Source organism: Sprattus sprattus (genome assembly GCF_963457725.1).
Source record: "Sprattus sprattus genome assembly, chromosome: 3".
In the NCBI taxonomy this organism is placed as follows: Eukaryota; Metazoa; Chordata; class Actinopteri; order Clupeiformes; family Clupeidae; genus Sprattus; species Sprattus sprattus.
The window spans coordinates 4,005,623-4,074,699 of record NC_137922.1 but is presented as its reverse complement, the minus strand read 5'-3'; the positions used below and the strand labels follow the sequence as shown (position 1 = coordinate 4,074,699).

Below are 69,077 nucleotides of genomic sequence, written 5' to 3'. Positions count from 1 at the left end.
TCTATTTAGAGTGCCTTGGGAAACGGAGATATTTCAGTGGCTCGCCCGGACTCAAGTAAACACGTACCATTAATGAATTTAGTACCTGTCTAAATTATTCCCAAACGCAACCTTCACTTGACCAGTGCCGATGCCAAGAGAGGCAAAAAGTTAAGAGAGAGCCATAAACAGGGCCAGTGCTTTGCTACAGCCAGACACCACCCGACTCCTCTGCAGCACCTGAAACTCCTGAAAATGGAAATGAGCCCTAGTGACTATGTTTATGGCAGAGATAGTGACACACACACACCCTGAATTCTATCTCTGCATTTTACCCCTCGAGGGTAGTGATACACAGAGTGAAGCACAATAACCCAGAGCAGTGAGCTGCCATTGACGGCGCCCGGGGAGCAGTGATCAGGGTTAGGTTCCCTTGCTCAAGGGCACCTCAGCCATGGATGTGAGCATGGGAGAGCAGTGCTCTACCACTTCCCCCACCCACATTTTTCCTACTGGTCGTGGATCAAACGGGCCACCCTCCGGTTACCAGCCCAAAACCCTAACCAGTAGGCCACGGCGGCCCCTGTGAAAATCAGCCCCAACCAGGGCCCTCCAGGTTAGATCATTGGAAGTTTAGCTGATGATTTACAAGAAAGTTTAGATTTATTTGAAGGACAATTATCAACTGTTTATGTCCCCATAAAATGACGTATTGATAACTAATTTGTAAAATCATACTAAAAATCCTAACAAATATTTTGTGTTTCAGGCAACGGCGTCAAGGGGAAAGCATTCAAAGGAGTTTGAAGAGAAAGCTGAAAAAACAGATAGAAATATTGGAGGCACAGCTCGCAAAAGAGAAAACCAAAACTGAGAAATATAAGAAGAGGCTCCAAAGGAACGAAGACAGAAAGAAAGAAAGTACGTCCAAATCACCACGTGCAAAAGTCAATTCTTTGTTGGGACATCAAAAAGTGAATTCACCCATCAAAAGAGCTCTTCTTTTCCATACATCCCTGATTGAGGACATAAGAAGTAGATATGAAAATGCAAAAACAAACAGAGAGAAGCAGTTGATAGCAAAAGTGCTCAGTGGAAACATTCGGAAGAAGTACAAGCTCAAAAAGCATGCCCAGACTGCTTTTGGCTCTCTTAGAAGTATTCTGGGGATTTTACCTACCAGGGGAGGAGGTGCGTCAGTCAAAATGAGATTAGGAAGAACGTCACATCGTTTTTTCTTCGAGATGATGTAAGTCGAATGACAACTGGCCGCAAACAAACAGTCACACGGCTGAAGAAAAAGATGCAGAAGAGGTTGCTTAAAACTTGCATAGGAGGTTTCTCTCTGAGCTCATTGGCCATGTGTCATACACCTCCTTTTGCCGTCTCAGACCCTTTTGGTTGGTAACCCCCTCTTCCACTGACCGTGACACGTCTCTGCAAAAAGCATGAGACCTTGCAATTCATGGCCAATGCCTTGCAGAGCCAAGGGTTGCTGTCCTCAAGAAACATTGCGGAAATGTCTGAAGCAACCATGTGCGACCATAAATCCAAGGTCTGTTCTTATGGTGAGAACAGTGAATGCCTCCTAACTTGCCACTCAATGCTAAAAACTCCTGGGGAAGAGACTATTTGATTGGCTCAGTGGACGACAGAGAAGATCACTAAGGAGGAGAAGGTGTCAATAATAACAGTTTAAAAAGGAGATGACAACAACAGAGCATGACCTTCATAAAGACTTCCAGGAGAGGCTTCTCCATTTTAGGCACCATGTCTTTAACATCCAATGGCAGTTCAATGCCTACGGGGAGCTCAAGAGGGGCCTGAAAAAGAACGAGGCTCTCTTGCATATTGATTTCAGCGAGAACTATACATGCAGCCCACTGCTCCGGGTTAGTGTTACTTCACTTCACTGTGTGTGTGTGTGTGTGTGTGGGTGTCACTTCCCTGGATGGGTTAAATGCAGAGGTGATTTCAACGAGAATTATACATGCAAGTACAGTGATGAAATTCAATCTGTGCATTTTGGAGGCTCACACCAGCAGGCCAGTCTACACACTGGAGTGCTCTTCACCACTGGGGAACAAGCGCCACACACCTTCTGTTCCATTTCACCCTCCAGAAGACATGATCCTGTGGCCATCTGAGCCCATCGTGATCCAGTGCTGAGGGTAGTGAGAGAACGACGGGCCTGCAACGCAGTACCGACAGAAGGGGAATTTCTTTCATCTCACAACAGAACCCTTGAAATACGGCTTCCAAAAAACATCATGGAATTTCTTTGAGGCAAGTCATGGGAAGGGGGCACCAGACGGTGTGGGTGGGGCCCTCAAGAGGTCAGCCGATAGGATTGTGGCCCATGGAGGAGTGACCCCTGATGCCCAGAGCTTATAAAACAAGCCGAAAAGCCTGGACACATCAGTGGAGCTGTTCTTCATCGAAGAGAACGACATTGAAACAAAGACTGAGGTAAAAGCTATAGGTCCCTGTCCCCCCTCTCCCATCCAGATTACAGACTAGCTTTGTCAAATCTGATCCTTTCATGTGTTGTGGTTAAGTAAAGTGTATTAATGTTTGATTTGCATTACATGTCTCACGTCTCATTACATGTCTCTGTAAAAGGGAGGAAGGTGTTTTGGACTGCCCCTGCTTCAACCTTCAAGAGGTCACTCTAGTGGATGTTCCATCTGAGTCCCCCAGCATGTGTAAAGACCTATAGGAGACCAGAAATGCTTGAAGTCAAGCACATCGGAGAGTGGTGCGTCGTGAATTACGACAACGAAACCTATCCAGGTGTCATCAGGGATGCAGAAGGGCACAGCGTAAAAGTAAAGTGCATGCACCGCAATGGAATCAACAAGTTCCGTTGGCCAAGTCTCCCGGAGGACGTCTGTTGGTACCATGACTGGCAGATACTTTGCCTTATTCTTGAACCACAGTCTCTGAACAAGCGCTCTGTACACGTTGAAGAGTCTGCTTGGAAGTTTGTGGAACAGCAACTGCAGAATTGATCCAAGGGATCTCTCTGCAACATACTGTTAATGTTTCAATGTTCAACTGTTCACTGCTAAATATTGCTTTTCTTATTGTTCTACGGTTGATTGTTTGACTACAGGTAAATGTAAAATGTACAGTTAAATGTTTCTTTGTTCAACTGGAAAATATTTTTTTACATAATTTATTGCATTAATGAGGCCATTTCATAACGTGTCCACCCTGTCATGTCATGTCATGTGTCCACCCTGTCATGTCATTGTCCACCCTGTCATTTCCATGTTTTATTGGAATAAATACATTATTTTCACAAGTTAGCAAAGCCTTTTGTGTGATTCCTTTATAAACAAATGATGGTCAAATAGTATTGTTTGAAAGTTTGACCAGATATCTTTGTTGCTAGATTTTATTTTAAAAAGAAAGTGCGACTCTCGCAGATTTCATAGAGAAGCAAATTTTTCAATAATAATAATTATCCAAATACTTGACCATTAACTTAAATAAACTGTTGAGAAAGGGACTAAATATATTTCTGAAAATGTACATTTTATAATCACTATTTAATTACAATATATTAACTCTACTTTGAATTTGTCCATGACAGGGTACATGTACATTGTCTGCTTGCAGTTCATTTATAAAAAGTGTTGGAGCTTGACCAACATGCATTTTTAACAGCATAACATCTACTTAAAAAAATGAATATGAAGTTCAATGGAAAAACTCAACTTTTTATTTTGGAAATGGGTAAGTCTCAAACTCAAAGGCACCCTATAGTGATATTGACCCATGTCCTACCACAAGCTGTGAGCTGAAGCACCGAACCTTCCGCCAGTTGAAATTAAAGAAGACTAAAGAAAATTTAAGAAAACTCATGGCCACATCTAAGCAAGCAGTTTGCCTTCCAACGTAAAAGAGGCAACTGCCACATAATGCTGTGTAAGCTGTACCTGCCCCGCAAGGCAGAACTTTCTGAAAATCTGTGCAAGCATTTGTTGGTAAGTACAGTATTTTTTCTTTTCCATTAGTAGTTCAGTCAGCGTTTTTGTTGTTTAGTTAGCTTTACTCCATTACCGTAAAGGCCCCTGCTTGCTTCTGCGTTGGTGTTACGTTGTTGCCCAAAATGTACTCATAGCAATTCATGCTCCCTGAATGGCTGCGGGTGTTGCCAAGCAATTCACACCCAGAACAATAGGCTTACGTAAAAAATGGCGCTAGTCTAGAAAAAGGGGCCGACGCACGCAAGACGTAAGAAGTCGCGCAAGGGTCGCGCAAGGGTCGCGCAAGGGCCTTGCGTTTCATGGAACTAGTAGCCTAAAAGCGGCTGCATGCTACAGCGTTGGGGGTTAACGGTTGCGCAAAATTTACTCGGTGCAGTTCATGCTCCCAAAGGTTGCGCGTGTTGTCATGAGCCTGCCATTTGCCTGGCAGATAGAAAGCTGTTTCCCTAACAGACAAGTCTGAAGCTTGAAGTTCTTTTCAAACCTTTGCTTGGGTAGCACTGTTAAACTGAGCAGACATGCAGACTACATTTGAGTAATCTCATCTCGTAACATTCGTTTTCTAAAAACAATCACATAGTATTGCATGTTTTACTGTGATAGAAAATACGTTAGCTTAATGCTAACGTATATGGAAAATCCTATAGACACCGCGCTAGGTATTAGCATCAAGTAATTCACGTTAATGTTTTTGTATGAGCCTGACATTTGCTCTGCAGATAGATAACAGGTTCCCTAACAGAAAGTCTGAAGCTTGAAGTTATTTTCAAACCTTTACTTGGGAAGCACTGTAAAACTGAGTAGACATGCAGAATATTTTAGTAACCTCATCTCGTATCATTCGTTGATAGAATGCAGGCTGCGAGGCTCGCGTAAGGGCTGATGTAGAGAATTGGTAATACTTTGTACTAGATCTGAGTTCGATAATCAAAAGAGCCAAGAGCCATCAAGATTGAGGAGAATTGGAGCTGGTTTAATAACATACACACGCCGAAGACGTGGAGACAGGACTCCGGAATCCAAGATCTAACTAGCCACAGAATACACACTGTTCTTATACCCATCAGAAATCCCAGAATAGTATGTAATTTTACCTCCACATATGACTTGTCTCTAACACTACCCAAATAGGGAAACAACCCCTTTTAGCCAGAGTCTGAATGTCTGCTTAGGTCCAGCTGCCATTCTGCTGGGCCTAACTAGTTTTTGGTACTGTAAGCAAAACCCCACCTGTCTAAAGACAGTATACCCTGAAATAGGGAAGCCCTGCCTTCCAGTTAAGGTAAACTGAAAGCGCACATGAGTGTTATACTATTCATAAGTGACTAGGCTATTTCAGTTTAACACAAAACGCTAATTCAGGACTACATATTCGCCCCTTTGTGAATTAATTCACACCTTATCCTAACACATGTTACAACCTAAACATTTATTACTATACTATACAGCAAACAAGCACAGTTTTACTTATACAGTAAAGCCTACAACTAACCTTATGCTAAACATCACATTACCCCAAACATCCAATACAGCTATGTCACCAACTTCCAGTAGTTTACATCACAGAGCAATAATGCCTCCCTAGGGTACGCCTAGGAGAGTTTTACACACACACAGACCATGGAACATTCCCATATGGCCTGTCATATGAAAAATAAAAAATACACAAGTATGGAAATATAGCTTCGTCTAAAAAGCTACAAGCACATTTGTCTATTTTACTAAGGCACTCTCTGTTTATCTAAACTATTACACACACAATTTTACTATAGACGTTAACTTCACTATGGATACTCAATTTCTTTTTACCCATTACACTTTACCATTACGCTTACATTCATCTCTAGGAAGTATAGTTCCTTGAGAGGCCTTTCTGTATGTGATGGAAAATCCTCTACCAAATAATAATACGCCCCTTTGTTCACATCATATGTTATTACATTTTCCCTGAGTTATTACATTATACTCATAAGTAAATCAACTACTGCATTATACTTTTAATACATAACACATGACTGCTGGTGTTGTGATTCTTCAACTTCCTTTGAGTCTGCCGTAGAATCAGAGGTTGCGATAGTGGTAAACCACTTATCGCTCTGCCTGGCGAGGGCAGACTAGCACTTGATTTTGGCCTGCTACTTTGTTTGTTTCTTTTTTTCCAGGGCTAATATGGTCTAGTCACCTAGTTCCCATATGCCACCGTTGGAGTCAGGACTGCCTCCCTGACCCATAATGTCTTAGTTGCTCATAACCTGTAACATTTCAAGCGCTTCATCGTTACCATAAGACATTGTTAACCCCACTCGGCTTTCACTTTTATCAACCAACACTGTCATCTGGGTAAATTGAGAAGCTATTGCTCTGACTGCAAGTGACCTGCAACAAGGAACAACACAACATACAATTAGACTGACCACCAATACGATTAGTGCAATGATACCAAGTACTGAAGCAAACCAGGTCCCCCCTCTGTGTTGTTGTCCACATTAATAACTTTTATTTGTTGCATTATGGCTACTCTAGCACATTTCCCTGTCCAATCATGAGGTAGAGTGTTTCTTAATCCATATTCTTTTCCACAAGCCCACCATATATCAGCTAATGGAGCATCCTGTGGAGAATGGGGGAAATGATATGCATACATAAATGTTCTTTGACCGTCTAGGAATCTATCCATTTTAGTACAGTTAGTCATGCCTGGTTTACATCTGATAGGAACAAGTCCTCGTAGCTCCCATGCTTGCCTGTATAACATAGGTTTCTTATTTGAAGTGTTAAAAGGACCACTGGTAACCAGTGTCCAAGTTCTATTACAATTTCCTTCAAAAATACCCACATGCTCTTTATTAGTCATGTCAAAACGTTCGTAATTGAAATAATCTTCTACAGTGTACTCATGGATTTCCGCTAAATCAGTTTCTGGCCAATTGTGTACATCTAATTTACAATGGTCTCATAATGTGTATGCAACACCCTTTTCAACATGAAATGTCCTATTCCTATGTGAATGACTTCCCATGTATATCATCCAACAGTTCTTTCCTGCACTGACAAGAAACATTCATTCACTGCAGCATTTCCATGACCTTCACAGCCTCTCGTCCAGGTCGAGCTGCTGCAACAGAATGCTTCCCATTCTAACCCTGATACAATAAATTGTAGTAGTCCCATCACCTTGTGGTCCTGAAATTGTACAAAAAGTTAGTACAATATTAGACACTAGAACCTTGATATCACCATAGGCTGGAAGCTCTTTTTGTTTAAAAGCTTCACCTATACCCAGTCTCCTGACTGGATCAGTCCATATGCGTCCACCTGTGTGTATATAATCTCCAAAAATTAGAAATGACAGGTACACATAATTTCCACATGCCCTCTAGACATGCTCTAAAAGTGTAATATGATCGATGATTTGCAGTACTTGTATTCCATGCTTCCCATACATTCTTATTGTTATACCAAAAGCATTGCTGTAATGCTAAAATCAAAATAATATCACATATTTAAGAAGTAGACTTACCCTCTCTTAATTTTGGTCCTGTCCTTAGACATTCCTCAATCGATCATATAAATCACTCCATATCTCCAATACCTTTTCATATCTATGTGTCTATCTTTTAGTGTAAAGTATTATGCAAAAGTTTTATCCGCACTCCTTTTCTCTGATTAGAGATGCTACAAACATAGCATTATACAAATTGCAATCCCAAACCTCCCATAATTAGGGTGACCATAACCCCAAATTCAATATTGTTCTCATATACCCCCCTTTACGCACTTAAGCTCAAAGTGCGTACAAAACAACAGGGCTAATAACATGTATGAAGTTACCATGTGGCCATCATAGTACATTCATATTTTATCATGCCCGCAGTTAATCCCCTTTTTTATCCAATGGTCTTATTCCATCAAGCTTCATCACATATTTCTCAGTATATTCTCTAGTACTAAGTTTACTGCAAAGTAATTATTGAATCCTATGTGGCAAACAACCAAAGCCCACACGGCTTATCAAATACATAATGGCTAACCCCCCTTAGTAACATAATAGGCTAATAACCAAACGGCTTACATTGATGTTCACAATCTGCATACTACATCAACCCTACTCAATACCAAGATATATCACTAGTAAACTAATACTTCACAGGCATGGCATTCCTACCTCATGCCCCTCACCCACTGAAAGTACAATTACCCGTGGCATACCTTCCCTTGATGCCATTTCTGTTCCTCAACAAAAACCCCTTAGTGTAGATATTACAGCCAAGCCTGTAAGAGACACTTAAAACCACATATATTCAAATATACCTTCATGTGTTAACATAAAACTAACACAATTCCCCTCTCACATCTTCACTGTTTGGAAGATTCTCATTTTTCCTCACGGGCTCACAGACACGCCCCTTCCTGTCACTCAGAAGAACAGCAACTTCAATACTGCTACATGTCTTATCCAGTGTGCGATAGCTGAACAAAAACCACACATACCTATCTTCATCACACAAACACACAAGCATACCCACAAAACTTTGAATTACACACATCCATACAATCCCACTTATATTACCGAAACTCCCCATATACACCCTAAACTGTGATTCCTTATTGGAATATGTGTTCTCACCCGACACCCCCTTAATCTCAAGCCAACCATTCCAAAACTCCTTCAAACCTCCTTGTCTTTTACATAAGACATATACCTCCATACCCCTAATGGCCTAGTTCTAAGTTTCACTGACGCCTGCACTTTGTATAAATAAGAATACTGATAAGAGAAACTTTCAATACTCTACTCCTCTTTTCTCCATGTCTCTATTTTCTCCGTATTTCTCCTGTTTACCATGTCTAATTTTCAAATTCTAAATGCATATCTAGTTAATCTATTTTAAGTGTTTGTGTTGAGCATCATCTCATCTTTTAAACCCCTTTTTAACCCTATCTTTATATGACATATAATGGCTATACTCACTATCAATAAGGATCATTTACTCTAAACCTGTGTTTTGTAGGTGTAACAAAAGTCTGAAGGACCATCATGTTACCTGCAGTGAAGTTCTCTATCAGCTTGGTTTGATTACATTTGCGGCGTAAGAAGTGCTTGGAGAACCATTGTGAGGCATGGTGTCTGATTAGTCAAAGAAAGTCCATCCAGGGCACACTCAATTTAAATTCTCCTACGGCAAAACACATATTTCTCTAATAAATTAATATGAGTATGATTTTAAGTTAATATGGGCATCCTTACTTCCTTCCCACTCATTTTAATTGATACTGGAATTGTAGAATTCACTAGGCCTTTTATTAATACTACACACCCCAGTACAGGGAAACTAGACCCCCTGGTTTCACCAATTCATGGCTGAGCATACCCTCGTCCCACCATATAGCGCATATACTTGAGAGAAGTCCTTGCTGTGTGGGTGGTCATGTCGGAGGCCTATTCACCTGCCACCTCCCTTCACCCCCTTCTCCCTCTGAAGGCTGCTGCCACTGTCAAGATGGCTGTGTCCAGTTGGATTGTTCATTGGCTGGGCGTGATGTGCCATGAAACTCTTTGGGAGGGGATTGCTGTGAGACGCCAAGCAGACATGAGTTGAAGTCTCAGGCCAGATGCAAGGGCCTGAGCTATCTTTGTCCTTCTCACATAGTCCAGTTAGTTTTGCATTCAGATCTTAGGCATAGATCCAAGCAAGATGTTTTCTTTCCATCTCTCTTTCCAGACGAGTTGTATTGGAGCACTTTCTTGCACACATGGGTAGTAGAGGTCAGCCCAGCCACAACCTGATGTCCCCACAGTCAATAGGTTATATGTGTTGGCCTTTCTTTATTCTTTTCTATCTACACTCCCCTCAGAATGTATTTCTACTCAGCTCTGTTATAAAGCATTTTCCTGCTATTTCTGATTCTTAATTACAGCCTTCTCTGTTTTCTCTATTCTTGAATTATCTCAACACTTTCCCTAATGGACTATGTGCTGTCTCTTTTACTCCTGTTTAAACCTTAATGGGAGCACTAGTGTTAACAAATCTGGCTGTGGAACTTTTCCTTTTCCACCTCCCTACTAAAGTTATCCAAAAGTTATATTTACAGATCCCCATCAATTACTGTTTACTTTAAGTTATAATGCTTTTTATCTTGTTCCCTTTTCTGGACTGTCTCCAACACTCAGACATCCCCACACCCCAGCCTGCATTCTCCACAAACTTCTCAATTGCCTTATCATTATATCAAATAACTTTTGTCCTAATCCTATTTTCCTGGACTTAAAGCATTAAAATCAATGTCTCTTCTTTCACAATTTTCTTTATCAAGTGCTCCATGTCTGCCTTTGAGCAATCCTGTTTTATTGTTTCCGTCACAAATCCATTAATAAGAACAATTATTTCATCTATCTTACCCCAAAACTTCTCATAGTATTTGTTAATGACGCCATATTCTTATATGTAACCCTCTCTCTCCAGTTAGTCAACGGCCCACTGAAACTCTACGTTGTTTTCTAGTAATCTATGTTAACGGGTGGTTGGGCGTCGTTCAAAGTATTTAACACAGGAGATGAAAAGGAGGTTTCGCAATGGTGGCAAGATTTATTGTATTCCACACAGCATCTATCTCCTTCATCTAACACACACACTCACCGATTCATTCAACGCATCTCTGACATCAGAGCTCCTCAAACTGTACGGGTCACCCCGAGGTACAAACACCCCAGCGCGAACAAAATATAAACACGCCTGCCAGCCTACCTAGAGGCGTAGCACATAAACTACCTTACAGATACACCCAGATTCTGTCCATTTTCCAAATTTATCTCTAATCTTATCTGGTGGTGCGCTGATCTTTTGTCTCAATTTTGTCAAATCTTCCTTTGTAGTATCTATAATCTTCCCCCGCTATTATTGTGTCATCAGCCAGAGACCAAAATGCAGCGCTAATGCCTAGTTTCTCACTTGCTTCCAACACATACAATTTGCTTATTTCTTCCCACGCCATCCTTTGAATTCAAATTTTACCACAGCTCTATGTATTATAATTATTCCTCTCTCTCTTTTCTGACTACAACCGTATACTTTAAACTATATTACTGTACTTTGAAAAATAATTCTTTGCTTAAAGCTTACTCAAGGATTTTTCCTCTTCCTCTGTGTGACAAGGAGCAGTACGGGAGGGGCTAACCCCTCCTTTCTCTGCTTCTCCTACGCGCTGTCCCTCTGTCTCTCTCCCTTGATGACAGAAAATAACTCGTATGGCAGGATGATATGGCCCTTACTTTTTTCCCCCTACTCACAATTCTGTCAAATAACATTAATTACAATGTCTTTTCCACATATAATTTTCTCAACAAACAATTTAGTAATCTCGCTGCCCCACATTTAAATTTCTTACGATCACCTAATATTTTTGCCAATTTAAAAATACTCACAATAACCTATAATGTAGCCTACTGCTTATCATCATACAAGTCTTCCAATTTAAACCCTAAATTCAATTTCTTAATGTATTCGTTTTAGCTTATGTTTCTTCCAAAAACTTAAAAACACCTCTAAAACTTATATTTTAAACTTTATAACAACAACAATCTCAAATTCTCTAGAATTCACTATACTCACAATGCAGTCTCTTATCTGCTTTCTCCACCAGTCACGCAATTACCTTTAAAGGAATATTCAATGACAATCTCATTTCAATGACAATTTCTCATTTATGATTCATTGACAATTCATAACTGAACAACTGCGTGTGGTGTTTATATGTCTGTTGCCTAAGGAAATGTGTCAATACTATCTCCCAGCACCTTTGTGTTTTGTACCTTATGTGTTAAATGTATTTACCTTATTTTCAGTTTAAATGCTTAATACTTCAACTTACAATATTTCACCGAATCGTCATTCTTTGAAACTACACATAACATAAATACCACACTCTTTACCGAAGAGAGCATTACTCATAGCGCTACACTTTATATAATCTGCATATATTTCCACTGGCTGTACATTCACTTTCCCAGGCCCACACACAGTCATACGTTTGCAAGGAGTTCCTCTCCTAATTTGCACACTTTCTCACTCGCAGAGAAGTCCTGTTACCTTCACTCTGCACACCCAAGCCTTATCAATGTTGAGATCCTCTCAATAATCACACGGCCTGAAATCATCTCATCCGTAATTAAAAAATGCAAGATCCTCTTGTAGTCACACGGCATGAAATCATCTCATCCGTAATTAATAAATGCAAGATCCTCTTGCGGTGACACGGCATGAAATCATCTCATCCGTAATTAAAAAACAAATGCAAGATCCTCTTGCCTCCACCCGGAATGAAATCTTTCATCCGTAACCTTTACAAAAAATGTGATGGCCGCTCACCGCAATTTTCTCATCCGTAACCTTCACTAGACGCGATACATTCCTCCAAATCCGTACATATCTTAATATACGGAGAGTTCCATATATCTATACATTACACACGGTTAGTCCTCTAAATCTATTCATTAGGCTATACCTAAAAACAGAGAGTTCCATTCATTCCGTAAACACCGAAAACATAGACGCTGATACAAACAAAAAACATATATTCTTTTATCTTTATGTTTTATTCCAATGACTTAAACAACACATAGGCCTAACATTTAACACTTTCACAATTTAACATACTTTTTCAACGCAGAGATCTCACAATCAACTTTCTTTAACTATCACCTTTCTTTGTACATTAAACACCTTTCTTTAATTATCACGTTAATCAACAGAGATCCTCTCCTATCCGTTTTTAGATGCGTCCGGCATCGTTATAAGAGGGTATGTCCGTCCGCCTGTCGGTCGGTCGGTCTGTCTGAAACGCATTCTTTCAATTGTAATTCCCTCCTGTGTCCACAAGGTTGAGTTGAGTTGACGCATCTTGTTGTCCGCTCGGACTCGTTACTATAGGCTACCATCCACTCGTAACTCAGGCCCACAACCATTCTCACAATGTAAGGAGCTCATCTTCAACCTGCAATTATTCTTTCTCGCAGAGAGCTCTTCTCCAATCTGCACATACCGAACCTTTATTCTAAAGAAATATACCAACGTTTTTCCTACCGTATATGCCTGTAGCGTTTGTACACCTACTGCGCATGCGTAACTCTAAGCATGCTGGGAAGTGGAGTTCTAAACACTATCAGCGCATAACATCATACCATTTAACCGAAAGCACGGCGAACTCCTCTCACTCGTAAACTTTCACTTTAGACACGATATACACAATACGTACACACCAAGACATTGGTATACAAACATACACTTCAACAAACTTCACCAAGACATTAGTATACAAACATACACGTTCTACAAACATAAGACATATTATTACCAGGTATTCCAATGTTCCTCAACCTTAAGACTCTTTAATTTAGAATTCTTTAACTGAGGACTACGTCAGGATAGCCGTAATCGCTTCTGACTTCACTCAGCTGCATATATTTTAGCAAAAGTATGCCATCCTTACCTAATTAAATGCGCGCTTGCAGCTGAACGAGAGCCAGGCGGCGAAAACCACATCTCCTGACGCTTTCTTTGTCCTTATTCAGTACCTTTCGCGGTCGACAACTATGATGTAGAGAATTGGTAATACTTTGTACTAGATCTGAGTTCGATAATCAAAAGAGCCAAGAGCCATCAAGATTGAGGAGAATTGGAGCTGGTTTAATAACATACACACGCCGAAGACGTGGAGACAGGACTCCGGAATCCAAGATCTAACTAGCCACAGAATACACACTGTTCTTATACCTATCAGAAATCCCAGAATAGTATGTAATTTTACCTCCACATATGACTTGTCTCTAACACTACCCAAATAGGGAAACAACCCCTTTTAGCCAGAGTCTGAATGTCTGCTTAGGTCCAGCTGCCATTCTGCTGGGCCTAACTAGTTTTTGGTACTGTAAGCAAAACCCCACCTGTCTAAAGACAGTATACCCTGAAATAGGGAAGCCCTGCCTTCCAGTTAAGGTAAACTGAAAGCGCACATGAGTGTTATACTATTCATAAGTGACTAGGCTATTTCAGTTTAACACAAAACGCTAATTCAGGACTACAGGGCTTACGTAAAAAATGACGCAAGTCTAGAAAAAGGGGCCGACGCACGCAAGACGTAAGAAGTCGCGCAAGGGTCGCGCAAGGGGCTTGCGCGGCCTCTTGCGCTTGCGCTTACGCTTACGTAAGGAAGCATGAATCAGCCTTAAAGGCGGCTGCTTGCTACAGCGTTGGGGGTTAACGGTTGCGCAAAATTTACTCGGTGCAGTTCATGCTCCCAAAGGTTGCGCGTGTTGTCATGAGCCTGCCATTTGCCTGGCAGATAGAAAGCTGTGTCCCTAACAGAAAGTCTGAAGCTTGAAGTTCTTTTCAAACCTTTGCTTGGGTAGCACTGTTAAACTGAGCAGACATGCAGACTACATTTGAGTAATCTCATCACGTAACATTCGTTTTCTAAAAACAATCACATAGTATTGCATGTTTAACTGTGGTAGAAAATACGTTAGCTTAATGCTAACGTATATGGAAAATCCTATAGACACCGCGCTAGGTATTAGCATCAAGTAATTCACGTTAATGTTTTTGTATGAGCCTGACATTTGCTCTGCAGATAGATAACAGGTTCCCTAACAGAAAGTCTGAAGCTTGAAGTTCTTTTCAAACCTTTACTTGGGAAGCACTGTAAAACTGAGTAGACATGCAGAATATTTTAGTAACCTCATCTCGTATCATTCGTTGATAGAATGCAGGCTGCGAGGCTCGCGTAAGGGCTTACGTAAAAAATGACGCAAGTCTAGAAAAAGGGGCCGACGCACGCAAGACGTAAGAAGTCGCGCAAGGGTCGCGCAAGGGGCTTGCGCGGCCTCTTGCGCTTGCGCTTACGCTTACGTAAGGAAGCATGAATCAGCCTTAAGTTTGGCTAGCACTTGCAACTGCCCTGACGTCAACGATAGTTAGGCTAGCTATCCAATAGACTAATAATTCCATTCCTGTCTTCAATTCGTTTTAGGTCATAGCATTATTTTGTTCAGTCTCTTATATTGTGTTTGCAGATCAGTCATCAGCAATGAAATACACCACAAAAACTGATATTGGGCTAATCATTTAGCTGCCTCCCATGCCCTTAAACAGGAATGATGTGAATGTGGACACCTTCTTGTCAGACAGTTGGACAAGTCAATGCCAATGTGTATGTCGTTATCTGGAATTTATCACGATGTTTAGTCAGATATTGATAACGATAAGTGGTGGCTTTGCAACGTGCGCGTCTTTCAGGGTTAGCAAGAACTACGGATTATGAATTGTGATGCATGTAGAAATATAAAATAATGCTAAAATTCTGTACTTTAGGTCTGTCATCTAGAGTAGCTATTTATAGCTATTTCTGTGTTATGATGCACTCTTGATGGCAGCTCAATACTTAATTGTCATAAATGGTCTAGTCTATGCCAGAGAAGAGAGATTTGAGAGAGACCTGTTCATATAAATCACACACAGGCGTATTCTTAGTCATATGTATTTCTTTAATATTTGCCATTGTGTGTGTGTGTTTGTGTGTGTGTGTAAGAGAGAGAGTGAGAGGCAGAGATTTTTCAGATACATCACAGACATTTTGACTTAATTGTTAGTCATATGTATTTCTTTCTGTGTCATTAGCTGTGTGGTAATTTGGTAGAATCCTGCGTGTCAAGCTCTCTGCTGACTTGCTGCTCATTGGGCACATCTGAGTGTATCCTGGGGGTTTACCCTCAACATCTGACATGGCCGGCTGCCGGCTGTGGAGCTGATGCATGATCATGGCTGCCAGGATAATCGTGGTGAACTGAAAAGGATTTCCAAAATAAGTTATATCCGTGAAACAAAATAGCAAATTGTTCATGTTAATTGTTGTAGTCTTGATACTGATGTACTGTTGAAGCAGGTAGCTTCACCTCCCACCATGCTCTCTTTAAGAATCTTTAATAGTTTGAATGTGGTGCTGTGACAATAATAAAGTTTTTCTTACCCATAAGGCAGCAAGGCTAAAGCTGACAGCCAATCCAGCATTGAGACTCCAAGCATAATGTGGCAACAACTGGCTAAACTGTCATTCAAAGATAATAAAACAAAAATAATAATTTAAACATAAAAATGCATATGGTTTAAAGATGAATCTGGTCAAATGAAATGGAACAAGTTAGGAAGCTAAATATCTCAGATGAATATTCTTTTCATATTGCACTATTTGTTTGCTTTTAAAATGCTACATAGTGCAGAATTAGAAAGTGAACATAGAAAGTGTATTATTTGTATAATTTGGTCTGTAAAAACACTGCAGGCTTAAGGCCAAATGTGGTGTAAGGATCGTTTGTTATTTCTAATTTCAAACATAAATATTATCTCTGTACTTTCGTCATTCCAATAATTTGTATATTTGTACCATAGCATATTTTTGTGTACCATTAAACGTTTTGACATGATAAGTCATGTTCACATATCAGTTCTTGGGCAATATTTACATCATAGTAAATAATAGTACAGTAGGTCCATTTAATGTGCTTCAGTATGCATGAGAGTAGGCTATTGAATACATTTTGAGTAGCAAAACACACTTACCAGTATTTTTGCTTTGGCAAACTGTGCCCCCAGCATTAGCACTATTGTCAGACCAATCACGTTTGCTGTAATGAACTAAAAAGGGATATCAAGGATTGACCTACAGATTTTGCATAATTATTTCACATCTTCAATGGAGAATACAAATTTGTAGCTGAAAATCCATTTGTTGGGATGATGATGTTGCTAAATCATTATGCAAATGTAAATGTATTATCCTTACCGAGATCAGGGGCCACTTCTTCTCTTTTCTGGCACCATGGATACCAAGGCTAGCCACCACCAAGACACCTGAACCCAGTAGCCAGATTGGTGCTTCTATCATTCCACGCCCCACATCTTGTCCCTAAAAAGTGTTGAAGGATTACTCTGTGTTATTCAGCACCTCAAACGTCTGGATATAATGAATATGCATAGAGTAAGTGTGGTTCAGACATTTTTGAAAAACTGAGAAAGAATATGCTACAATGTGTATATTTACCTTGCCACGAAACTGATTTGTTATGTTAGTGCCCAGAATAATAGCTAGTGTAAAAATCACACCAGCTAAAATCTAAAGGAAACAAGAGAAGTTATAGGCAAGATGTTGGATGGCAATGCATCGGTAAAACAATGCCATTTTTCAGTGTATACATTTAATTTGAAGGGCATGCAAGCAGTTCAGACAACAATGAAACTTACTATGTGTATGATGTTTATTCCGATGAAGAGGACCTTCAGACATCTGTTAACCACAGCCATCATGGATATCTGTATGAAAGAAAAGCAGACGCAGACTTTGAGACTCTGGACTGGCCACACCTCTACAGAGAATGGGCTGTCCTTGCAGAGAAATCGAAAGGCTTCTCCTCTGATGGAAATATAGTTATTATAGTATAATGGTATAGTATTCATACATAGTTATAGTTTTGGTTTTTATAAGGTTTTTTTTGCCCAAAGCAAACATTGAAAAAAAAAAAAATAGCAATGAGAAAATTAGGCAATACACATTTCATATCACATGCTCTCATTCCTTGCAATGACACCTCTCTACTGAGGCAAAGTAGTACTGGAAGAGTATGACAATGCATGGATAACTCTTGCATTTTCAGACCCTCCAGGATTTTGCGATTGCGTCAATTCATGCGAATTCAACAATTACCCGCGAATTCAGCACGACGTAGCAATTTTAACACATCACCGCAACTTTCCTGCAAATTTGACAAATCATTGTAGTGACGGTGAGTCGTGTATAAAGAGAGCTACTACAAGCATTCTTAACTTCACCACACTATTATTTTAGAATGTAATGACTGAACATCCTAAATCAATACTGATTAAGGAAAGGTGTTCTACATTCTGTCCCTATGTAAAAAGTGTGTTTGTTTAAGTTATTTTGCACATCTGAATGTATATTAATCGTAAACAACAACAATTGCCGGTGGGGAGAAGCCATTTTTCCATTGACTGGAATCCTGCTTTATTTATTGTGGGCACCAATAAATAAAGAAAATGGCGGCGATTGTTGTTGTTATCGATTTCTCACCATACAATGACGTCTCATCTTTGCTCCTTGAATGTCGATATGAAATGGTATGGAGTTATTGAAACTTACTACGTGTAAAAAAGACTAGAAATTGAATGTTTATTTTTAAGCCTCGAAAATTGCACTGGTTGCCTTTAAATCATACTCATATATTTACAGATGGGTCCAAGTATCCAAAAACAGGACGAACTGGGTCAGCAGCCTATATACCAGTGAGAGGGATTATATGCCAAGAAAGAATAACTGATCATTTATCAGTGTATACTGCTGAGTTGGTGGCAATTTTGTTGGCCCTGCAATGGGAAATGGCTCAGGGGATATTGTAATCATATCTGATAGCTATTCAGCTTTAGAAAGCATGAAATATGGAAAATCAATAAGAAATGATATAGTTAATAAAATGAACATGGTTTTGTATAAGCTGAAGGTGAAGGAGGTTAAAGTCAGTTTTTCTTTGGGTACCTGCTCATGTTGGAGTGAAGGGGAATGAGGAGGTTGATAAAATGGCAAAACAAACACTGAAATTCAATAGAGTATTGCAAGTTCCCTTTTGTAAAGCTGAAGCCAAGAAATGTATTAAATCATATGCAAGGTCAAGATGGCAGGAGTATTGGGTGGATCATGACAAGGGGAGACATTTGTATCAAATTCAGCCAGAAGTGGATAATAATGGAAGGATAGAATGTAGGAGTAGAAGAGAGGACAATATAATTACACGCCTACGCATAGGACACACAGGATTAAACTTTTCTTTGCATATAATAGGGAAACATCCAACTGGGAACTGTCAATTTTGCCATCAATTAGAAACTGTAGAACACATTTTATTTCATTGCACAAAATGTAGCCAAGAAAGGAATCATCTTATACAATCACTCAGGAAGGTCAAACTAAATAATTTTACATTACAAGGTCTACTAGGGAAAATGTATAGCAAGTATTATCATTATGTTCTTAAGTTTTTGAAAGACATCGAATTAGACAAGAGAATTAAAATCTTGTTATATATTTATTTGTATTTATATATTTTATTTGTATTGATTTATTTTGTTTTATTTTATGTTTGTTTTGTTTGTTTATTTAAATACTTGAAGTAGTACCTACCAAAATCTCCTGATACACACTCCATCCCAGTCGGTGGCGGTAATGCACCGTTCAGTTGGTTGCCAACCGCCATAAAACTGTAAAGAAGGAGAAGAAGAAACACCATTGACAGCAAACGCTCCAAACTAATTTTGGGTCGGGCAGGTTGCTAGTAAAGACAACCAAGCCAACCATTTCTAGAAATTCCATTCACAACGCCTCCGATACTACGCAGGTAGATTGGGTAAATTGCTATGTTTTTTAATCCAAACTAAAACTTTTCGTTAACCTAAGTTTTATAGGTAGGTAGCCATTGTTTTTGCCAACCTCAGTTGATAACTTCCTGCTTTTGTTAGGGCATGTATTCAGGTCGTTCATCGTAATAAGGTTATGCGTGCGAAATCGCCTAGGTGTCTGTAGATTGTGTTGTCTTGTTTACAAGACTGTCATCTTGCCACGGGTGTTGCCGTTTAACTATAGGTCAAGTTATCCGGTGCCATTTGTTTACGTTTGCGCAGATTAGTCAATCTTAATCTAGTTCAAATCAATGTTTTAAAACTTCAAGAGGGGAGTGTCAGACAGTGTCATAGCTGAAGGGAATAATGTCTTCGTCAGAAGAGGTTTTAGATTGCTAAGGAAGCATACATTTAACTTAAATTATGTCTAGGAGCTGGGACACACTTCTCCTTTTTAATTTATGCTTGTCTGTATGCCATGCTATTTTAGTATGTCTATACAGACCATCCTGTCTGCACAAATGCTTTAAGACAGTTTACAGTATATTTTAATATTGTAATGAATTGCGACAATGGCCTTGGGGTTTCACCTATTCTTGGGAGGTGCTCTGACCCGTATGTTTGTGAATACATACTGACCAGAACATAGTTCATATTTTACATGTAAAAAAAAAAAAAATGAATGCTGTTTTTTTTTTAGGGAGGGAGCTGTTTCTTGAATCAGCCTCATGTCATATGCTTGCTGACCAATGTAGTGTTTAGAAATAAGGACAAGTGTAGATTGGCTTGGAGAATTACTGTATATGTTGGCCTAGAGCTCCATCATTGGTGTAGAATGTGTTAGGACCAGTCTTTCATAATGCCATGGTGTATTTAAATACATTGTCTTGAGGCGAAGCCACTGGCTGCGCTGCCATCCTCTGTACACCAGGGCCAAACATTAAGACATTCAGGGATTTATGTTGGTTAACGCCATTGTCAGGTGCCCTACACAACTGTCTGTCGGCTCCATGATGGCCAATAAGTATCCCCCACTCACTACAGCTGCGTGGAATGCTTTGTTTTAAACGGTTATTTATCTGCATTGCGTGGGTATATTATATCTAGTTCTTTCGATGTGAACATATGTTTCTGGTTCATAATAAGAGTGAAAAAGTGCAAGCATTATGCTTTATATTTCAGAGAGGGAAGAAAGTGTTGCCGCCATAGGCCATCTTTAAACAGACGCTTCTCAAAACTGAGACTAGATTTTGTTCATTATTTGCATGCAAATCTTTCAGGTGTGGTAGTATATTTCAGAAGTGCAACGATGCACACAGGAGTGGAATAGTGTCTACAATGCTTTCTATTTGATACAGGGAGCAAAATGTCTCACTGTCACAGGTGATGTGAAGTTCTCAGTATGCCAACACTTCCAGATCCGTCCTCAATTGCATGTACACACGAGAAAGCCCATAGTTACATGTTATAACATATCATGTGGCAAGAAATGGCTATCAGAAAATTATGATTCAGACTGTTGACACTGATGTTGTGATGCTAGCTGTGGCAGTGGCTCAGGGTCTATAGCCAGAAGATGAACTGTAGTTGGCATTTGGAACTTGAAAGAGCTCTCAATACCTAGCAGACCATGAAATTGCAGCAGGTCAGAACACTAGTAGTTCACAAGCGAAATTGTATAGATATGAGCTTTCAAAATGACTTTTTACACATCATCTTTATAATACATTATAATTAGTATACTGGTATATTATCGTTTATTCTGTTCTTTTAATACACAACTACTTTTATGTTGTATCACTACAGGTCTCATCCAAATATGGAAGAAAACTCAGCGAGGATTTCTGATCCTCAGGACTCTGTGGCTGCTCAAGTCCCCTTTATTCACCTGTGTTCTACCCTTGAGAAGATCCAGAGAGCAAAAACACGCCCAGACAAAGTCAAATCTTTGCAAGAATTTATGGATTCATGGAGAAAATTCCATGCTGCCCTGTATGAAGCAAAATCTAATACCAGTGACTCATTCTACCCTGCTATGCGGCTCATCATTCCTCCTTTTGAAAGGGAGAGGATGGCTTATGGAATCAAAGAGAATATGTTGGCCAAGCTCTACATTGAAGTCTTGGGTCTTCCAAGGAATGGGCCAGAGGCCAATAAACTGCTGAACTACCGTGCTCCGACAACTTCCCAGGAAGAGACCGGGGACTTTGCAGGCATGGCTTACTTCGTCTTGAGGAAACGTTGTGATAGCCAGGGGAACCTAACAATAAAACAAGTGAATGACTTTCTTGATTCTGTCGCAATACACAACGGCCAAAAGCAGAAAGACCAGGTGAAGAAGAGCCTCCTCCATCTGATCACCCAGAGTTCTGCCTTGGAACAGAAGTGGCTGATCCGGATGATCCTGAAGGACATGAAGCTTGGGATCAGTAAGGAGACTGTGCTTCAGGTCTTCCATAAGGATGCCCCTGAGCTCTACAATGTTACCACTGACCTGAACAAGGTGTGTCTGAAGCTCCATGACCCAACTGTGTCCCTCAGTGAGGTCTCCATTGGGGTCTTCTCTGCCTTTAAGCCCATGTTGGCAGCTGCTGCCAGCATCCAGCAGGTGGAAAGACGGCCTGTAGGTAAAATGTTCTTCATTGAGACTAAGCTTGATGGAGAACGCATCCAGCTGCACAAAGATGGAGATGTATATAAATATTATACACGGAACTCCTTTGAGTACTCTCAACAGTTCGGCACTTCCCCACTAGAGGGCTCCCTCACGCCTTTCATTCACAATGTTTTCAAACCTCATGTGGTGCAGTGTATCCTGGATGGTGAGATGATGGCCTACAACCCATCGACTGAGACATTTATGCAAAAAGGTAGCAAATTTGACATAAAGAGGTTAATTGAGGACTCCGAGTTACAGACGTGTTTCTGTGTTTTTGACATCCTACTTCTTAATGACCAGAAATTTGCAAATGAGCCCCTGACAAACCGTCATGAGGCCCTTCTGACAGTCTTTACACCAGTGAAAGGTCGGATCCAGCTGGTCCCCAGAGTGGAGGCCAGAACCACACAGCAGGTCGTTGATGCACTCAATGAAGCCATTGACAACCGTGAAGAAGGTATCATGGTCAAAGACCCTTTGTCAATCTACAAACCAGACAAACGTGGGGAGGAATGGCTGAAAATCAAACCAGAGTACGTAGATGGCCTGATGGATGAGCTGGACTTGCTAATAGTTGGTGGTTACTGGGGGAAAGGCAGGCGAGGAGGCATGATGTCCCATTTCCTGTGTGCAGTGTCAGAAACACCCCTGGCAGGTGAGAAGCCGTCAGTCTTCCATACTATTTGCCGGATTGGGTCTGGCTACACTATGAAAGAGTTGTATGACCTTGGTCTGAAGTTGGCGAAACATTGGAAGGTGTACCGAAAAAATGATCCACCAGCAGCCATCTTGTGTGCCACTGAGAAACCTGAGGTGTACATTGAACCATGCAAGTCTGTTATCATTCAAGTCAAAGCAGCAGAGATTGTGGGCAGTGATATGTACAAGACTAACTGCACACTTCGCTTCCCTCGCATTGAGAGGATGCGGGAAGATAAGGAGTGGCACCAATGCATGACCTTGGATGACCTCAGTCAATATCGGAGTAAAGCTTCCGGAAAACTGGCCTCCAGGCACTTTCAGATGCAGGAAGGTCAGCCTGACCGGAAAAAACGAAAGAAGACTGTTCCTAAGCCTAAGAAGACTGCGGGCATTATTGACCACTTTAAGTCTCAAGACTTGTCAGCCATTTTGAAAGAAAGTGACATGTTTGAAGATGTAGAGTTCTGTGTGATTAATGGTAGTCAGGAACGGTCAAAGGCAGAGCTTGAGAAGGGTGTGGCACGCTGTGGGGGAGTTATTGTGCAAAACCCAGGGAAGGACACGTACTGCATTATTGCAGGGGTTGAGAACATGCGTGTAAAAAACCTTATCTCTTCTGACCAGCATGATATTGTTTGGGCCAGTTGGCTTCTTGAATGCCTGGACCAGACCAAGGTGGTGCCATGGCAACCAAGGCACATGATCCACATGTCACCGTCCACAAGGGACCACTTTGCCCAAGAATACGACCCTCATGGTGACAGCTACTTTGTCAACACAGATGCACAGCAACTAAGTGAGGTTTTTGGCAGGATATCCACCTCAAGTCTACAAGTGCTTAGTGTAGGTGACGTGGAAGAGAAGTTTGGTTGGGAAGATCTACCAACGAGCATGTTCAGGGCTTTCACAGCCTACATGGACTGCTGCACCGACATTAAGGACCCCACCAGTGTTATTGTTGGGTCTTGCTTGGATACATGTGCACTTGAGTTCCGATTCCATGGCGGCACTGTGGTTCAAAAACTTGAAGAAGGGGTGTCTCATGTCATTGTTGCTGAAGAGACGAGAATACTGGATTTTAGGAAACTCAGAAGACTATTCAAAAGGAAGTTCAAAATAGTTAAGGAAACATGGGTGGCAGACTCCATCAGAGAAGAACACCTACAGAATGACAATGACTACCTGATATGAGGTTTGAGTCTTTTCTCTTGATAACAAGCTGCATTGTGTCATCAAAAACAGGAATATTAGAAGGAACATTACTGGTGATCTAAAAGACCTTGAATGCATGCAGTATACAGTGTACAGTAGTGAAATGAAAAGTTTAATGTACATTATATTTAGGTTGTTCTTTATAATAAATATGTTTATATGTGCAACTTGTCACATTCTGTTAAAAAGAGATTAAAATGTGTCGGTATTGTACTGCAGCTGAACAATGACTACTTTGAAGTTGACTGATGTGGTCAGTATGACACAAGTCAAACTGTTAATATGAAGAAGTACAGAGTATGATTTTCACTGTGTAAACTGTAAAACCACAACAGGAATCACAATTGTAATTCACTGCTTGCCAAAGTCGATGTTGTACTTTGCACTTGTAAATTCTGATCTGTTAAACTACTAAAAATAAATTGTAATTTTTCCAAACTCTAGTCTGTATGAATGAGCAGAACATTCAGTGCAATGCAAGATGGGGGAAAGACAAGCTCCACATGATTGTAATAATGATTTTACAGACCTCACCACTAAAATTGTTGAAGGCAGAGTCCCGGAACAGGTTACAATGCTACATTAAATATCATCTCCTGACTAAAGTGATTGTACCTTGAGAAACGTTTAGTTTCACCCCCGGCCATTGTCAACTGTATTCCTGGAGTTTGAGCCAACAATGTCAAAACATGACTAAAATTGCTTGCAAAAATGCACAAAATTCTATTTCAATTCAATTGTATTAATTTATATTGTGCCATTAATACATTTGTCACAGGGAAAGCCCAACCCTGTAAGGGTACATCCTCTGCAATCAAAATGGTGAAACTCTCCTGCTCAGTAATCATAGACGAAAAAAACGAATTTCTTTCGTGGATTGGAAAAAAAACACATACTGTTGTTGAGCATTTGAGATAATGGGACCACATAAATGCCAATACCCTATACTCAAATAACAGCCTACAATGTAACAAGATTATTATCAAACTAATGGAAGTGCAAGACTAGATGGATCCAATACATATCATCGAAAACAAAGAGGAGGACTTGGCAGATGATGTTTCCGATAGATTACACCTACCTCAGCAGAAAACACGTTCGAACACGTATCAGGATAAGCCTGCTGACATACATTTGGCAAATATACACAATACATATAATACAAAGATGATATGGTATACACATGATGCATTCAAAATTAACAGTGTAAAAGGTGGGGAGAGAGCATTTGAGTATTGTAAACAGTGTGCTTTTAAGGTTACTATTACAAGTAAATGCAATGAATCTCCACAATGAAAACATCTCGATGGTGGCAATTATTTACATTGCAGGTAAAGGCTGGCATAGAGTATGGGGTTAAATAAGTGCATGAAAATGTGGTGGGGGTGGGTAGGTGTATGCCGAGGGTTTCTGCAAGTGGATCAGGTGGAGAGACTACAGCAGCATCCCTCAGCAGAGACAGTCTAGACTAGGAGGGGAAGAAAGAGACAAATGGATTGGGCAGAGCTTGGCTGCCTAATATGCATGAACTTAATGGATATGGTAATGAGGGACAATTTTTTCACAGCAATCAGCATTTGTGAGCAAAGGTCACTCTATAAGAGAGCATATTAGTATCAGTATCATCATAAAATGATATAGAAGGAGAAGAGAATCTGCCCGGCAAGGTTTATGGGAATTTTGTTTATGTTTAGTTTTAATGAGTTGATGTTTAGTTATGGTTGGCTGACATGGTGTATTAGAATTCTAGCTATACAAGGATGGCAAGGGTGTCAGGATACAACAACAGTGCCCAACTGGCTGGCGATAGACGCAACATGTGCCACGCTGTACCCAGGATCCTCTAAGAGCACTCCAACATGCGACTTCTGTAGCCCGCTCCTGCCAAACACAACAACATGGCTGACAAGAAGTAGAAAGAATGCTGGCAGTGTCATGTGCACTCGTGCTGTATTAGTTGAATGTCCTGGTCTGAATGCATGCTGAGCATTTGGAAGTAGACCATTTCACTTAAGTAATTACAAATTTGGTTTGAAATAATCTTCTGACAGTGCAGGGAGTAAACAAATGGGCTTTCAATTAGAGCCAGTGAAAGCAGCCTTTGCGTCTTTAGGCAAGGGTATTATTCTGGACAAGTATAAGTAAGAATACACTTATTAAAATATGACATATCGGTTAACAAAGTAGACCAGCAGCCATTTAAAAAGATATTTCCTTAAGATTATCTATAGCCGGAGAGGGATGTTAGGAGAGTGAAAAAAAGCATTTTTTTTTTTTTTACCGTTTCTTTGTCCACTGTAATCAATGTAAAATTAACATTTGGTTAGTACACATCCATTTGATGAACAGATAGCAATTACCAGTAGGTAATATGTCTGCATTATCAATATCAGCATAATATGATGAGTGGCTGCCAGGCAAGGTGTATAGGAATTTTGTCTACGTTAAGTTTAAATGAGTTGATGGTAGGTTATGGTTGGCTGACATGGTGTTCGGGAAATTTAAGTGCCCAACTGAGCTGGCGATAGCTGCTACATGTGCCATTTACAGTACCAGCAGTCACCTCCCCCACACCTTTAGCACTCATGCAGCCTCACTTCATACTCCCATCCCTATGCTTCACTACCAGGATTAGGCCTCGACTGTGGTAGTCCTGACCAGGTTCATGGCAATAGGCTGGACCCCCTCGGAGACTAACAGATCTATAATCTTGGTGTCATCTGACCAATAGCAGGCTGCATTTCATGTTTTTTACGAGCGATGCTTCAGATCTGTCCACACACCTCTGCTGGACTACTTCTTAACAGTGCACCTGCTGCCAGAACGTTGCCATTGGGCAACCTCACCCTTTGGAGATTCAATAGTAAACCGCAACTGCAACACTACATAGCTGCACTGGTACAAGAGAAAATACAAATAATTTCTACAGCAGTGTTAAGCACAAGACAACACAGTGCCTCGCATGCCTATAGAAGTGGTTTAATTTCAACACATCACTTGCCAGCTGGTTAGCACACCCAATTGTAAACAAATAAATAATAATAATAATCAAATGCCAGTCATAGGCTACAAGTTTCTTGTGAAAGTCCATTAAAGAAGTACTACAAAATCTTGGTTTTGGAAAGCCATAAGACCATTCCTGCATCAACACACTAGTGATCACCATGTATCGATAACTAGCTTAGTTTTAATCAGAGACCTGACCAAGTGACCTTTAGTTTAACATTTTGTAAAAAGATAAGCTTTGGACATTGGAAATCAGACAAACACAACTGTTACTTTTGAGTATTTTATTAACAACGAGAAGAGGTGCCAACGGCTTAGCGCTTTCCTCCAACGCGAGGTGCATTGACTTTCATCTGCTTGGCAATCTTCTGTTTAGGTGCTGCCTTGGTCGCGGCCTATGTGGGAGGAAACGGGAGAGAAAAAAAGCTCAATGAAAAACTATCAGTTAAAACCAAAGTAAATCTAATTGTGTACTAACTTTGTGTTGTGTACTACTAAGTTTTATATTTTGTTGGGTCTACTGATCAAACTAAGCATGGGCATAGTGGGTACAAAGTGTAGACAGAGACTTTCACTTCACCCCTGGATTTTCTATTGCCTCATTTCTAAATCTACTCTCTTGATAAAATGGCTATGTAGTAGGTCTAAATCATGTCTTGCTCAGAAAACTTGAGAGATAAAACTCATCAGCACAGGGTTTCAAGGCATTGTACAGGAGTTACAGGAAAATCTAATGGATTTCACAAGAGAATGTCAAGGAAGAGCAAACATGACTCAACTCAAGCTCTGCACATGAAGTGGCAAATCACCCCCAAATAGAGCACTGAGTGTTGAAGTCCGTGCAATACCAAATTAAAAAGGCAATAAAACTTCTGAAAAGTCTTAAACATGCATAAATATGTAACATAAGGCTACAAGGATCACTTACCTTAGCACTTGAAGTTGAAGGCTTCTTGGTTGCCTGCTTAGCCTTCTTTGCTTCCTTAGCAGCCCTGTGGGAGGAACATATATACCATAAATACCAGACACACCACTGAGTGGACATTCTACTAACTAGGTTTATACATCCTTTGCCAAAGGTTGTCATGGTTGACTGAATACTCTCGCAGATGAACTTAGTTAACTCTCTAGGAACTGAGAAATGTCAGGCATATTTTGTCATACCTCAACCATTTTATACCCCTGCCACCCTTTACTGTGAGCAGCAAGAAGATCATTTAACTTTGTTGATTTAATCAACTGTAAACTCGTTTTGAATCCCTTATCAGAGATGCTGAGATAATAAATGTAACAGATCCCAGATGTTTGATAAGCTAGCCAATTCGTCCAGCCAGTCATTTATAAACTTCGGATGTCACACCCCTTCACCCTGTTGGGGGTAAATGTCGACTCCTTAATCAAGGACAGACACAGATGAGAAATGAGGCCTCCTCTATTACGCATCAATTTTAAGAGATGTCAAATCACTGATACAGCAGCATCACTTCTTGCTAGACTTAAAACTTATATATCGCTACGCAATTAAGGACTAAGTTCAAAGATGAATTCTACTCTATGCCATTTTCTTAGTCCAAGACCACATTCTAATATCACAATTGTCAAGGTCTATTTAAATCCATAAACTCTGGTTAGAATTACATGAATGACAAACTAGGGACTGTGGTTGTAATCGAATGAATCATGGGAGGGAGCGCTCTCCTTGGCTTTGAATTTCACATCCAAAGTGGAGTAGTGTATTTAAACAACCATGTGGTTTTACATTGCCGGTGTAGAGGCTGATATCAGTATGTAGGAGGTCATGCCTATGCAAGAGGAAATAACTCTTGCAAAAGCTGAAATCATTGTTTGCAGCAGTGGAGGAGGCAGATGGAGGACACTGGACAAACATGGACAGCCACTCTTGCATCTCATATCAGAGAAGAGACAATTAAATCTCGAGGAGCAATGCCTCTAAACAGAAAGACCATTTTCAAAGGTTTAGTTCCTCATCGAAATGGATGCTCTTTAGCCTGATCAAATGTGTCTAAACTGACCCTGCTAGAACTCTCAACAGTCTCTCCACAGACGGAGGAGGGAACCCATTTTGAAATCAAATGTAGCAGAAGCGAGTTTGCATCCTAGCCACATGCAAATGGGAAGAAGAACTGGCTTGTCACCATGGACAGTAACAATACAGAAATGACATCCCTAAGGGCATCAGTCACAACTCCAGTTCTGCATTAGTCACAACACAATGAAGCTATGCTGTAATCAGCACAATACATCCCCAACTTTCCATCAATGGTCAACTTCATGGTAATACACCGAGAACTTTTAAAAGAGCTTCTGTTCTGTTTCCATCAAGTTCAATCAGTAGACCAAACATACACTTGGTCTTTTAACTTCATAAATCATACACACATCCATAAAACCTACTGAATCAACAGCAGAAATTCTACATCATAATTTACTGAACACAGCCCAATAGTTTCTAATTGATCATCAATTTCTTCTTGAGGCAGGAGTAGACAAGCACTCACCTGATTGCCTGCTCCCGCTGGGCCTTCCTAACTTCAGGCTTCTGGTTCCTCTTGGCCATGATGTCAGCCAAGGAGGCACCAGTAATGGCCCTCTGGAACTTCACAGCCCTGCGAGTACGCTTCTTTGCAATATCTTCCTATTGAATCAAAAATGGGACACATGTTAAAACCAGGTGAGATAAACCAGGATATTTTTATTGGTAAATGTATAGGGCCCATTGTGGTTGCCAAGTGAAAGCACAGCCTCTCAACACACAAGAAAGGCATGTAATGATTCATATTGTAATGCTCTGTCAATGCTCTTTATGTATAATAACACATTTTATTTTTAACGCACTTTTCATTTAAAAGAATCTCAAGAGTGCCTACATATTAGAAACTAACTATAATAAAAGAATAATTGTGTGACAATAGCATTCGAGACTGCAAACAGATAGAACTTACCAACTGGCCCTTCTTGTGCTTCCGCCTGTACAGGACAGTCCAGTTGATCTGCCTGGGGTTCCTCTTGGCCAGGAAAGCAGATTCACACTTGGCATTAAGGAACTGGAAGACCTGGCAGCAGGAACATACAATGGCAACAAACTATTAGTGACACAATTTTGAGGAACATGGATGAACTGCATGAACAGTGGATTCAGACTTAATATGTTGGATATAGGTTGAGTTATTTAAATAATGGACTTTTCTAAGCATTTGCATTAGGTGCATATTAGGAGCAGCGCCAATGATGGTGAATAGTTTCATCATTTGGCATATGATGCCGTTAAAAAGCAATGTAATGCAAGCCACACCATTATTTCACTCAACCCCAAACAAAATTGGTAGTAAGGCCAAAACAAGGTCATCACCGCAAATGCCAGATTGTTTTGAACGGCACTTTATCATATTGCCCATAGTAAAACACGATTGCAAGCATCTTAGACAGAACCAGAGATGTATTACACAATCAAGATATCAACACTAGTAGGACAAGAGTCCTTCATCTTTAAATTAGTTAATTTACAAAGGTCTGGAGCCACTCACTCCTTATAAAATTGAGTTGTACAGCTCCTGACCAAAGTGAACAGAGAAACTGTGTTGGCATCACTAGCTAACAGTTACCCAGGAAGACATACTGCAATGTGCCCAAGTTGGCATCTTTTTAAGCATTAATTTTCCAAAGTAATAACTGACTTGGTGGCAATGCCATACAACATACAAAATGCCAATTCAATTTCTGACAGTGAGTGCACATCAGAGACCCTTGATTGACAACTGCAGCTGCTTCAGTGCAAATATATTGGTGATGGTCTACTGAGGTGTCTACTGAATTGTACTCAAGCCATTTTGTGATGGGAATTACAAAGAACAATACTACATCTAAAGAAGGTACAAATTGTATGCTAATGGTAATAACAGACGTGGCTGGACATATACTGCTAACTGGCTAGCTACACAGGCATAGCTCATCACCAAGTGGAAGCTCGACTCACACTGTGGGTAGCAGAGCTACCGGCAACACTATGGAAAAGCAACAAAGTTTCCAATTGTAATCTGATTATTATGTTACTTTGCCCATAAACAGCAGTCTCCCACAATCTGGTTATTGCACTGCATGTAAACGCATGCATGTCTGAAACTGTACATGAGGGTTACTCAGTAGTAATTTGAAGCAAAGATCGGTCACTAAGATCCCCTTAAGCGTCCAAACACACAGACCTTCCCCTGATCTGACAACCGCAGCTTCAAGTGGGGTTATTAAACTGCTATTAAATTTACCAGTCATTGAGCTTTACCAGCCATTGACTATATTCGCTACAATCGCAAGGCAAGCATCATGTTTATTTCACACAACATTGTGTATTACTTTCGACTAGTCAAAGGAACTCCAATCAATGTACAAGATGGCGCATTATTTTGCTATCGCTAACTTGGTTGTCTTAAGACCAGTCTACGTAAGATGAGTCACCATTCCACACAATACGAGGTTTATCATCCCACATTATATATACACAGATTATTAAAATTGTATTATTTCACTGTCATTTTCATCACAGTAAAATAGTGAAAAGCTGTCGCGGGTTACCTTTCCGTCGATCCTGGCATATCGTCGGCCATGGCCCGGATAGATCTTGTAACCACTAAAACTGCACAAATCGACCCTGTGTTCCAAAAAATATTAGGTGATACGATTAATTTTGACTTAAAAATAGTCACACAGCCATATGTGCGTGTTACATGAACTGTAAAGCATAAGATGTTTACGGATAAAGAGGCTGTGTACTTACTTCATCGTGGCGAGTCAGGGAAAGAGAGAAAGATGGCATTATGGGTAGTCGCATTATAGAGGCGTCTGAACTCCTGCGTCACTTTGTAGTCCTATAGACTGCATTTTCAAAAAAAAAAAATATACTACAAAGTCATATCAGTGTTGTCAACCTAAAATATATCCCAGTGTTTCAACAGTAACCTCATAACTGCAAAAATTACAAGCCATATTTTGCCCTTTTGAAATTTCAAATGTTTAAAATTGTTCCTTTCGTTTCTAAACGGACTACAACACAAGTCACGTGACCTGCTCACCGTAGGATGTGTCTTGTTTGCAAAGCCAGATCGAATGCATTTCTAGGCCTACACTAATCTTCGAATGGTGAACTTCAACATTTTGTGGCTGTTCTCTGTGGCCTGTCTCTTATGTAATAAGAGTGTTCCTTTGTAATACGGAATGTTAAATAGTTATTTGTCATATTCTCTAGCACCTGGTTCCGTTTATATACAGTACATACCATAGCCACATCAGTTGTTGTTCTTTTATATTTCAGAATCATGTTCTACAGCCGATAATAAAGAGATTGTACCCCTATATTAAGGTGGTACAATTTGTAGTAACAACTTTTGCAGCATCAGTTTATTGTAAATATTATTATTCCATGCTATTGGGAATGGAAATCCGTGAGATGTAGTGAGAAGATCCGTGAGATGTAGTATGTAGTTATGTTATTTTATTTTAAGCTCAGACATTTCTCTGAACAATTGGGAAATTGGGGTTGTTTGATATACCACACTAATGCATAGAGATAAAACCTAGGCTACCAACATTGGAGCAATGTGTTAGGCCAACATATGTTTTTAGAGCATTAAATGTCAAAATGCTTAAATGAAATTTAAACTAAAGGTGTGATCGTTTCTTCCTTTGGTCTTTTACTTTGAATTTTTGACCGTCTCCCATCTAGAAATTGAGACCGGAAGTGACATACACTGGTTTCACGCTGCTAACTGAAAGCAGCAAAACCGGGAAAAAAAACTTTGAGGCAGGTGTAGCTGCCAAATGTGAGGACCCTGCCTGATGTGAGTCCGCCAATAGGATGTCTAGAGTCCGCCGCTGCCTGATGTGAGTCCGCATGCGCAAACACAAACGGTTTACGGCAGAAGGCTCAGGAGCAAACTATCCAAGACGTGCATTCTCATACATGGTTTAATATCAACGTATCTGGCTTCTCTTAACGCATAATGTAGGTTTATTTAACGTAGTGTTTTATAATTTTGTCAACGGTTTACAGCATAAGGCTCAGTGTCAACATATGGGGCTATGTTGTATTACTGTTACTAGTAGGCTAATGAATGCACTGCTTAACTAATAATTCAATAAACATGAAGCTTAACATCATAAACCTTGGTGGATTTCAAACGTAAACAAATGCGCTTGTCATTCCACTTCATGCTGTAGCCTACACCACCAGCATTACCTGGCTCGTTGTACTACAATAGTGTCGCAAAGTTTGCGCATGCGGCCTCACATCAGGCAGGTCCTCACATTTGGCAGCTACAGCGGGTGTCGCTGCCAAATGTGAGGACCTGCCTGATGTGAGGCCGCATGCGCAAACTTTGCGACACTATTGTAGTACAACGAGCCAGGTAATGCCAGTGGTGTAGGCTACAGCATGAAGTGGAATGACAAGCGCATTTGTTTACGTTTGAAATCCACCAAGGTTTATGATGTTAAGCTTCATGTTTATTGAATTATTAGTTAAGCAGTGCATTCATTAGCCTACTAGTAACAGTAATACAACATAGCCCCATATGTTGACACTGAGCCATATGCTGGAAACCGTTGACAAAATTATAAAACACTACGTTAAATAAACCTACATTATGCGTTAAGAGAAGCCAGATACGTTGATATTAAACCATGTATGAGAATGCACGTCTTGGATAGTTTGCTCCTGAGCCTTCTGCCGTAAACCGTTTGTGTTTGCGCATGCGGACTCACATCAGGCAGCGGCGGACTCTAGACATCCTATTGGCGGACTCACATCAGGCAGGGTCCTCACATTTGGCAGCTACAGCTGGCATTTATTTGATGCTTTTCGCCGCCATATTCACGCCAATTGTCACTAGCTCCACAGAACTGCCTGACAGGACAGACTCGCGGGAACAGTCTCTGGTATGGCTACAACGGAGCAACGTCTTACAACCGTTTCCAGCATGCAATCTAAAACAATGGATGGTAATGTTGAATATATTTTTAAATACATATTTTCTCGCGGCATGTGCACCTGAGAATTAGCTTAATAGACAAATCTCGTCATCGTAGGTTACATTAGCTAGCTAAATTAGATGGCAAATTATGCTGAATTTAAAGTCCAGGTCAGTTGTGTTGCTCAACCATGGCAATGGCACAGCACCTAGGGGCTTTCATATTCCGTCGCTCATGTCAAACCAGCTCAAAGCAGGACGCATAATTTCTATGGCAACTGCGCTACCTAGCTAACTTACTGTACACACTAGTAAGCTAATCAAGCCGTATTGGCCACTGACAACGGGCAGAACAATCCTGAACGGCACATATTGTATCGTAACAATTCAGTAATATAGAAACTATATCCGACCGACCGTTCAATAAACTCATCAAATACGAACTTCACATCTGGCACTGCTAGCTATCAAGGATGCTAAAAAACGTGAATTAGCCAGATGACCGTTTCCATGTCAACAAGGCAAAACGTCCAACGAATCTCTGCATTCAATCAGAGTGCGCGACAAAAACGTACGTCTGTGCCCTTTCAAATGCGCTAGCAGACTGAGCTTTCGTCGATTATAATGTATTGCAAGCCACACTGTGAGATAGCTGTAATAAACCCGGTAACGACATCAGAGCTATATTATGTTGTGGGAAATCCAGTCACTTGCACTGAAAGTAGAAGCTTCTGAATGAAGCTACAGCCATTTATTGTCACTTTTTTTTTCATTATGAAAAATGAACGTTGCCTGAGCCACACTTATAGATGTGTTCCAGTTATCGTAGTTTTGTCAATTAGGGTTAATTATTTTTGGCCACTTCCACTTCATCCCACTTACCTCCTTGGTTTCTGCTACCAGTACACTCACAGTAACATATACATAATAATAATTATTATTTAAAATAAATATTATAAGTCACAGTCCCTCCAAGCTTACCTTTTAGCAAATTAAACCATCGAATGACGCCATAGTCTTTCAAAATTGGCTCCTCATTTGCATAGGATACAAATTTCGAGTGCTTCACCCAATTTGCTCGTCTACATCACAATTGCCTGCCTCTTACAGAATATGAATATGAATGGAATACAAAACTTTTCCTGCTTGCATGTATCAATACCGTAACTCCAATCTATAGACCTACTAGATCAACTACAAAAAGCAGCCATATTTTGTCTAAATACTAGGTGCTGTGTATAAACAATTTCCTCTATGGGAAAATATATAGCGTTAGAATATTTCACAAATAAAAGTCACTTAATTCACAAATGTAAATGCTGCACAAACAAGCCTTTACAAACCATTTACGATTTTTGAAAATCCCTGCATATTTGTAGATTTTTGAGACTTTCCTGGAGCAGCTTAATTCACAAATGCATTTTTTTCAAAAGGTCATTCTCTGCAGTCTATCAGATGTCTCTTGGAAATAACTTTGAGGGTCTGGCTGAATTTGACCACATTGTGTTACATATGCTTATACATGTCCTGCTATTTGGACTACTACCACTACTACACCATACATATGCATTCAACCGATTACCCAAAGTAAGGAGTTGGGCTGATGGCCAGAGTGTTGAGACTTTACAGCTTTTGGTTGATTTAGATCAAATAATGAGAAAGGAGTTAAAGCAAGGTAACAAGTTATAAAAAACTGTTGTTATTCTATTCTCCCATCGATCCTATCCAGCATTTTTAAACACGCACTGGAAAACAGGCCGATTTTGGATTTAAAGGTTTGTATACATTTTACTTTTGTAAAATCCAGTGCAGACATGACATTTGTGAAGTGATTGATTGATGGACTATTGCAGTTTGCTGGCAAATGTTGGTGTTAGCTAATGTTTGGTAGTGCTTAGCCTAACATTAAACTAGTTCAACCCCATATTGTCTTATTCTAAGCCTATTTCTAAGTGACATGTTAGTTCAACTCAACTCAATGGGACTTTAAATTCTCGCTGTGGTACAAGAGCTTCTCTAGCCATTACTGGCTAATATAAATAGTTACTGATGCCTGTCTATCTTGTGTTTTTGATTTACAGAGTCTAGTTTCACTAAAAACAGATGGGATGGTGGAATTTCCCCTCATGATAGAATGTAACACATTTTTAAAACCAATCCGTTATGTTGTTAAATAAAAATCCGTTGTCTGAAGTCTTTCTGTCTAGCTTGTTTTATTTAAGTTTAGGATACCTGCAATTTAATATTAGCCTAGATATTTGGTATTATGCTACATTTGCTTTGAAGGAGAAGTTGACTCAGAGAAAATGTTAAGCTCGTTCTGACGAAGAATTGCATTTTGATATTAATTAATATGGTTTGAAGTTACTGAGTGAAATACATCTATCTGTCTGGATTTGGTAGCTCACCATTGTTGGTCCAATTTATTGGATCTTATACTTAATGTTAACCAATGAGGATGGCCTAGGTTAGTCCTAATTACCCAGTGGCTGGGTTAAAATAGCAACTGATTTTGCTGGGTTAGTCCAGTGGTTACCCAGCAGGTTAGAATGCCCTTTGCAGCTGCTCTCCTTGGGAAAAGCAACTTGCTTGAGATGGCAGGTCAAATGATTGCCCATTCTTTCAAATATTCGTAGTTCAAGCAGGCTAATCACGTATGTCGAGGTTTAACAAGATAAGCACATTATATCCCCACTTGGTGAGCAGCTACCAGACGCCATTAAAACATGGATTGGATTCCTCTTTGTGTAATCAATGAAATGCAGATGTCATGGTGTAGTAGTCCACATAACTGGACACTGCAGATGGAACACAGTGTGGTCTCATTCAATCATGCCCTCAAGTTTATGTCATTGGCTAAAATTGTAAGAGACATCTGATAGGCTGCAGAGAATGTCCTTTTCAAAGAAATGCATTTGGTGAACCGAGTCGCATCAGGAAAGTCCCAAGAATCGACAAATATATGCAGGGATGTTCATAAATTGTGATTGGTTTATAAATACACTTTTGTAAGTCTGTAAATACATTTCTAAACCTGATTGTTCAAATCCTTGATTGTGATTGGCTAAAAGCCGTTGTAAAATCCAGCATTACCTTACAATTTGACCTGATTACATTCCATATTACTGCGCAGCGAATGGCAAGGCATTCATATAGCGCATTTCATACCCAGTGTTCCATCTGGCTGTTGCGTTGCTTCAAGGGTTGCGTGGCAACGATTTATTTAGGAACTATAATTTTTAGTGGCGGAAGAATGACGGTTTATCATTAAACTATTGTTTCTTAAATTGAATTGTCTTTATGAAACCATATCAAATATGTGTAGTAACAGGTTTAGAAAAGCAATAAGCCCCGCGAGTCCGTGCTTTGCGCTTCGCGTCGTGCCTAACAACTCCCTTACCTGTTCTAAAATCAGCGCAAAGCACGGCCTCTTGGGGCTTATTGCTTAAGTAACAGTGATTATGTTTGTGAACCCTGAGACATTTATTTGTGAGTGGTGTCAAATGTATTTGTGCATCAACTCCACACAAACAGCATCGGGATTTCGAATAATAAAAAGTATGCATAAATTATACTTAACGCTCTGACCAACATCGAAGATCATAGGATCCAGTCCAGTCAAAAGTATGTTATGTTTCAATAACAGGATAAATGGACTCCAGTTTTCAACAAGATGTTTATCTTTCGGAATTCTCCATATTGGCAGGGAAATGATGTAGCCATTCATATGCTCATCTTGGGTTGAACTAAGAAGCCTCTGTGTAAGTGATTTACACAGTCAAGTCATGTCCATGACACTTTATAGAGTAAGTGTAAGCTACACAGTGTTGATGCAGCAATGTAAAGTGTGATAAAACACATTTAGCCATTTGTTATAAACTTCAATGATGTGTTATGGATGTGACGTTATGGATTTTCCATAATGTGAATGCTTTTATTTTCCTTAATTAAAACTGCAAAGATGATTAATGTGTGTTCCGGCGGCATGACTGTTCTGCCACAGTTAACATGTTTAAACATTGTTTCAAAAATGGACATTCCGTTGATTTATTATAACCACAAACATGGGTAAGCATTGAAATCATGATATTAACACCCCCAGCAGTCAAAATGTTCTGGGGTAATAGAATTCTGTTTGCCGTAACTTGAGCCATATGTTTCTACTATTAACTTCTTACTAGAAAGGCATTCTGAAAGTGTGCGAGGAGCCTGATTTGCTTTAGGCGTGGAAGCAGGCGCTTTACAAATATGACACATTTGTGGTCTCTACGTGATGAAATGTTCCAGCAACAGTGGTTTATCAGCTACCAAGTAGACACATGTCAAAACAAAAGAGGAAAATATAAAGGTCTGTTGAACCATCACATTCATACCAGACCTAACGCTAACCCTCAGACTTAAGACTTGAAAAGACCATTTCTCTGCATGAAAGGGCGAGGACAAGGGTACATTCATTCAACCTTTATTTAATTCTCCAAGATACATTGACGGTAGATCTAATTTCCAATAAGCTGTTATTACAAATATTTATAGATATATGGTATCAACTGTACTTAACTTGTTGGTCTCTATATAAATAAAATAAATTATTATTATTATTATTAATTACAAATATAACACAGCCTAGTAAACAAACAAACAACGATATATATATATATAAAAAAAAAATTAGCATTTTTTAAAATTAAGGCGGTAGGGGTTTGAATTTTTGATGACTGCTTGTCACCAGTGCTCTGACAGCAATCACACCGTCAAATCAAGGATTTGATAGCTGTTGCATAGACTTAAAAGTGTTTTTTTGGCGCTAAAGCTGTAACGCAGGGTGTGTCTCAGAGTGGTCTGTAAGCATGGATATCACTCTTAAAGTCACTCATGTTGCCCGAGGCAAGTGACACGATGTAGTCTGTCTTTTTCTGCTGAAGCATATTGGTAGCAACATGTTTATATAAAGACAACAGTAGGGTTCCCACGGTGATGGAAATCCTGTTAAATCCCATCTTCCAGGTCTGGAAAAGTCTGGAAATTTGATTTTGTCGTACTTGGGGCATAAAATATCTTGAATATTTTATGGATTAATGCGAGTCTCAAAATCGGATTGGTTTTTAAACACTCTGGTAACATGGAGTGAAGGGAGAACTGATTTGATCCAATCTCGTTTTATTCACCGTGAAGCTTCAGTCTGAGCTCCATGCTCAAAAGCCTTCACCACTTCACCACTCCTCAGTAGAACAGGACATTTCATTACAGTGCATGAAATGCCCTGTATTGTTATTCCTAGGCTTCTTCTTCTTATTCTTCTCACCTTTTTCTGCGATTACATTTCATTTGATTTGCTGTTTGTTAACACGAAGTTCCAAGAGCACACAAGAGAAGCTCCGTGAATGCACACAAGCAGTCTGAGTGCGAGGAGAAAAACACAAACTGAAGGACATGGCATTTGTGCTAGCAGCAGTATAATTGAGTGCAGACCAACAGTTTTGAGGAGGAGCAGGGCAACATTGCGTGCGACCAGGGGCTTTTTGGGAACGAGAGCACCTTTTTGAGGGAAATAAAAAATCTCCAGTCCATACACATTTGTTTGAATTCTGCAGAGGTTTAGGTACAGTAGTATTTAGGTAATATGTGTCACATGCATGTTGCCCTCCCCATCTTGACACAAAGCTTGACAAAACCTTTTCACAAGGGAATGTCTTGGAGAAGAGAGGACTATATCCACACTATACAGTTTTCACTATATACGTACCTGTATGCAAACGTAATTATTAAATTACACTTAGTTAGCTGACCATTTTATGTACAAATACGACCACTTTCCAATTTTGGTGCGCCATCTTTTTTTTTCCAGCCTGTCTATCCCGGGATATTAGCATAAAGGCGATTTGATTGGCTAGCGCCTGTGCTGTTGTATTTGAATAAACGCGATTTGACTTCCCCAAAATATGCACCAAAAATAAGCATTTTTGCATTTCCAAGACCCATATAGTTTAGAAACAAAAATCTTTTTTTTGTCTCAGATCCCCTTAAAGCTCAGGATATTATTTGACCCATTCCCACCTGTTGCCAGCAGTTGTTCAAGGAATGTTGATTCAGCAAGTTGCTTGAAATAAACGAGCCACTGAAAATGTTCAGGGTTGCCCACATTGACCGTATGTCCAATTTCTTGTGATAGAAATATACCTCTGCACGGTGGTTTGCATGCTTTTATAAGCAATTAGTTTAGGTACCATCCTCAAATTTATTTTGATAGCATATGGTCATGTTAAGTATAGATAAACACCTGTGTCTTCCCCACTAACCATCCAGGATATGCCCTATGTAGTTCTGTTTGGAAAATATGGAAGAAAAGCTTTCAACCGCATGCCATTGCCAGCTATACTGCCAAAAGACACCAGTTCTGTGTGTGTTGGCAAGCTTCTATCAGTGTCAGCTGGGCTGTTGGTGGTGTTTGCAAGGTTTTTGCATGCTTTTTAGGCAGTTAGCCTACAAGTTTTGGAACACAACTCCGTATTGCTGCTTTACAGATATATTGTAGTATCTCAAGAACCAACCTACAAATGTCAAGCCTGCTTTTACTTATATATAATATAATTGTTATTCTCTATCCGCTTTTGAACGGAGTATCTCAGAATTAATTAATTCTGTCATGTGGCTTGCTAAGGCAACTTGGACCCAGATGATCAATATTGTCTCTAGAATTATTGATGATTAATTCTAAAAAAAAAAACAAAGACTCGTATTCTTCAGGTGGCCAGTGGCCTGACATTTTGACTGGATAGGCACAAGAGTTTTACAGATTTCGGTATCTGAAAATGCTTCTAGACACTTTGGAATGGGAAAATGTGTCTGAGGATACTTTAATTAAAATCCCCTTTTTCTCCCTCTAGGTTTGGTGGTAGACCTCTCAGGCCAAGGCCTTAACAAACTGGACCCAGACTCCTTTTCCTGTGCGGACATTCACACACTTATTTTGGACAACAACAACATCATTAAGTTGGAAAACCTCGACAAAGGCACAGAAATTAAGCAGGTATACAGCAGGATAGACTATGCTCCTCGTTGAACAGTAGTCTAATATTGCACAATAGGAGTGGAACGGTACACACAAGTCAAGACGTGCTTGTGAAATTTGGTTCCCGCATTACGTTTATCAACCTTGGCACACGGGCTAGCAGGTTTTTTCCGTACAACTGCATGCATCGAACCATAACGTCTCTACCACAACGGTTCGGGATGAATACACGTACCTTTACACCTCTATTGTACATGACAGTTTTCATGTGGTCACGATAAACAGTATAATTTATATTGTATTTAAGCAGGTATGTTGGATCATGTCAAATCATGTTAATTAAATATATTATATATATAGATATATATAAATATAAATATTTATATGGGCTATTAACAGTGCTGTAGTCTAGTTTTCTGTGGTGGGTATACTGTGATGGGTCGGTGCCACAGCTCCCCCCTGGCATAGGTTTTAGTGGAGACATAGGTTTTAGTGGATATACGCAAACCCACAAACGTTTTAGGTGGTAATACGGCGTATACCTGCGTATCACGTAGACTACAGCCCTGGCTATTAAACATAAATGCATATTTTCTTAATTTCATTTTTACTTGGTCCATGATTTGCCCAGATTCAGTGCTCCTTGGCATTGAGTCAACAGGTGTCTGGAACTCTACTGTACTGGTGATGGTGTTGGTGTTGGTGTTGGAGAGTGTGGTCCAAAATCTCCCCCTAGGTGTTAAATTAGGTAGAGATTTGGTGACTGTGAAAAACCATAGCATATGAGACACTTCGTTTTAACTTTCATCAAACCATTGTGTGACCCCCTGGGGACATTGCTATCTTGAAAGAGACCACTCCCATCAGGATATAAATGCTTCATGATGGGATAAAGGTGATCACTTAGAACAACTTTATATTGATTTGCAGTGACCTCTAAGGGGACTGGTGGACCCAAACCCAAGCATATCAGAGCCTTCCTCTCATAAGGGGTCAAGCATTCAGGCCTGTAGTCCTTGTGTACGCCACACATACACCTGCTCACTTGCCAGGAATATGGTGACAGATGATCTCGTATCACCATGTCCCTCTGTATTGTAATGTTGTGATTCTCTGTAACCCCACTATAATGTCCCTCTCTATGTAATTGTTGACGGACCGTTTTTGCTGATCACGTCCAACGTAGGCCTTCTCAGTATGGGAAGAGTTACTTCTTAGACCTTGCAGCGTCAGTCATCAAATATGTGCTGTCAACCACAATTTCGGACCCTATTTACTGATGTCTTTTCCTTAGATTTAAATGCAGATTTCACCTAAGTCACTGGTTCCTATTGAAACACCGAGCAGTATTTGTGATGACGCTCTTGCCATCCGTGCCCCAACAGTAAACCCTCTTCTTAAGTCATTGAAATCTCTATCCAAAATCCGAATCAACTGGGCCTGATCAGCATTTGTATACATGCCACAGACGATGACTATGTCTGCATTAAATTAAATGGACAAAAGTGATTGTATCTACATAACAACTATATTTAACTTCAATGTTTTCAAATTACTTTTAGATTAATTTGGGTTATTTGAGCAGGAGCTTTATTATATACTGTCCGTAAAACTGTCCGTGTCATCGTCAGCAGTGAAGGCGTTTCAATAACAGCCTTATCTGAGACTGGCCATCGATGGGAAAATATTATAGTAATCATATGTATAATGTATAAAAGCTAGTAGTATAATTACCATAGTATAGGACATCAAAATATCACACACCTAGAAAACGATATCTGACTCTGTTGCATGTACTGAAGTTGATCCAAGCTACAGTTCTGGGTCTATTCCTATTACTAACATGCCTACAATGTACTTTATAATAGCCCTTTGTTTATTTATGCCATTTTCCCGTAACCCCCTTCCCTGACTTAGTAAATAATACTTTGAAATGGTAAAATATTGTCGTCACTGAATATTTTGATCTCTCATTAAAAATGCAGAATTTGTTGTGGAAACATTCCTGGAAATTGAGTTGACGTGGAATTAACTTTTTGACTTGGTGTTCTCTCTTCAAGTTGTCAGTGGCAAGTAATCGGCTGGTGCGGATGATGGGGGTGTCGAAGCTCCGAGAACTCAGGTTGCTGAACCTGCCTAACAATAGCATCGGCTACGTTGAGGGCCTGAAGGACTTGGTTCACCTGGAGTGGCTAAACCTTGCTGGCAATAATCTCAAGGTAACTGGAATGCTTGGATATTCGAGAATACAGAAGTTTTTCAAATACCCATGATGTGTTTCGACAGGTTGGTATTTAAGCACTGCTGTCCTAATTTGGTTACAATTTGAATGATGACCTTTATATCTCAATTGTTTAAAACTTGTAAAGCTGACAACGTAAACTTCAATTTTATATGATTGGTTAAGAGTAGAGTCCGCAATTCTATTCCTTTAAACCTTTTTTCATATTCAACTAATCATTCCTCATGGTCGCCTGGCTGTCCAGTCACAGTTTCTGTACATAGTTCTGGCTCTGGAATCAAACATAGTGGCTCAGACCAAGACATAAACAATCCCAGCTTCAGGAGCATGGAAGGCAGGGGTGTAATTTGACGGCCTGTTGGACTCCGACATCAACACCCTTCGCGAAACTGAAACTGAACGCCAGACTCTGCCTTTAAGAGTTTATGGCTTGATTTGTATTTTTTTGGTATCCTTCAAGATAGTCCTTCTTGATTAAAGTGGTATAGAGCAGTCTACCCTGCACTTTTTCTGACCCATTAGCAAGTAGTATGAGATTCCACCCAGGAAATGAATTACTTCCAGTTGTTTCAGAGCTAGTTTGTGTTCATTCTTGCAATGGGATGAATGACCTTCTCCAGATAGCTGCCCAAAATAACCAAACTTCTATTTTATGAGTTTGTATATTCTAACTGATTCACTAAGCTACATCCCCAATAAGCTGCAATAACACATTTCAGAACAGCCTTGCAATAGTAGCAGTGTTTCCCCTACAATGATATTAGGGTGGCGCCCCGCCCCCCCAACGGCCCCGCCTGCCCCACCTGGAAGCTCAAGTAAAACATTTTTTTTATTATTTTTTATAAATATAGCGCCAGATCACTAAATAAGTCATTTAAGGTTACCTTTACCATAAAACATGTAAAATTATACTTATTTTTTAAGTAAAACTGCTTATCCTAACCCCTAATCCTGAAGTATAATTGTTGCATACTGTTACTGTAAGATGTTATATTGACTACTGTCATTACTAGAAACACATGAACATCATAATTCATTTTAGTGTTTGTGTCCGTGCGCCGCGGCGCGCCGCGCCCCTGCCGCCCCCCCTAAGCTGTAAACCTAGGGGAAACACTGAGTAGACTAGTAATAAAACCTGATTTTTCGGCATTGCTCTCCAAAACCTGAAGTAGTCATCTTGTGATATGTCACATGCTTCTGCGTGAGCCGTTCCTGGCTTGCTTTTCCAGCAAAGTGTTAAACTTGCAAAACATTATGGGAAGAGTTTGCTTATCATAAGTGAATAGGAGTAGTAAGCATGTGTGTTCTTGTATTCTTCTTGTGTTTGATTTGTTTGCTTAGGTGATGGACGAGCTGAACAACTGTGTTGGACTGCAGTTTTTAGACCTCTCAGACAACAACATCTCTGTCATTGGTGACCTTACGAAGCTCTCTAACCTAAAGGTATTCATATCTACATGTATTATCACTATCCCTATATGTTTTGAATTTATGTGCGGGTGTACACTATGTTGGTCTTGCAGAGTGCCTACAATACTTTTACACCGTTTTTGATGGATGAATTTTTTTACTTAAATGTGTTAACTGTTATTTATTTAATGTATTTAATACACACAACAAAGACAGTGTCTGGGTATAGTATGCATAATGCTTTCAATACTATTTCCAGACTTTTAGCTGCGATGAATACATTTGATTTCTGAAATTTCTGCAAAATTGTGGTTAGCACTCAGTGCAGCCTTACATGGGAATGCATTTTCTGTTGCCTGGTAGTTAGTAACGCACAAAGTAACTCTGCCAGGTAAAGGGTGAATGGGTCTCTGTCTCTGTCTTTCACATACGAATCCCATTTCTGTATCCGGTATAACTAACAGGGGACAGATAACCCATGTATCTGTTAGAGAAGTGCTGAAGCGTGTGAACCTCTGTGAGAGGTGTCAAAGGTTTTGTGTCATTTAACCTAGATACAATGTATCCTAGCTCTCTCTAGCTTAGGGAACCATCTTCACAGTTGGCAGCTGGTCTCGTGTTTTAACATGAACTCATGTTAATATGTGTGAATATGAAGTAATAGAAAGCAGCACAGGCACCCTGAGAGTTTCTACCTTTTCCTATTATAATTAATAAAAAAAGGAAAATTGAGGAGACTGTAACGACTGCTAGATAACTACTGCCTAGAGGTCCATGCTCCCCCTTACCCTTCTCAAACACATTCTGAATGGTTGCGATGCCCACTGCAAAATATTGTTTATTGTACTAGACTATCGACAGGGGAGCGATTAACAATTCGACTTAAACATTTATACCATCCGTTCTCACACAACACCATAACAACTTCGTACAACTTTTATAAGACTAGTAGCGCTCACACCAGAACACCATGGCATTTAGTTTTATGTGTCATGCTGAATAAACTGCAGTGAATTCACGGGTCCGGTCAATACACAGGTTTGTAAAATAGTATATGCAGTTTATATATGTTGTGGGAAATATGGTATTCTAGTTTTAGGGCTCTAAGCAAAGCTGCTGGATCTCTACTGTATTAGCTCAGGTTTTTCTTCTTAAGGGTACAAGCGTCAAAGCTGCTTGATACCTATATATTATATTGTGGTTGTTCTGATTTTTCTACTTCTTATTGTTGCTGGATTCCTATTGTACCTATAGCACTTGTACCTTTTCGCTCACATGGCTTATGGCCGTATGGGTAAGAACATAAAATATTTTTTTCCTCTGATTCCTTGAAAGCTCCTAAATCTGACACATTCATTCAAGCTAATTTGCACCAAAAGATGGAAAGTGATGGTAAAAGCAACTCCTCCAAGGCCGTTCATCTGATTGTCATGACATTTGATATCATCTATAGACCTTTAGACACTATGACCTTATGACCTTATGTGAAGGTCCAAACGTAACCAACCTTCATAAACACAACATTCTTTGGAAAAACTCCTAATTTTGCGAAAGGGGACGCTACAACTGACACATGTCAATATCTCGAGCCGCTTCACGTAAAATTTGAAATTTGGTATACATACTTGTATACTATATACTTGGCCTCTTTGACTTTGATCACATTTCCTTAAATGTCAATTGGCCGCTGTATGGGTTGGAACAAAAAAGAAATGTCCTGAGTCCCTGCAGGTTCCCAAATCTAACAGAACCATTCCCGCCAATTTCTGCCTGCTTAATTTTCAAAAAGATTTAAAATGAAAGTAAACCTAAACCCTCGAAGGACATTATTCTGATCGTAACGAAATTTGGAAGTCACAGACCATGCTGACAAACAAAAATGGTTTTTCAAATTTACGCTTCAATCAAATTGGAAGGCGTGGCCCATAATGGCTATGGCTAATATATTTTGATGTAAAGGTAAATAAATCACCATAACATTCTTAGGACACACGCAAAATGTTGTTTAAGGCGCACTCCTACTGACACATGTCAATATCTCAAGAACCCCTTAATTTAGAAATGTGAAATGTTGTACACTTCATTGTACACCTCATTTGATCAAGTGTGAATTGGCTCACTCATTAAAATGGCCGCCAACTGCCAGCGATGTTCAGCAGTGAATATTTGCCCGTGTAAATGGCCAATTTTCATAGACCCTTTCAAAATGGCACATGGAAGCTGTGTACGAAATATGATTAGATTAGATATTTAAGCTAGAGATATTAGGTGAAGAAGAACGCAAACCCACTCAGTTGTGAAGAAAAATCTTGTAGCGTCTGTTGTCGCTGCAGCTCTGTGAGGAAATGAATAACCGTCTAAACAACAAAGCATGAAGGAAATGGAAGGACTTTTGATGAAACAGTAATTTTATTTGTCAGTGTACTAATTGAAAGGAAGCTTTAAGCTTTATGGAAACTTTATTATCGTGTTGGTATGATAACGTGATGAACATTTTGAAAAATGTGATGGTATGTTTTTCCCTAGGCATTGCATCTCCATGGAAACACCATCACAACTCTGCGGTCTGTTCCGGCATACCTGCCCTCAAACCTCACATTACTGTCTTTGGCTGAAAATGAGATAAGAGACCTTAACGAGGTACTGGTGTGAATACTTCAGTGCATTTGCCTGCTTCTGGAAAGGACCTTCTCTATTAGCCTTTTTCATTTAGCCTCTCTCATATCTCTTTTTTTGCCATTCTATTGTCATTTATTCTAAACGGCCCTCTTTTCTGTGTCTTCCTCTCCACCAGTTCTCCTTCCTGGCCTCTCTCAGCAGCCTTGAGCAGCTGTCCATCATCAGTAACCCCTGTGTGATGAGCACGTCCACGGTGCCAGGGTGTGACTATAGGCCGTATGTGGTGAGCCGCTGTCTGAACCTGAAGCTCCTAGATGGATACGCTGTGTCCCAGAAGGAAGGGTGAGTGGGCTGGATGGATCTTGTCAGACCTGTGAAAGAAGTCTGTCTGAGTCTTTGATCCAAGGTCAGGTTTGCATAATCAGGAACTCGGGAAAGTGTCCGACATAAACCATCTGTATATTCCAGCGTCACAGGACAATCCACTCGTATGGTGCACGAGAGGAATCCTTCAAAATGCTAACAGAGGGTCACATCTTTTATACAATACATTTTACATTGTAAACAATGACATATGGGATATGGTTGTGTCTGGAGGTAGGTACCAGTTTTGAGTGGATGATTGCTAATTAGGACTTTGACCCTGATTTAATCACATTGAATGAATACCGTGATTAAATCTCATTGAATACAAAAAGGTCAGGAAGCCAGCTTGATTATATCAACTTCACTGAAATCTAACACCTGTTTTAAAAGGCCTTAGCCACATCCATTTGAACTGACCTATGTTGTGTATCAGGGATTCCATGACAAGGTAAGTTATTTTTCCAAGATCAATACATCCCATATCGCAAGTTCGTTTATTGAAACACATTAGCAACTTCAGTGCTAGGTACTGAATCGAAAATGTTATAGCTTACATCTGAAATGCTAAATCTGTCAGCAGACATTCTTGCACTTGCTGTGGTGCACCTTGTGGGAGCAGAATAGGTCAGCTCTATTTTATATGGAATTACCAGGTTTGGTTTGTGAATACTTTCACTCCTTTCCCCAATACAATAGCCCATGTACAGTGTAGTGATGCGAAACAATGATATTAAGCTTGTAACGCAATATTAGATTTGTCTCATGCTATTCAACATTAATTAGTTTTACTCTGGAATAAGCTGTAGCCTATTTGGTCCAGCTGATGCATCCAGAACCCCAGCAGAACCCAACAGGTTAATGAAAGCCTGTTTAGCTTAGCATATGATCAAGGGGTTTACATATAAAGGTATTAATTTGCGTAACACAAGGCCACTGGTAGATATACTTATAGTAGGGGATATCCCAGAAACAAGGAAAGAACTGCTGCAGTAAATGCACTGACCAGAACCCAGAATGGGGAAAGAGAAGTGTTCATTATTGAGGTTGTCAGAGGGGCAATAGAGGGCAGACACGCCTTCATTAAGTCTGTTGGAACAAGATTCATATGGAAATGGAAATGAGCCCTAGTGACTAGTGACTGTTTTACGGCAGAGATAGTGACACACACACACTCTGAATTTTATCTCTGCATTTTACCCATCCAGGGTATATTAATGGTAATGTTAATTGGGTACATATATGCAATACATTTCAATATAATGGGGCATGACCTAACATGAAACTCTGGTTTTGGCCCTCGGCCCCCCACTCCGATTAATATTTGGTCCCTGACGAGAAAGAATTTGAGCACCCCTGGTATAGATCATCCAAATTAATTTGAAGATGATACCAAAACAAGTTGCGGGTAAAACGTGTCTCAAAAAGTGGTCAGTACACTGTTGCTTTAAGGCTCGTTGTGTTGATTTAATCCCGTTTTTTTGTGTTCTGATACAGACTCAAGGCAGAGTGGATGTACAGTCAGGGCAAAGGGCATAGCTTTCGCCCAGGGCAACACGAGCAGCTGGTGCAGTACCTGGCGTCTGTGTGCCCTCTGACCTCCGCATCGCAGTCTGCAGAGGACGCCAAGCTGGAAAGGATCCTCAACAAACAGAGGTATCATACATACTCACCCTTTCTTGGAAGTAGTTGAAATGTTTTCCTTTAGTAACTTGCTCTTGGCGTGTCGAGGCCTGGGCTCAATTTCTGAGGAAATCCTTTGGTAGTTGCATTGACTCATGCATGAATCATCATTGCTGACTGGGCTCTCTTAGGCAACACCAGAAGCAGCTGCTGAAGTCGAGTCATAAGGGGTGGCCCAGCCTATCTTACCCCAACCCCTTTAATGTGGAGCAGCAGACCTATGAGTCGTCTGGAAGTATCTCTGCACACCCACCTGCACTGATTCAAAGGGCAGGTGTGTGGATCAATGTGATGGCAGCACTATATATTTTGAGTTTATGATCTGTCTTTTTTTTTAGCTGTGTCTCGAATTCTGATTGAATTGTGTGCATTTCTTCCGTCTGTCCTCAGAAGCAGTAATCCAGGTGAACTCGTGGCTGGGTGAGCCCTCAGTCACGCCAGTCTTTCGCACGGCTCTTTCCCCGCGTGACAATGACTCCTCGTCCTTAAGGTTGGAGGATGTGCAAACGGATGAGGAGAAACTCCATGGCACCCAGCTCTCCTCTGAATCCTTCTTCCTGCCGGTGGCTTCCACTTCATGTACGACCATGCGCTCTGACGACAGTGACAATGAGACAGAGCCTTACGCCGTCCCCTCCCACTGTTATATCCCAGTGCAACCTGGGAGAGATGGCAAGGCATCTAGAGATGGACAAAAGACATCCACATATAGCCTAGTGGAATCTTCACCCATACCCTCACATACACATAGCAGCCCCACTTTAATGTCTGGAGAGAAGCATTCAGAGGGAGAAGAGAACTTGTATTCACAGGCCAACAACACAAACTTTTTGATGGTGAATGGAGAACAGTGTCAGTTGGGAAATGGAGAGTCTGTTCCTGAGGAGAATGTGAGAGGCACACCGTGCCCACTAAACACAGCCGCAGTGCGGATACAAGCATGGTGGCGTGGGCATTGGACACGGCTTCACAATCCCCAGGCCAAGGAGGTGCGGGCAGAAATACGTCTGCGCCGAATGCAGGAACACATCATTTACTTGAGCTCGGAGCTCCACAGGTAAATATTTTGAACACATAATTTACTTGAGCTCGGAGCTCCACAGGTGAATATTTTGAACACATCATTTACTTGAGCTCGGAGCTCCACAGGTGAATATTTTGAACACATCATTTACTTGAGCTCGGAGCTTCAGAGGTGAATATTTTGAACAATATTTTGAACAATATTTTGAATGTTTGTCCCTCAGGCCAACTGAAACGTAGGCGATGCAAGAGAATTTGAACTTTGTGTGCTCACGTGTGTGCTGATGTATGTGTCTTCTGTTAAGGGTAACCAAGCAACAAGAAGAAGAAAGGCTACAAAGGTTAGTTCAGGAGGAAGCTGTGAAGTGTCTTTGGAAGCAGGTTAGTGATGGCTCTTCTACCTAACACATCTGTCTAGCTCTATCTATACACAAATGTCCATCCATCCATCTTTACTCATTCTCTCCCCTTGGCCTTTCTCACACAGCTTCAGTCAGTGATGACATGGCAGAATACAGTCATGGAGCGTCTGAAGTGTGGCTCTTCCTCTTCCTCTTCCTCATCCAGGCCCTGCGCTCCATCTGCTAGTTCTGAGGATCAGGCTTCAATACAGACTGATTCTTCTGGTAAGCACCAGGGAGTCGTGCAGGACAGAATCAGAGCGCCTCCTCTCTCTCCAGAGATGGTGCTGTCAGCTGGGGCAGCAGTGCAGTCGACCGGTGTGGAAAGCAGTGTGAAGGAGGGTGGGGGGAATCTACAAGGGCAGCATCTTAGCTTTGTGCAGAAACGGCAAGAGGATGAAGAAAAGCTGGAGAAAGAAACATGAGCAAGTGAATGGACAGAGTGTCTCTTCTCTGGGGGGTGAGGTGAATGGACAGAGTGTCTCTTCTCTGGGGGGGTGAGGTGAATGGACAGAGTGTCTCTTCTCTGGGGGGTGAGGTGAATGGACAGAGTGTCTCTTCTCTGGAGGGTGAGGTTAATGGACAGAGTGTCTCTTCTTTGGATTTTGAGGTGAAGGTGGATCCAACATTTAAACAGGGTAGTGAAAGCAAGTTTAATCTCTCCAACTTACTTTCCATTCTGTCAATCCAGTACATGACTGGCCCACAGATGTTGCTTCTCTATGCTTGTTCCATGCTAACATTGCTAACTGGTGAATGTGCTGGTACTGCCAATGTTGACCTGGTGTGTATGGTTAGAATGTCACAGACTTCTCTCAAGCTGTGTCCAGCTTTCAAGGAATGTCATGTCAAAACTTATTAAACAACAACTGAAAGCTGATTTCTTATAGTAGTATTAAGATACTAAGAAAATAAAAGTTGTGCTGTGTCCAAAAACATTCCAGTAAATACTGTATGTCAGACGTTACTGAAGAATAAGAGACAGTGCGAGTGTGTGAATTTTAAATGTATTTAACATGATGATTTTGAGGAGCATCACATGACTTGCATGCAAACTAAGAATGATTAAACGACAGTACCTGACATGTTCTGGAGGATCTGCTGTGTGGAAAGTAAATAGTTAATCACTGATCATGTGATTTTGTCTATGTTTCTTCTCTCCCTCCCGTTCTCTTTCCGTGTCCTTATTGCTGCTAAATCAACTCTATATGATTTGTTAAAAAGGAGCTTTGATTTTACTCTTTGTATACAGTGATGTTGAAAGTAATGGTCATCTTCTCAGCATTTGGAACTTGGTTGTTCTCATTTGTATTTGTCATTGGTTAAGTGCATATTTAATGTGCCGATCAAGACCTATTTTTGTTGTGTCCACTGACAACTTGAAATGTGTGAAATATGCTATGAATAATATGTATACATTTTGTTACATTTTGTGTGAATAAGACTTTTTTTAAAGGAATATTTGATTTCTTCTCTACCTGCTCTTGATTCAATCATCTTGATATTAAAAATCTATATATTTTTACACAGAGCCATTAACAATGGAGACCAAGGTTTAAATGCCCTAGAGAGCAAGCTCATCTGTGATGGATTATGGCAAAGGAAACTTCCTTTTATAAACCTTTAGTAGAACCCAGCAGAGAGAAAGTGGATGAGAGGAGGCATCTGTGGATGTCCAGCCTAGGGAACCATCAAATGAGATGAAGGAAGAGGATGAGGAGGGTTAAAGCGTAGGTAGCAAAAAAAAGTTACCTAGCTTGTAAAAAAGGTATAGCGTAAAATGTGCTTAAATGATAATGTTTTCAGCAGACACTCTTGGGAACTGTTTGCCATTATGGTGATGTTGATGCATGCAGAACCGAACAGGTGTGTGGAAGTCTGTTTAGCTAAGGATTGGTCATCAGGAGAGAGTGGACATTTAAATGTATTCATCTGTTTGATGCAATGGTATACTAATGACGCTTGTCCAGGGATATCCCAGAGACAGTGGTCAAGGTAGGAAAGAACCAGATCCCTAAGCCTAAGTGAAACACAAGGGCAGCAGTGCCCATTGGCCTGAATGAATGGGGAGTGCATAACATATGGGAGGTTGTGAGCGATGTTTATGTCGATGAATTTGAATACCTGGGCCAACCTAATCTGTTGCAGCCATGCCCAGAAAAGGGCCCTATTGTGGAAAATGCGCTTGTGTGGGGCACATTTTTTTCCTTCTGCTTCAGTGTAAACAGGTTACCTTGTCTCAATGGAAATAACAAGAGAAGTTGTGTATGTGAATTTATCTATGACATTAGTTTATTACCGCTCACTATTTAATTCAAGTTGGACCAGTTTGACCACTTTTCCCAAGCACTTGAGTCTTTTATAACATTGTATTGTTTTTTTTAAGCCTGCCTAGATCTGTTTTAACTTCGAGGATATCAAGGATTTCCAGACACAAGTTTGCTCCTGCTGCCTTGCTAATACAGAATATAGGCATACCACTCTTATATATAACAAAGGGAACATGATTTATTTTTCCAAATAAGTTCATTAGTGTTGGGCAGTGAGGGTTTGTGATTGGCGCAAGCAAATGTTTCAGATCAGACAAGAATATGTTGTCATGCTTATATCCAAAATCCACACTTCAGGGTAATTTTGTACAGGGTCAAAAACCAGAGCCTGTATGTACGTACATGTTTGTTTTTGTTCTCCACAGCCAAAGTGGACCTGGATATCACTGCTTCACTTCATTCTCCTGCTTTAAACCAGGGTCAAAAAGCAGTATTTATTGTTACACCAGGTTTTATTTTACTGTAGGTGGAACAAGCTGCCTAGCACTACCAGAGCAGGGGTGTCCCTCTCCTTTAAGAAGCTCTCTTCAGAGAACACCTCTCTTCCTAACTTGCACTTCTACAAGTACTTAACTTGCACTTACAGCAGTTACATTCCTGCACTTTTTTTTCCCTATTTCTTATGTAAAATTGTATTTATTGTTACACTAGGTCTCTATTGCTCGTAGCTTGACTGTTCTCTCCCTTGTACGTCGCTTTGGACAAAAGTGTATGATAATGTGTAAATGAAAATGTAAATACACTCTAATCTTACTGAAACTTGCATGCATGCCACTTGCATGATCGTAATGGATTACAGAGAGATGGATTCAGTCTGTTAAGGTAGCGAGTGTGTAGAGCCAGTGCTCAGAAAGATCCATATTATGACGGGAAAAAAAGAATAGTGCAGTGGCTAGTTTTGCCTGTTTCCAAAGTCATAACTAAGAACAAACAGAGCCTATAGAGAGTGAGATGGAGCCACAGCTGGAGAGGTAGAGGCCTAAGATGTGAATACGTCAGGCGTTTGACATCAGTAGCATGGCAAATTTCATCACTCTCGTTCTAAACTTCTGTTTATAACTCCATAAACACCAACTGAAACTGGATTATGGCGGCAGTTTCCTCAACAATGTTCTAAATAATCAAAACTCGAGTTTGCATGAAGACTTCTTATATTATTAGTCAATACCCTTAATCCTCAGACATTCTGGTGGTTTGAGGTCAATTTGGTGGAAACGCATAAAGACAAGATATGAAGTTAAGTTTACAAAGAAAATCTAATTTTCTCCAAAAATGTCTGCATGTAAAATTATACTACTGAAATTAACTATTCAGTTTTAATTTCATCGGTCTTTGCTATTTCCTTACATTTGTTTTCATGGTTATTAAGGCAATACAATTGTGTTGAAGCACACATAGCAAAGTTAAATTAATACAAGCTTAAAGAAGAAATCATTGTATTACACAAAAAGCCATAGATGAGCACCAGATTTATGTGATGCTTACAGTTCAAAAAGGCAGTTGTCAGCATTATATGCAAATTAAAAGGTCACGGTACTGCAAATTCCCAAACCTGAACATGGAAGAAGGAACTCGGGAAGATAAATGGTCCAGAGGTTGCAAACATTTGACCACAAAACCTTAAGACAAAATAAATGTCTTCCTTCAATGTTTTTATTTGTGTGTCAATGAAGAAAGCAATACAAGCATTCAATGTATAAGTGTATAATTCCCTCCACCACAATTTAGGAACTGTTGAATACAAATATTCAATCATTATAAACATTTACTAAATAACAATAATAATAATTACTAAATATATTTTTTTTTAGAAAATGTACTTGAACTCAGTAAAGCACACAGCAATACGATAAGTGTTCAAAGTCTTACACAGCTCTACTCATCCCTACAATACCTCAAAACACATAATTCAATGTCTCTTTATGTCTAAAACTTTCTGAGACACACTGAACTCCACCCTCAAAGATTACATTTATATAAGCACACCACCACAATCTCAGATCCCAATCCCAAAAATGTAGAAAAAAAATCTATTGAAGAACCTATTGCATACAGTTGATCATGTTTAAATAATATGTATGTCAACTTGAAAGAAAAAAAGAAAAGCGTGCATTCCTCTGATTCACTGCTCAAGCACCTGGAAACTAGAACAGTGATACAGAGACTAAACAAGAAGAATGCTACTGAATTCAACTCAGACTTTTGAGATTTTCATGAAAATGCACTAACTAGTTGGTTTTAAGATTCCTGCATATATTTCTTGTCTTGTAATAAAAGGAAATGTATGATTTATCAAATAAACTAAATATTTTCTCTCTATAAACCAGAAGGGACTATATTTGGAAAACTCTTCAGACTTTGTCTGAATGGGGACTTTAAACTTGTACAATGTCTTTTGCTTAATCTTTAACATTTTCCTTGTCACCTTTTTCTGGATTTTGAACTAAACAACTGTCCATACGTCTCCCTGTACTACTCAGTAGCAAACAATACTGGGTTTGTTTCATAGAAACAACTGACATCTGCCCTGTGTGAGCAAATGGTTACTGTACAAACATCTGACTGTCTCACTGACAGTGTTCTTGAGGAAAGATTGCATCCAAAACCTAAAGAAGGCTTGTCCCAACCTGTATACCACGGCCTTTCAGGATACAACGAACCTGAACGGAAACAAAAAGACATTGTAAGGGAATGTCAACCAGAGACAGAGGTACAGAGGCATCTGCAATGATTTAATAAGAACCCAGACATTGTGGAAATGTAATGCTGCAGGACAATAGTCCAAATCACAACTCTAGGTTCTGTCTTTAATGGACTGGTCTTCACGATCACCAGATTAGAAATGAACTGAGCGAAGCTGTAGACCCAGTGCTCAGCTGTATGATTCTTGGCTAACGAAGTTAACTTGTCAACTAATCTTATTGTGTTATAATGGTTTGATCAGCTGCTGGCCCACTTTGACCTAAAATGATATGGAAATATGGCGATGGTGTTTTCAATCACTGGATATTGATTTGGGGTATTGGGGTTGGATTTATGTTTGCAACCTGAAATGTTACAGCTAACCACATGAATTTCAACACATGTATTATGATGAGTTCTGTCCGCCTGCTGAGAACTACATGTCCATTTGTGGGGCCGCGAACAGCTTGGAAACCACCCAAAGACCAGAATGATGAAAATAAATTGTGTCTAAAAAGAAACAACATGAAAGTGTTTTCCTACAGAAAAGCATGCCAATTTTCAGTCTAATCAATCTAAACCTTCTTCAATCATAAACTTTGGTTTATCATTTAATAGAGGATAACCAAAGAAATGATCTTGCTTTGCGTTTCAAACAGTACTTTGCTTTAGAAACCATCGTCAAATGTCTGGTAGGTTACACTTTAGCTTTTACTTTATACATCACTAGGTCCGTGCACATTTCCTTTAGTTCATTGCCAAGTGCTGCAGCATTATAACATCCCTCCTGTGTGGACAGAGAAAGGCGTTTGGGACCCAAATAAAAGGAGTTTGGGACCCAAATAAAAAATGGCTGTCCACCGATGGTCCTCATCCAACCTGAGAGAAGAAATGGCAAAAAAATACCCAAATCCTGGTGTGCAAAGCTTGTTGCATCATACCCAAGAAGACTTGAGGCTTTAATCACTGCCCAAGAGCTTCAAGGAACACCGAGTAGAGGGTCTGAATCAGATGATAGATTGAAGCTCCTTTGGCTTTAATCACTGCCAAAGGAGCTTCGAGGAGCACCGAGTAGAGGGTCTGAATCAGATGATAGATTGAAGCTCCTTTGGCTTTAATCACTGCCAAAGGAGCTTCGAGGAGCACCGAGTAGAGGGTCTGAATCAGATGATAGATTGATGTGAGTACTTCACTCCTCACCTGCTCTCCTGTCTCTCCATCTGGCACAAGCTGAGCTGGTTGCTCATTCTCCAGGTTCTTTGCACTGGGGTCAGCTCCTCTACGCATCAGCAGCCTCACAGCATCCACCTGTAGGGGGCGACCTTGCAGGGAACTGGCTACATGCAGTGCTGTGTTCCCATTATATGCCTTTAAGGAGAATACAAAAGGAGGATTAGGGAGAGAAATAAGGGGAGAGAGAAGGAAAGGCAAAACCGATGAAAAAGTGAACCATAGACATGAATATAGATGAAGAGGCAGGGAACAGAAAGGCTGAAAGGGTTGATCAGGGGACCCTTCATGGAAATGCCAGACCTAGGGTTTTTCAGCAGAACATGGTCAAATATCATTGCTTCTCTTCTTACCACAACATATCCTGATGTAATCACTTCCCAAAGTATATACTAACATGTGGTACCTGGGTGTCCACAGGCTGATAGAACTGGTTCTGGACAGGTGTACTGGTTGGTGCACTTAAAACTGCAAGACCCTAATTCTCTGACAAAATTCAAGATAACCCACACTCTCACAAATGTCCATTTCTTTTTAGCTCACTACTAATATGGCTCACCTTCAAGTTAATGACAGACAGTGACTGTGGCTGGTCAAGAAACAGGCATAGTAACTCCATATTGGCTTCTTCAGCTGCCATGTGCAGTGCTGTGCGTCCACTTTTACCCTCCTAGAGGAAGCAAACCATGAAGACAATATTAAATGCAAGTCAGGTGGCAATCATATGTAGTTATGGAACACTGGAGAAGTAAGTAGTTGTTGATCTACACTTCACTTTAACCCCCAGTCATAAGATGGATAACATACAGTATCATGGGAGATCCTATTTTGGTGTCATTATCACTAGTGTCAAGTAACTGTCATAACAGCACTCCAGGGATACCACAAACCTGGATACCCGTCACAAAGTCATAAGCAGCCATGTGGGGGCCAAACACATTAGAAGGGCGTAGTCATGGGCATATGGTCATAATACAGCATTCAAGACATCTTGGGTACCAGGCTCCAGGCTGTCTATAACAATTTAACCTGCATCAGGGAATTCCAGTATTTTTCAGACACTATTGAGCATGCCTGCTCAAGGTCTGTTAATACATCATCTGAGGGGACATTTCTAACACGTGGAAATGGCAGGTTTTCTGTATACAAATCTGTATTACAGAATTCATAAAAGGTTTGCCAAACAATAGCATTATCGAGCAATGCCTTCAAAACTGAAAGAATCAGACTTAAGCAATAAGCCCCAAGAGGCCGTGCTTTGCGCTGATTTTAGAACAGGTATCGTAGCCCGACCTATTATCCCGCACGACCTATTATCCCGCAAGCGCTGGTACACGTTACTTAATATTGATTTTGGTGTCATCCAGGATCGCGGATTTCGGAAAACTTAAGTCCCTGCCCAAAAAGGGTATTTAAATTAGCTTTGTAGCAAAAATGGCACATATACAGCATATTGAAGTGTATAAGATAGTGTTGTAATACTGCGTGTACAAACCAGCCTGATACAAATAGTAGAATTTTGATTTCGCGACGTTCGGTGTAAATTCTTTTTCTTGTTGAGCTTTATTTCCAACGGCATTTTAATTATCAATGCGGGATAATAGGTCGTCGCCAACTTTGTTGCCATTTCGCGACTGTACAAAACAAATTGGAAAATACGGTAAGAAATGATCCTGCTGAGAGTCAAACAAGACTTTGTGCATTGTCTACACACCTGTCACTTCTGAAATATGTAAGGTTGATTCATTAAACCATATTTATATTGATAAAAACATGTTTGTTAAGCGGATTTTTTGGTGGCCCGCGGGATAATAGGTCGCGTTACGATAAGGGAGTTGTTAGGCACGACGCGAAGCGAAGTGCCGTTAAACCCCCTTACCTGTTCTAAAATCAGCGCAAAGCACGGACTCGCGGGGCTTATTGCTTTTCTAAACCTGTTACTACATATATTTGATATGGTTTCATAAATAAAGACAATTCAATTTAAGAAACAATAGTTTAATGATAAACCGTCATTCTTCCGCCACTAAAAATTATAGTTCCTAAATAAATCGTTGCCACGCAACCCTTGAAGCAATGCAACAGCCAGATGGAACACTGGGTATGAAATGCGCTATATGAATGCCTTGCCATTGTAATCAGGTCAAATTGTAAGGTAATGCTGGATTTTACAACGGCTTTTAGCCAATCACAATCAAGGATTTGAACAATCAGGTTTAGAATTGCAATTACAATATAAGATGATGACTACATCGCAGTGGGTTTTACAAGGAATCAACTGCAGTGCTTCTTCTGTTTCATTTGTTAAGAAATAATTGTAGCCTGTCAGACCTGTTTGAAAATGCCCTACCACATCCCTTTGAACTGACTGTTGTATTGTTAATCAGGGTAGCTTATATGATTTTGAGCCTGTAAAAAAGAGAGTTCCCTTAGATTCCATGCCAATCTAACGTTATTTTTTATTGACATTGATATAGCCTCCTGTGCACTCTGGAGAATTGATTTTGGACTGTAATGTGTAACATGTGGTAGGATACATATTTAATTCAATAATCTTCTCAGGGACCTGAATGTAGCTGAATGCCTTCTACAACAGACTGTGCGACACCATCCAAAGGCATTCACGAGGTCCAAAAATCGACATCAACCTAGGATTCGTACTTTCTTCACAGAAATATCTGTCTTATTTGCCCTCAGATAGGAGACCAACCTCCTCGGTCAGAACCGGCCTATGTTAACGGTGCTTCTTCTACTTTGGAATGAAAATGCAAGAGCCAGACGCCACATCCAGATATTTTAAAACATCCGACGCTCCTATGTAGACACTATGAGGTCGCCCTTTAGGGCCTAGAGACGATGCAGCCTTTGCACAAGGCAAAACCTCTTGCACCTCTCCATTGGCCATGGCCATCGTCCATTGCTGAACCTCTTTCTCCAATTAGAGGAATGCGCTGTAACACCAGATCCACATGCCTGATCGTCTCTATGTAGCAGTTAAAGATACTCCTCTAGGTCCTTTCTTTCAACTCTCAAACATCCCACGTTCTCTTGACTGAATAAAGACTTCACAAACTTTATTGGATCCATGTTCTCTTGAGTGAATAAAGGCTCCACAAACTTTATTGGATCCATGTTCTCTTTCACAAAATGAAATGAACCTTGTTGAATGCAATCCAAGTTTGTTCTTCCTTCTTTGTCTGAGGAGCTCCACCCTCCCTAACATAGCAAGTCTCCTTACCTCTGCCTGCAGTACACTAATACCTTCTCTCTGTTCATCATCTACTCCTCTGCCTGCAGTACACTAATACCTTCACTCTGTTCATCATCTACTCTTCACCTCTGCCTGCAGTACACTAATACCTTCTCTCTGTTCATCATCTACTCTTAACCTCTGCCTGCAGTACACTAATACCTTCTCTCTGTTCATCATCTACTCATTTCCATTGCTTCTTCAGCTGCCTCATTTCTCAAATCAGGCTTTCTATTTTAACCTTATACCTTGACTAGGCCTGACCCTGTTTCTCCTTCCTGACAAACTCCATTTGGTCCCCAATGAACACTTATATCACAGGACATTGATAAGACATTGATAAGAAACCTTATGAAATGACATGCGGGATCTACAGCCTGCGGGAGGTGGACCATGTAACCATCTACACTACAGCATGCGGAGGGTGGACCACGGTTCTCACCTTAGTCCCATAAGAGGCACCCATCACCATTAGGACTTGAATGCATTCCCGCAGCAGCTTTCTCTTCTGTGCTAATGCCATCGCTTGGAGGGACACTGAACCCTCACGCCGCGCCAGCTCCTGAACCGCAGCATTGTGGGATAGGACAGCAGTGTGTAGAGGAGTCAGACCTGTGGTGACAGAAAACGTGTACCAGTCACTGGGGTGCTGTCGATGCCCATCAGAAGAATAAAACTGCATATATGTACTGTGTAGTCGTCACCACCCACTTCTAAATAATAATAATAATTCATTTTATTTTTAACGCACTTTTCATTCCAAAGAATCTCAGAGTGCCTACATATTAGAAATTAACTATAATAATACAATAAAATTAAAAACAAATTTAAATATTAACATCAGCATAACAGATAAGATTTAACACAAGGCCAGAAATGCCTTCCTGAATAAAAAAGTTTTTATTTTTTAAAGGAATCCAGCGTCTGCGTTGCCCTTACCTAAGACCCCTCCCTCGGACTATTACACTGTGGCCTCCTTGCCTCCCCAAAGATATGAATATTTACATAGGATCCCCTTACCTCCAAAGCCCTGGGTGACACTCTGAGCTCATATAGACCTTACACAACAGGTCAAACAGAATACATGGCCACACTAAGTTACCAATTCAATTCATGTTATACTATGGAATACTATACTAACCTAATTAATTAAATGAGAAACATATACATTTTATCCTACATAGTCGTCACCACCCACTACTTCACCATTCATCATCACTCACCATCATAATTCACAGTTTCTACACAGATCTGCTGCCTGCTGCTTTGCATACATCTCTGTATGGCCTAGAGACAAAAAAAAAAGCAAGAAATGGAGGAATTACAGGTGCTTCCTGACTGTGTGGGCCTAATTGCAATATGTATGGCAACACATACTCTTCCTGCAAGAAGAAAACATTATGTCCATACATGATGGTGTGTAAGCCAATGTTTCTGTTGGCTGTGAATGGGGCACAAACATGGGAGTTCTAAGGAGATGGTGTCCAGGTCCAGTTGGTGATATTTCTATTTTTAGAGAGTTCATCTTGCTGTGCTGTTTCTGTGACAGCTTGGTAAGAGTTGCTGTTTTTTACTTAACTCCTCTTGTCAGAGACTTCGTCCAATCTGTCTGATATGGAAATCTATAACTATGTATGCGTTTCTTACATAACTGTTTCTCAGGCTTATTCTCAGTAAGATATAGACGAGCTAGTTGATTGTGTCAAATCGCTGTTACTGACACTACTGTGCCTATGAAGGAGTGTAGACACCATCCCCAATTTCAGCCCTGGTTTAACAACAACACACACACCTTAAGACAAATATGAAGAAGGGCTGAACGCAAATGGAAAAACGTACATTTGCGTTCAGCCTTTCATGTTTGTTTAAAGGTGTGTGTGTTGTCCTATATACAGTATATGATTGTGATCATTATGAGTGATAATACAGTACATGCTATGAATTCCTTAGATATAGACAAGACTGCAGACACAGCTGAAATCATCTCAGCTAACCACACAAGACCCCAGACACAGCTGAAATCATCTCAGGTTAACAGACAAGGCTTGAATGATCTTGTCTATGTAATAGATGAAATCCACATTAATGTTCTCAGGGCATGTGGCCATGTAGTCCTCATCGTGGGGAACTAAATCTGCCTGAGCGTTCTGCAGAGGAGAGCAGAGCTGAGAAGATGACTGGAGTCCAGTCATTTCCTCCACATCCAGTCTCAACAGACATAAATGCATCTGTCAAAAAACTATTCCACAAAACCATAACAAACTATTGTTGCACTGCGTTCCAGACATGCTGATGAGCAGCAATGCCCACTAGAGCAAGAGCCTCAGGACTGTTATTTTCTTTGCTATTCATGAGGAGTCATTGCACTGCCTTGATTTTATATTGGATCATGGTGATAATCACTTGAATCTTGATACTAGTATGAACTAGTAAGTATATGAATTATGAATTACTAAGCATGGTCATGATGTATTCTCTGTTTGCAGAACAATTTGCACCACGGAACCAAATCCACGGCACAGAGCACATCATTAAATTCTAATTGACTAAGCTTCAGTTTGTTGCCTTTAAAAGGAGCTGCTGAACCATTTGGTTTACTGTCCATTGAGGGTACAATTACAATTATAGTCCATGAATTATCAGGAATTCATGCATGTAGAACTTCTTACATTAACAGGGAAATATACAAGAACCCACATGATCTCATATGTACAAGCTAGAATAATAGATCCCTAAATGTGAGAACTAATGTGAGAACTAATGTTTTAAAATCATCGTGATCTCTGGTTAATTACACATGTCCATGTGTTCACAGCACATATCACATGGCATCTGTTGAAATCCAAACACTCAATCATAATACTAAGTGAGCATGACTTCATCATGTTTGTGGCCCCTCAACTAAAGTGAAAGTGAATTGGCCCGTCTTTAACACTGATGAACAAGGTGTTATTTAATGATGGCATATCAGTGAGGACACAAAAGAAGCATCAGTTGCTTCTAGGTAAATTGTGTTTTGACCCCTCAAATAAAGTGCTTCTGAGTAAATCCCTCAAATAAGGTGTACTGAACAGCTTTTCCTATTGTGGCATCATATGTTTAGAAAAATTACAAACACTTAAAAGTTGTGTCCAAATTTGATCAGAATTTGTGCCTCCCTTTGGCCATATCAATAACCACATCTCAAAAGGTCTAAACATTTTAATAATAATAACAGTAACAATAATATTATTACTAATTAGGTCCTACCAGAAGCACATGTTAAAGGTCAAACTCAAACAGCTTGAGATGGAACATTACCAATATTCTGCCTCTGCTATCCATTATTCCGCATATATTATGGTTACTTGCCAAAACTATTAAAGACATTTCTCCAAAATGTCCCTTTTAATATTTTTTTCGCCATTTCTTGGCTTTCCCTGGGAAAAAAAACAAGATGTAAGCAAATGGAGTTTCAGATATCTGAACGCTTCTTGAGATAATGCAATATGTCAATTGTAGTGCCCCCTATAGACAAAATATATGAAATTTGGCGTGCATCCAAAGATAGTGTCAACTTTGGGTACATTTTAACCTATACATGACAAGATATTGGCAATAGAGTTAATCGAGGCCACACCTTAGCATTTCTTAACTTTGATTTTGAATCTAACATTTATTTCTTCAACGTTTTAAGCAGCATAGTCTGGAGCTAAAGCACACCACATGTTGTATCTGTTGAATGAAGGGCCTAAAATAAGTTTATTTTCCCTCCTGCTTTCTGAGATTTTGTGGGTTATAGGCCCATGGAAATTTTGGGAAATGATATGTCATAAAGGCACCAATGTTTTGTCCTAACCCACGCAAATGCAGAGATATGAGCCAAAACATGAATGTGATGAGTGCCCCCAATTAGTTTCATACTTCCATGGCTTTTATATGCCGTTATGATTGAGCCTATAAAGTTTCATGAAGTTTGGCCATTCACACCCGAGATGTGAAAATGTAAATTTGCTTGTTTTTAGCTTCTCCTAGAGTCATGCAAAGGTTAGTACAATTTCTCTCGTAGCTCAGAAACATATACCAAGTTTGGTGCCTGGAGTCTTTCCTGATTTGACCTCTAATTATAATGAGAACAAGAACAATAGGGTTCCAGCAGCATACAAGGTCTACACAAGTGCATATAGAAAGAAGAGGTGCAAAAACTGAAAATGAATGTAGTGTCCTGTTAAGACAGGATAAGGTAGTGTGTAGTGTCCTGTTAAGACAGGATAAGGTAGTGGGACAGCTCCTGGGGAAGAGGGGTGATGGCAAGCCAGGGACACAGGGTCAGGGACAGGGACACAGGTACAGGGACACAGGGTCAGGGACAGGGACACAGGTACAGGGACACAGGGTCAGGGACAGAGACACAGGGACAGGGACACAGGGTCAGGGACAGAGACACAGGTACAGGGACACAGGGTCAGGGACAGGGACACAGGTACAGGGACACAGGGTCAGGGACAGAGACACAGGGTCAGGGACAGAGACACAGGGACAGGGACACAGGTACAGGGACACAGGGTCAGGGTCAGGAAAACAGGGTCAGGGATTAGGGCCACAGAGACACAGGGCCACAGGGCCAGGGACACAGAGACACAGAGACACAGGGACACAGAGACACAGAGACACAGGGACACAGAGACACAGAGACACAGGGCCACAGGGCCAGGGACACAGGGACACAGAGACACAGGGCCACAGGGCCAGGGACACAGAGACACAGGGCCACAGGGTCACAGGGCCACAGAGACACAGGGACACAGGGACACAGGGCCAGGGACACAGGGCCACAGAGAAACAGGTCCAGAGACACAGGGTCACAGGGTCAGGGACACAGGGCCAGGGACACAGGGCCAGAGACACAGGGTGAGGGACACAGGGACACAGGGCCACAGGGCCACAGAGACACAGGGCCTCAGAGACACAGGGCCTCAGAGACACAGGGTCACAGGGTCAGAGACACAGGGCCTCAGAGACACAGGGCCTCAGAGACACAGGGCCTCAGAGACACAGGGCCTCAGAGACACAGGGTCACAGGGTCAGAGACACAGGGCCTCAGAGACACAGGGTCACAGGGTCAGAGACACAGGGCCTCAGAGACACAGGGTCACAGGGTCAGAGACACAGGGCCTCAGAGACACAGGGTCACAGGGTCAGAGACACAGGGCCTCAGAGACACAGGGTCACAGGGTCAGAGACACAGGGCCTCAGAGACACAGGGCCACAGAGACACAGGGCCTCAGAGACACAGGGTCACAGGGTCACAGGGACACAGGGTCACAGGGTCAGGGTCACAGGGTCAGGGTCACAGGGTCACAGGGTCACAGGGTCAGGGCCTCAGAGACACAGTGACAGGGACACAGCCTTGGCTGGGGAAAGGGAGAATATAGAATTAAGAAACACTTTTTGTTCTATATAAAATTGATATGGTGTCCTGTTAAGGTCTGATAAGGTGGCTGCACAGTTCCTGGAGGAGGAAGGCAGGGGCAAAGTCTGTGGCAGAGAAAAGTGCGCAGGTCTGAACGCAGTTTGAGTGGGCGGGACCGGATGGGGGAAGGGAAAGCATAGTGGCGCAGTTGCTTCAAGGTACAAAGATCTTAAACCCAGGTTGACTAGCACCTAAAATATTGCATTAGATTCAGGCTTTAATGCACTTTGAACTCTAAGGGAGTTCAGGCAAACGGGAGGAAAAACAAACCTCCCAGGCTGTGTGTAGGAGGAAAAAAGACCTCCCTTGTTGTTGTGACAAGCAACAGAGCAGTCAGCTCAACAGCTGCAAATAAACATGTATTTTATTCATTTAATGTATTGTTTACAACAGCCAATTGAGGTAAACATATTTAGAATTGTAAGAAACTGGTGGATTGACAATTGTCTGAATGATTCTAGAGCGCATGGCTCCACTCAAACGTCAATGCATGGCAGTATTGGATTGGAGGCTGATTTGTATTAGTTTATTATCACTCAGGGTTTATTCCTGTTTAAATTAACTTTCCTTTATATCACCTTTGTGCTGGTTGACAGGATTTTAGGACATTGACAAGATCAAAAAAGATAAATGATTTTCTTTCAAATCTGTATGTATCTATGCTGTAGTTGATCAAATAATAGCTTAGCAGACTCATGCAATGAGTAGTGTAAGGCAGCTGAAGTGGGGGTGAACAAACAGCCCATCAGGTGGGACAGAATCGGTCCAGGTGTGAAGGGGAGAATGCATCACCAGCAGGTTTGACCTGAACACAAGTTAATAATTGAGGGCTGAGCTTGTCAACACCTTGATAACAGGTGCGTTGGTCTGAAACTCTGATGCAGTTAGACCTGTTCGACCAGAAAAGGGAATTTCCCCAGAGCTTTTTTTCAGTGCTTTGAGGAAGTATATAATAGATTAACTACCGAATCAGTTATGAGGAAGTAGTCTGAAGAGAGCAGAGCACAAGTGGGAATATGCAACCAAGTCACAAGCTTGTGTCAGTATGTAAGGATCGCAGAATTACCAAAACATGACAGTAAAGAGTGCACACCAGACACAAATATACACATACATACAGTAAGAGGACAGACGGTACATAACAGTACAAATCCATAGAGTTGATCATCCCATTTAAACTATTTACAGGATGTCTTTCACATGTTAAAGATTAACAGTATATCCATTCCTTGCATGCAGGAGGAGGGGAGGAAGAGATGCATGGAGGAGGAGGGGAGGAAGAGATGCATGGAGGAGGAGGGGAGGAAGAGGGGAGGAGGAGGGGAGGAAGAGATGTATGGAGGAGGAGAGGAGGAAGAGATGCATGGAGGAGGAGGGGAGGAAGAGATGCATGCAGGAGGAGGGGAGGAAGAGATGCATGGAGGAGGAGGGGAGGAAGAGATGCATGGAGGAGGAGGGGATAAAGAGATGCATGGAGGAGGAGGGGAGGAAGAGATGCATGGAGGAGGAGGGGAGGAAGAGATGCATGGAGGAGGAGGGGATAAAGAGATGCATGGAGGAGGAGGGGAGGAAGAGATGCATGGAGGAGGAGGGGAGGAAGAGATGCATGGAGGAGGAGGGGAGGAAGAGATGCATGCAGGAGGAGGGGAGGAAGAGATGCATGGAGGAGGAGGGGAGGAGGAGGGGAGGAAGAGATGCATGGAGGAGGAGGGGAGGAAGAGATGCATGGAGGAGGAGGGGAGGAAGAGATGCATGGAGGAGGAGGGGAGGAAGAGATGCATGGAGGAGGAGGGGAGGAAGAGATGCATGGAGGAGGAGGGGAGGAAGAGATGCATGGAGGAGGAGGGGAGGAAGAGATGCATGGAGGAGGAGGGGAGGAAGAGATGCATGGAGGAGGAGAGGAGGAAGAGATGCATGGAGGAGGAGTGGAGGAAGAGATGCATGGAGGAGGAGGGGAGGAAGAGATGCATGGAGGAGGAGGGGAGGAAGAGATGCATGGAGGAGGAGAGGAGGAAGAGATGCATGGAGGAGGAGGGGAGGAGGAGGGGAGGAAGAGATGCATGGAGGAGGAGGGGAGGAAGAGATGCATGGAGGAGGAGGGGAGGAGGAGGGGAGGAAGAGATGCATGGAGGAGGAGGGGAGGAGGAGGGGAGGAAGAGATGCATGGAGGAGGAGGGGAGGAGGAGGGGAGGAAGAGATGCATGGAGGAGGAGTGGAGGAAGAGATGCATGGAGGAGGAGGGGAGGAAGAGATGCATGGAGGAGGAGTGGAGGAAGAGATGCATGGAGGAGGAGAGGAGGAAGAGATGCATGGAGGAGGAGAGGAGGAAGAGATGCATGGAGGAGGAGTGGAGGAGGAGTGGAGGAAGAGATGCATGGAGGAGGAGAGGAGGAAGAGATGCATGGAGGAGGAGAGGAGGAAGAGATGCATGGAGGAGGAGTGGAGGAGGAGGGAAGGAAGAGATGCATGGAGGAGGAGGGGAGGAAGAGATGCATGGAGGAGGAGGGGAGGAGGAGGGGAGGAAGAGATGCATGGAGGAGGAGGGGAGGAAGAGATGCATGGAGGAGGAGGGGAGGAGGAGGGGAGGAAGAGATGCATGGAGGAGGAGGGGAGGAAGAGATGCATGGAGGACGGGGGATTCCTGCATGAAAAATAAGACTTCCTCATTCTCTCATGCATCACTATGAAGAGGTGTCACTACTTAGGGTACAGAAGCACCCCTCTTTCTTAACTTAATGGACCTGTCCTTTTATACACCAAAAGATATAAGATCATTTAAAGATCATTCAAAACACAACATTTTATTTTGCATGTAATTATGATTAGTGAGATTAAGACTGCTCCTTGAAAATTGATGAATCTAATTCTCTGTCGGACACTTGACAGTCGACTGAGACTCTTTTCTTTTGTCTGACAGTGTGCATTACAGTAACAAGATAAAACAGATAGAAGTTTACCAAAAAGCATAGGGATAACATTTCAATGAGGAATAAGAAATAAGGGAAATCATAAATCTTCTAGAAGGGCAAGCTTGCACGCTTGCTTAAAAAAGAAATTCATGCAACAACACGGGCTGGTTAACTGGTGATATAAGCTGAAACCTGATGTGGAGTGGTTGATGAACTAGTCACGGTAGAACCACTCAAGACTCAAGTCTAAAGTATGGCAGCATTTCAGACTTCTGAAGGACAACCCTTACAAAGTGAAATGCAAACTCTTTATGCAAAAAAGAGAGACACCACTAGGTACGCAGTCATGGTCAACTATGAGCGAGGTGTTTATGGAGCTCATTAACTCATTTCTTCAAGATAGCTTATGGACTGACTGACTGACTTTAATTTTTCTTATTTTTATTTATTTCTATGAGATTATTGTAATTTTAACAACCTGTTTGTTAA

The 69,077-nt window shown here is 40.8% G+C and overlaps 4 protein-coding genes across 4 annotated transcripts in view; 2 read left to right on the top strand and 2 right to left on the bottom strand.

Annotated features, from left to right (window-relative positions):
• The first annotated feature begins 19,358 nt into the window (after positions 1-19,358).
• lig4 (ligase IV, DNA, ATP-dependent) lies at positions 19,359-24,440 on the top strand. The gene is made up of 2 exons (XM_080835260.1): positions 19,359-19,428; positions 21,236-24,440. The coding sequence occupies exon 2, from the start codon at positions 21,249-21,251 to the stop codon at positions 23,979-23,981; it is 2,733 nt and encodes a 910-aa protein (XP_080691386.1). The 5' UTR covers positions 19,359-19,428; positions 21,236-21,248; the 3' UTR covers positions 23,982-24,440.
• Positions 24,441-27,277: 2,837 nt separating this feature from the next.
• Positions 27,278-31,839, bottom strand: rpl24 (ribosomal protein L24). The gene is made up of 6 exons (XM_080834234.1): positions 31,798-31,839; positions 31,596-31,671; positions 29,972-30,082; positions 29,528-29,664; positions 27,937-28,000; positions 27,278-27,403 (listed from the first exon to the last, which is right to left on the bottom strand). The coding sequence occupies exons 1-6, from the start codon at positions 31,800-31,802 to the stop codon at positions 27,323-27,325; spliced, it is 474 nt and encodes a 157-aa protein (XP_080690360.1). The 5' UTR covers positions 31,803-31,839; the 3' UTR covers positions 27,278-27,322.
• Positions 31,840-33,869: 2,030 nt separating this feature from the next.
• On the top strand, positions 33,870-51,160 carry cep97 (centrosomal protein 97; the record flags this gene model as incomplete). The annotated part of the gene is given in 12 exon segments (XM_080834317.1): positions 33,870-33,926; positions 33,929-34,016; positions 40,870-41,012; positions 43,055-43,213; positions 44,578-44,679; positions 47,173-47,286; positions 47,441-47,607; positions 49,126-49,284; positions 49,443-49,585; positions 49,702-50,368; positions 50,640-50,715; positions 50,822-51,160. Coding segments are annotated over 12 exon segments (2,214 nt in total).
• Positions 51,161-55,671: 4,511 nt separating this feature from the next.
• Positions 55,672-69,077, bottom strand: part of nfkbiz (nuclear factor of kappa light polypeptide gene enhancer in B-cells inhibitor, zeta) — a gene marked incomplete at both ends in the record, with an annotated part of 27,999 nt that continues 14,593 nt past the window's right edge. The window contains 5 exons of the mRNA XM_080834583.1: positions 55,672-55,725; positions 56,948-57,115; positions 57,537-57,647; positions 60,670-60,839; positions 61,451-61,514. Coding sequence (XP_080690709.1) covers positions 55,672-55,725; positions 56,948-57,115; positions 57,537-57,647; positions 60,670-60,839; positions 61,451-61,514 — 567 coding nt within the window. The remainder of the gene's footprint in view (positions 55,726-56,947; positions 57,116-57,536; positions 57,648-60,669; positions 60,840-61,450; positions 61,515-69,077) is intronic.

What these genes read in the sequence shown, in the direction of transcription:
- rpl24 (XM_080834234.1), bottom strand. An exon ending in AGCACAAGAAGGGCCAGTTG is followed by an intron (nt 29,665 to 29,971) that starts GTAAGTTCTATC and finishes TTGATTCAATAG; the next exon opens with GAAGATATTGCAAAGAAGCG. An exon ending in CAGCGGGAGCAGGCAATCAG is followed by an intron (nt 28,001 to 29,527) that starts GTGAGTGCTTGT and finishes TTCCTCCCACAG; the next exon opens with GGCTGCTAAGGAAGCAAAGA.
- lig4 (XM_080835260.1), top strand. Translation starts at nt 21,249, where the DNA reads ATGGAAGAAAACTCAGCGAGGATTTCTGATCCTCAGGACTCTGTGGCT.